Source organism: Triticum dicoccoides, chromosome 1B, assembly GCF_002162155.2.
Source record: "Triticum dicoccoides isolate Atlit2015 ecotype Zavitan chromosome 1B, WEW_v2.0, whole genome shotgun sequence".
Lineage (NCBI taxonomy): Eukaryota > Viridiplantae > Streptophyta > Magnoliopsida > Poales > Poaceae > Triticum > Triticum dicoccoides.
Genome location: NC_041381.1, coordinates 374195124 through 374267212, shown reverse-complemented (window position 1 = coordinate 374267212; position 72089 = coordinate 374195124). Strand labels below are relative to the sequence as shown.

General features: G+C 43.1%; 1 protein-coding gene and 1 long non-coding RNA gene across 10 annotated transcripts; both read left to right on the top strand.

Annotated features, from left to right (window-relative positions):
* Positions 1–43031: 43031 nt before the first annotated feature.
* On the top strand, positions 43032–51361 carry LOC119336221 (mitochondrial inner membrane protein OXA1-like). The gene is made up of 9 exons (XM_037608232.1): positions 43032–43530; positions 43630–43711; positions 44725–44769; positions 44914–44972; positions 47260–47326; positions 47448–47579; positions 49500–49619; positions 50666–50720; positions 50833–51361. The coding sequence occupies exons 1-9, from the start codon at positions 43088–43090 to the stop codon at positions 51033–51035; spliced, it is 1206 nt and encodes a 401-aa protein (XP_037464129.1). The 5' UTR covers positions 43032–43087; the 3' UTR covers positions 51036–51361.
* A 1271-nt stretch (positions 51362–52632) lies between these two features.
* On the top strand, positions 52633–56099 carry LOC119336203. Of its 9 annotated transcripts, XR_005162284.1 has the most exons (5): positions 52633–53503; positions 53653–54385; positions 55044–55106; positions 55398–55483; positions 55564–56099. It is a non-coding gene; the product is annotated as an uncharacterized LOC119336203 (long non-coding RNA). The 9 variants fall into 9 exon arrangements; XR_005162253.1 differs by lacking the exon at positions 55398–55483; XR_005162270.1 differs by having other exon boundaries at positions 55398–56099.
* The last annotated feature ends 15990 nt before the right edge of the window (positions 56100–72089 follow it).

The following is a 72089-nucleotide window of genomic DNA, read 5'->3' as shown; positions in this document are numbered from 1 at the left end:
GTTGCAGAAATTTTTCTTTATTGAAGCATGGTAGATCCAAATAAATTTCATCATTGTGTGAAACCTGTTTCTATCAACACTTAGCAGATTTTCGTCTCTGGCTCCTCCACCTAGGGGCGGTTTAAACTTTTAGCAGTTGGTAATCTGCCATATATCATTAGCCCTCACTTTTAAACCGTCGTCTTGTCTTGACTAACAAATTTCGGTTTAACTTACTTATATGCTTTCACCAAATTCCCCGGTTTAACACTGATTAGTACACACCAACCAACTGTCGTAAACCGGCCTTCATTTTTCCCTTTACAGTTTGTTTCCAAGATGACTAAGCAATTCGCCGCTTGCAACTGGGTTCCATCCCGGATCACCGAAATGTGAATCAACGAATATGTTGTAACGGGCGCTTTAGCTTCAAAAAATGTCCTTCACTAGCGAGTTCCTGGCCCTGAGTGCCCTCCTGAGCCTCAAGATGGCGAAATTATTGTTTTTATGTAGCATCTAGACCGGGGCTTCAGCCCTCCCGGATCAAAAAAATTCCGGGATGTCCTTGCGAGCTTTCAACTCCATCCACAAGATATTGGACCAAATTCCGTATCCAATATATGCAACTTTCAAGTATTTTGCGAAGTTTACCTTCAAGAAGAACCATCTGTTGAGCTCTTCCATGATTTTTTCCACCTAAACCGCCGAACGGAGTTTTCTGATGGTCCTAACATAGAACTTGGCGGGGTATCAATCCAGAAGAGGAAGGAAGTTGATTTCCCACATGCATCACACCACAGTCATCCAAAAGACTAGAACCAAACTTGGTTTTACTGTCAGAACACTGCCCCTGCTGAAGAGAATCCCTTGCCGGGTTACCGTCCTCACCGGCTTAGCAATGGCCACCCGTTACCTCACGATGATTAACTGCCAAAGAGCGGCAAACTTACACTCCTCAACTCGCCAAGCTCCGGGCTCTCTTGGCCAACGGTTTGACTGGTGTTGATCTCGTTCGCTATTGGGTCAAATGGCACATCCTGCCCTTAAGTCGCCGCTCCGGATTAATGCATGAGTATACCGGCAACGCCGAGGATCCTCAACGGTTTAATGAAATAGAGGTGACTGATGACGAAGTCACCGAATCGGTGAAGAAGATGTTAGACGAACCAATCGCCGCGTGCAGCCAAACCGGGCTGTCCCCCTTTTATACCGCCAACAAACCACCAGTGGTAAATATTTTAACTTTGTACCTTCTTGATCCGCCTCCGCTTTAACATTGTCCTAATAAACCTTTGTTTAATTTTTTCAGCCCAATAGCTCCTTTTGGAAAAGGAAGACTTCAGATAAACCGGCCAGAGCTCCTCGTGCCAAGAGCAAAGCTATCAAGAAAGCAGCCAAGAAGAAGACTGGCGAAGCTGCTGATCCGCCCGAAGATGTTGAAGATTCGGATCAAGAGGTAGAACTTGACTCCCTTGGCTCCTTTTTCATACATCTTATTAACAATGATTATCATCAGGATGATGCGGAGGTCAGCTGTGCTGACCATGTTGAGGTAATCTCTCTTTCCTCTGATTCAGATCTTGTGCCGGTTCAAAGATTTCGCCGTGCAGTTCAGAAAGTGAAATGCTCCCACCCTCTTGCTTATTTGGATCCAAAATTTTCTTTAAAGACACAGCAACCTGAAGGGCGTCGCACAACCCGACATAGTGGCCAGCAAGTCACCTCTTCCGGTTTACCGGATACACCAACCCGGAAGCGTCATCCAGAGGTTATTTGTTCTCCCGAAAAACGTTATCCTTTAAAGGGTTTCTTCCGATACCCACTTAATCCATCTGATCCGAATTACCAGGCATCTTCTAACTTGTCTGGCGGTTCATCAACCACTCAGCTGCCTCCCCTCAAGACCGTCGCTGGGTAAGTGCATTGCTTTTCGGTTTGTTTCTTCATGCATCGGTTTATCATACTAATCTTTGTTTTGACATTGCAGCGCCAAGGCCCGATTAAGCAAGAAAGCCAAGACCAGCGGCCCCTCTGACGATGTTGAACCGGAGAAGACCCCAGACAATGCTGGTGAAAATCCTAATATTGTCATGGATGACTCTGCCCCACAAGACCCGGCTACTGATGCCAATCCGCCGGAGGCTGACCCGGAAACACATGTTGACACATCAAGTCCACATGCCACGCCTCCAAGTCCAGTTGCTGATCCGCTAGGTTCGACTGCTAATCCGCCAAGCCCTGCTGCCAAACAGCCAAGCCCAGCCAAAGATAATGTCAATCCACCGAGCCCAGCCAAAGATGATGATGATGTTGTTGTCACTGGTACTGCTTATACCGTCCTAGGCAATCTAGTTGCTTTATCGAAGCATACTGCCAAGGATGAATTTGCTGCTATGGGCAAGGGGAAAGGGAAGACCGATTTGTCAAGCTATGTTGACCTTTCTGCTCAGGATCTTCATTCCGGATTCTTGAACCGGCTTTACACCAGCCGTGATTATGAGGCCGGTTTGGTGAATCTGATGAAGGAACGCTATGAGGTAATCTTCCAAAGCACCTTCATCTTTATTCTGTATATTCCTTGTATTGTAGCCCCCAAGGGCCGATTTATCTCTTAAAGATAAACCGGGTTTAAAAATAAAGAACACTTCGACTGCGTACCCCCAAGGGCCGGTTTATCTTGTGAAGACAAACCGGGACTTTTATATTCCTCATTGTACTTTATTGACTTTCCTTGTGTACTTTCTGGATCAAACACACATTAGCCCCCAAGTGCCAAGATTAAAACTTGTATTGATTCTTGGGACTTTAAACAATCATTAGTAAAGAAGCAATCCGCATTAGCCCCCAAGTGCCAAGTATATAACTGGTTATATGCTTGGGACTTTTGATAAAATACTTACATGCTCCTCCTCTGACTGTGGCAGGCTGATATAAATCGCCAAGGCACTCAAATTGCTGATCTGCAAGAGAATATCAAGTCCCAACAAGCAGAGACTTCCAAGGCCAAGGATGAGCTGAAAACTGCTTTAACAGCCATGGAACAACTTAAAGAAGGGTTCAAGACTGAGTGTGCCAACTGGGAGGCCGAAAAGAATGCATTGCTAAAGCGGGCTGAAGACGCCGAGTCGACTCTTAAACCGGTGGAGGAAGAGCTAACTGGGTTGAAGCGCCAAGTGAATGCCATGACCTCTGCAATATTTGGTAAGTACTCTTGCCAAGATTTCTTGAATAACCATCTTTGTAATCTTGCCAGTTTAACATCACAATCTTAAACCGATGTAGGTGGCTGCATTGCTCATCTGGGCTCTGACATGCGGATGAAACTGAAGGCAGCATATACTCTGATTGAACAGCTGTATACCGATGCCCAACGGGTCATCTGTGCAGCCTCATACAACAATCCGGCTCCAACATTGATCAAGGACACTCTAGCAAGGTTATCCATGACGCCAGCACATATAGAAGAGATGAAGCGATCCGCTGCCAGGGCTGGAGCTTTGTTGGCCCTTACTCGAGCTAAAGCATGGATAGCGGATCTTGATCCGGTTGATATCGCCAAGGGCTTCCCTAGTGAACAAGAAAACGGGGCAAAGTTTGATAACGAAGCCCTAAAAAATGTGACAAGGGAGATGCGTCCTCTGGTGAGTCAATTGGCAGAAGAAGCCAACTTGACGGTTCACCGGTCTTTCTATAACCCTTCCGCCGTCACCGATGGCGGTTGTTCCCCTACCAGCCACCACCGCTAGCTCTTCCGCCGCTGTGCATTAACTCGAGGTCATTTGTTCATCTGCCCGCTGCCTTTTTTTGGCCGCAATCTCTTCCACCACCATGCCACAAATGCGCATGAAACGGCCGCACTCGCCACTCCATTGATGAGCCCTCATTATCTCCGCCTCTGTTACCCTTCCTTTCTGGAGAAAACTGTGCTTAAAGCCCCCTCTGTACCGCCATCGTCATCGACCATGGACGCTTGCTCGCATCCACATCTGGGAACGACCTTCTGCTATGTGTAGGTGCATACTCCCTATTTTCAATCGTAGTCTCTGAATATTCCTATCCTGAAGATTATGTTCTCCAATTTCTCAAGATGCACTAGGAATCAAAAGGTGCTGAATGTATCGGTCTTTGGCTGCTTGGATTACTTCACAGGTCGTTTGCTGCTATGCCAACAACAAACGGATTGACACTGTCATGCCGGAAGTATAAAATCTTATTCCGCCAATCTGTAAGCACACTTACGCCCCTGACGTTGATCCGGCTGAACTTATAAGTGAAGAGGCTGTCTTTCAAGCCTTAACCCGGATTGATTGGACCACCGTTGACTTCCAGCCACTGGTTGAGGAGGAGGAGGCTGAACCGACGCCAGATGATCCATCAACTTCACGTCAACATGGTGATGAGGCTTGATCTGGCAATCCGATTGATGCTTTATAAACTGTTTTGTGGAAAGAACAATTCCATATTTTGGGCCTTAAAGCGCCTTGTAATAGGCTAGTTAAAATACTTTGATCTGCTGCCATCGTGCACTCGGATATACTTTGCTTAATCCGCCATGCTAATTTCAATGTTGGCTTATGTATCTTTATAATATTATGCAATCCCTATGTCTGCATAAAAAGAGCTGTGATATGAAATCACTTAGTAAGGGTGAAAACCCAAATTCTTGGCTGTTATATCCCTTCACCTATAATGATAGGATGAATAAGTCATGTTGGGTTATAATGAACACCAGATGATCATACTGGCGACATATAGTCAAAGCCAGGCCGGTTTAACAAACACCGGTTTGATAAGATGGTCTGACAACTTATAGTTGAAAACCAAGTCGGGTTAACAAACAACGAGTTAACATGATGACTGAAAAGCCACACCGGGTCAAAGGACACCGGTTCAAGATAAATTCATCAAAAGGGTGAAAACTTGGCAAAAAAGTAAACAAGAAACCATGTAGTCAAGGCTTTTCAAGGGCTGCCAGGCCCAAATTCGAGGCTTTTCATGGGCTGCCAGGCCACTGAGTTAAACCATTTTGCAAAGCCTTTTAAGATGGGCCTCCAACTAACCAATCATCATTTTAACTTTGACAAGTTCAGGGTCTGTATAAGATTGACTTGTCAAACGTTCGGCGGGTCGTGCCAGGATTACCTGGATAGGAGTGGCTTACTTGATGAAGGCAGGTTAACCCGGGGTTTTAGGTGAATACACCAGGCTTCCAAGCTGTGGGTCGATACCCAATTACAAGGGTCCTTTCCAAACTCTTTGTGGCTTTTGCACAAAAGAGCCCCCAAGTAACTTTGTGAGTTGTGCTCAATGGGTGCCTATGTGTGAGCTGTGCATAGCATCTAGACTCTCTTTGGCCCCTTGGGTGTGAAGCTCCCAAGCTGTGTTGTGGCATGATAGCCGGTTTAACAGGTAGTACTTCGCTTTGTCAGCTGAAGCCCCCATGTAAATAAAGAGATTTGAAGAAGAAACGGCAGAGGCCCTGCTTATAGCAAGGATGTCGGTTTATTATATTGATCATAATATATACATTGTTGAAATATGTACATAAGAAAAGCCTATGGCTCAAGTGTAGTAAGGCCGAAGGAGAGCTATGTTCCACGGCCGCCGGGTCTCCTCCTCAGAACTGTGTGAGTCTTCTCAAACGTCAATGAGGTAGTATGATCCGTTGTGCAGATTTTTGCTGACCACAAAGAGTCCTTCCCAAGGTGGGGATAACTTGTGCATATCGGTCTGATCCTGGATGAGCCAGAGCACTAAGTCACCTTCTTGAAAGGTTCGTGTCTTAACCCGGCGGCTGTGATAATGCCGCAGGTCTTGTTGATAAACCGCCGATCGAGCTAAAGCCATGTCCCGTTTCTCATCTAACAGGTCCAACGCCTCTTGACGTGCTTGCTCATTGTCCGCTTCAACATAATTGGTAACCCGGGGCGAGTCATGACGAATATCACTTGGGAGGACGGCCTCAGCCCCGTAAACCATGAAGAAAGGTGTATAACCCGTGGATCGGTTTGGGGTGGTGTTTATACTCCATAACACAGATGGTAACTCTTCCACCCAACAACCCGGCGTCCGCTTCAAAGGAATCATAAGCCTGGGCTTAATACCCTTCAAGATCTCTTGATTCGCCCTCTCAGCTTGACCATTGGACTGGGGATGAGCCACGGATGCTACATCAAGCCGGATGTGCTCTCGTTGACAAAATTCCTCCATCTCACCTTTAGAAAGGTTTGTGCCATTATCTGTGATGATGCTGTGTGGAAAACCAAAACGAAAAATGTTCTTTTTGAGAAATTGAACCACCGTGGCTGCATCACACTTGTTGACGGGCTCCGCTTCAACCCATTTAGTGAACTTGTCAACTGCCACTAACAGGTGGGTCTTTTTATCCTGGGAGCGCTTAAAAGGTCCCACCATATCAATACCCCAAGTGGCAAACAGCCAAGTGATAGGAATCATCCGTAACTCCTGAGCCGGAACATGAGCTCGACGTGAAAATTTCTGACAAGCGTCACACCGCTTTACTAGATACTCCGCATCAGCATGAGCTGTCAACCAATAGAACCCATGACGGAAAGCTTTAGCCACCAGGGACTTTGAACCGGCATGGTGACCACAATCCCCTTCATGGATTTCACGTAGAATCTCTTGTCCTTCTTCAGGAGAAATACAATGTTGGAAAACGCTTGAAACACTACAATGGTGTAACTCGCCATTGTGAATAACCATGGACTTGGACCGCCGGATTATCTGTCTGGCGAAAACCTCATCATCTGGTAACTCGCCCCATTTTAAATACGCCAAATATTGAATAGTCCAATACGGAGTGGTATGTAAAGCGGACACCAATTGGGCCTCTGGATCAGGAACAGCTAAATCCTCCTCTGTAGGCAACTTAACAGACGGGTTATGCAAGATATCCAAAAAAGGTATTGGGTGGTACCGGTTTACGCTGAGATCCCAACCGGCTTAAAGCATCTGCTGCTTCATTTTTGCGCCAGTTGCTACGTCTTGAGCTTGCGTTGGGTTTCCTCGAAGAGGAGAGGGTGATGCAGCAAAGTGTAGCGTAAGTATTTCCCTCAGTTTTGAGAACCAAGGTATCAATCCAGTAGGAGGCTCCTCAAAAGTCCCACGCACCTACACAAACAAACTGAGAACTCGCAACCAACGCAATAAAGGGGTTGTCAATCCCTTCACGGCCACTTGTGAAAGTGAGATCTGATAAAGATAGTATGATAAGATAAATATATTTTTGGTATTTTATGATATAGATGCAAAAAGTAAAGATGCAAATAAAGTAGATTGAAAGCAAATATTATAAGAGATAGACCCGGGGGCATAGGTTTCACTAGAGGCTTCTCTCGAGATAGCATAAGTATTACGGTGGGTGAACAAATTACTGTCGAGCAATTGATAGAAAAGCGCATAGTTATGAGATTATCTAGGCATGATCATGTATATAGGCATCACGTCCATAACAAGTAGACCGACTCCTGCCTGCATCTACTACTATTACTCCACACATCGACCGACTCCTACCTGCATCTAGAGTATTAAGTTCATAAGAACAGAGTAACGCATTAAGCAAGATGGCATGATGTAGAGGGATAAACACATGCAATATGATATAAACCCCATCTTGTTATCCTCGACGGCAACAATACAATACGTGTCTTGCAACCCTTTCTGTCACTGGGTAAGAACACCGCAAGATTGAACCCAAAGCTAAGCACTTCTCGCATGGCAAGAAAGATCAATCTAGTAGGCCAAACCAAACTGATAATTCAAAGAGACTTGCAAAGATAACTCAATCATACATAAAAGAATTCAGAGAAGATTCAAATATTATTCATAGAGAAACTTGATCATAAACCCACAATTCATCGGATCTCGACAAACACACCGCAAAAAGAGATTACATCAAATAGATCTCCACAAGAGAGGGGGAGAACAATGTATTGAGATCCAAAAAGAGAGAAGAAGCCATCTAGCTAATAACTATGGACCCGTAGGTCTGTGGTAAACTACTCACAACTCATCGGAGGGGCAAGGATGTTGATGTAGAGGCCCTCCGTGGTTGCTTCCCCCTCCTAGAAGAGTGCCGGCAAGGGCTCCAAGATGGGATCTCACGGATACAGAAGGTTACGGCGGTGGAAATTGTGTTTCGTGGTGCCCCTGGATGTTTTCGGGGTACGTAGACATATATAGGAGGAAGAAGTACATCGGTGGACGCCCGAGGGGCCCACGAGATAGGGGGGCTTTCTTGACTTGCACCCCAGGCTCTCCGGATCAGATTTGTTCCAAAAATAACGCTCCCGAAGGTTTCATTCCGTTTGGACTCCGTTTGATATTCCTTTTCTTCGAAATACTGAAATAGGCAAAAAAACAGCAATATGGGCTGGGCCTCCGGTTAGTAGGTTAGTCCCAAAAATGATACAAATGTGTGAAATAAAGCCCATAAACATCCAAAAGGGGTAATATAATAGCATGGAACAATAAAAAATTATAGATACATTGGAGACGTATCAAGCATCCCCAATCTTAATTCCTGCTCGTCCTCGAGTAGGTAAATGATAAAAAAGAAATTTTTGATGTGGAATGCTACCTAGCATAATTCATAATGTAATTTTATTTATTGTGGCATGAATGTTCAGCCAAAATGAATACAAAATAAAAGTTCATATTGACATAGGAAATAGTAATACTTCAAGCATACTAATCAAAGTAATCAGGTCTTCTCAAAATAACATGGCTAAAGAAAGTTATCCCTACAAAATCATATAGTCTGGCTATGCTCTATCTTCATCACACAAAGTATTTAATCATGCACAACCCCGATGACAAGCCAAGCAATTGTTTCATACTTTAATAATCTCAAACTTTTTCAACTTTCACGCAATACATGAGCGTGATCCATGGACATAGCACTATATGTGGAATAGAAGGGTGGCTGTGGAGAAGACAAAAAGGGAGAACATAGTTTCACATCAACTAGGCGTATCAACGGGCTATGGAGATGCCCATTAATAGATATCAATGTGAGTGAGTAGGGATTGCCATGCAACGGATGCACTAGAGCTATAAATATATGAAAGCTCAACAAAAGAAACTAAGTGGGGTGCATCCAACTTGCTTGCTCACGAAGACCTAGGGCACTTTGAGGAAGCCCATCATTGGAATATACAAGCCAAGTTCTATAATGAAAAATTCCCACTAGTATATGAAAGTGACAACATATGAGACTCTCTATCATGAAGATCATGGTGCTATTTTGAAGCACAAGTGTGGAAAAAGAGATAGTAGCATTGTCCCTTCTCTCTTTTTCTCTCATTTTATTTTTTTATTTTCCCCCTTTTTTTCTTTTCCTTTTTTTCTTTGGCCTTCTTTATTATTTTTTTCTTTTTGGCCTTTCTCCCCTTTGTTTTCTTTTCTCCTTTTTTTTGTAAAGTTCGAAGTCTCATCCTGACTTGTGGGGGAATCATAGTCTTCATCGTTCTTTCCTCACTAGGACAATGCTCTAATAATGAAGATCATCACACTTTTATGGATTTACAACTCAAAGTTAGAACAAGATATGACTCTATATGAATGCCTCCGGCGGTGTACCGAGATATGCAATGAATCAAGAGCGACATGTATGAAAATTATGAGGGTGGCCTTGCCACAAATACAATGTCAACTACATGATCATGCAAAAAGCAATATGACAAGAAGTAATGCGTGTCATATGAACGGAACGGTGGAAAGTTGCATGGCAATATATCTCGGAATGGCTATGGAAATGCCATAATAGGTAGGTATGGTGGCTGTTTTGAGGAAGGTATAAGGTGGGTGTATGGTACCGGCGAAAATTGCGCGGTACAAGAGAGGCTAGCAATGGTGGAAGGGTGAAAGAGTGCATATAATCCATGGACTCAACATTAATGAAAAGAACTCATATACTTGTTGCAAAAAATTAGAAGTCATCAAAAACCAAAGTACTATGCGCATGCTCCTAGGGGGATAGATTGGTAGGAAAAGACCATCGCTCGTCCCCGACCACCACCCATAAGGAAGACAATCAATAAATAAAATTGTGCTCCAACTTCATCACAAAGCGGTTCACCATACATGCATGCTACGGGAATCACAAGATTCAACACAAGCATTCTTTAAATTCATAATCACCCAACTAGCATGACTTTAATATCACTACCTTCATATATCAAAACAATTATCAAGTATCAAATTGATCATAGCATCCAATTCACTTTCTATGATAGTTTTTATTATACCCAAATTGGATGCTCATCATTTTAGGACCAACTTTATGATCATAGCAAATACCATGCTGTTCTAAAAGACTCTAAAAATAATATAAGTGAAGCATGAGAGACTAGTAATTTCTTCAAAATTAAGACACCATCGTGCTCTAAAAGATATAAGTGAAGCACATAGAGCAAAAACTAACAAGCTCAAAAGATATAAGTGAAGCACATAGAGTATTCTAGCAAATTCTAATCAAATGGGCTTCTCCCAAAAGGTGTGTACAGCAAGGATGATTGTGGTAAACTCAAAAGCAAAGACTAATATAATACACGACGCTCCAAGCAAAACACATATCATGTAGCGAATAAAAATATAGCTCCAAGTAAAGTTACCAAAGGGGATGCCTTCCCGGGGCATCCCCAAGCTTAGGCTTTTGGCTATTCTTGAATATATTGGGGTGCCATAAGCATCCCCAAGCTTAGGCTCTTGCCACTCCTTATTCCATAGTCCATAAAAGCTTTACCCAAAACTTGAAAACTTCACAACACAAAACTCAACAGGAAATCTTATAAGCTCCATTAGTGAAAGAAAAGAAAACCACCACATAACATACTGCAAGAACTCATTCTTTATTTATATTGGTGTTAAACCTACTGTATTCCAACTTCTTTATGGTTTATAAACTAATTTACTAGCCATAGATGCATTGAAATAAGCAAACAACACACGAAAAACAGAATCTGTCAAAAACAGAACAGTCTGTAGCAATCTGTAACTAACGCAAACTTCTGAAACTCTAAAAATCCTACCAAAATAGGAAGTCCTGGAAAATTTGTCTAATGAACAGCACCAAAAATAATCAATGCAAAATCACGTTCCTGTGATTAAAAAAAAATTATATTCGTGTGCACAAAGTTTCTGTTTTTCAGCAGAATCAAATCAACTATCATCGTAGGTTATCCTATAGGTTCTACTTGGCACAAACACTAATTAAAAGATAAAAACACATCTAACCAGAAGGTAGATGCAAGATTTATTACTAAATAGGAGCAAAAGCAAAAAATATAAAGAAAAATTGGGTTGCCTCCCAACTAGCGCTATCGTTTAACGCCCCTAGCTAGGCATAAAAACAAAGATAGATCTAACGAGTGCCATAATAATAAGATAGATCTTGAAAGCTCATCTCATATTCTCTACGTTCGGCAGCAAGTTTCCTTTGAGGCAAGCAAAAGTAATCAAAAGGGCTAAATTTAGTGGGACAGAGATCCCCAAGATCAATCATGGGAGGAACGGGTTCCTCCCTTGGCCCTTCATAATGCACAACTATTTCATCACTAAAAGCATTCTTTTTGCAAAATCTTGTAAGCCTATACTCAAGAGAGTACCCTAGCTCATTGTTTCTGAGGGCAAAATCATTATTAAGCTCATTAATGTAGTCAACCAAGACATTGGTAGGAACCTTTTTTCTAAGGTTTTCATTAAAAGCGATATAGTCCGAAGATTGAAAATGTCTAATTTCCTCTTGATCATAGAGGATAGCTTCTATGGGTGGACGACTGGCGTCCACCTTATCGTGCTCAAAGATTTCTTTGGCCTCTCTTATGATAAATCTAAACTCATGATCTAAAAAGATAGTAACAGTGCGCTTAACAGAAGAGTGCTCAATATTAGAGAATTCTAGAAAAATTCTTTGTATGCAAGGATGCATATGCATAAATTGTCTTTCAAGTTCAACTACAAGCATAGCAACAGCATACGCAAGACTACTAGTTCTATGAAGAATAGAACAACCCATAGAAGGTAAAGCACCGACACAAGTAAAGAAATCTTGAATAACACCTTTGCCAATGATGTTACCACTACCGATTCGAAACTTTTTAGTATGCAAGATAGGGGGTTCATTGGCCGGAGCCTCGGAATTTTCTGTGTTATCATTGTTGTCCATATCGACGATAATCTCCCTAATTTCAGACATAGCGGCAAACAAAAGCAAGGCAGAAGAAGGCAAGTGAAAAGGAGAGGAGGAGATTGGGAAAGAGAGGGCGAATAAAATGGCAAGGGTGAAGTGGGGGAGAGGAAAACGAGAGGCAAATAATGTAGATGCAAGGGAGATGGGTACTTGGTATGTCTTGACTTGAGCGAAGACCTCCCCGACAACGGCGCCAGAAATCCTTCTTGCTATGTATTGAGCTTGCGTTGGTTTTCCTCGAAGAGGAGAGGGTGATGCAGCGAAGTGTAGCATAAGTATTTCCCTCAGTTTTGAGAACCAAGGTATCAATCCAGTAGGAGGCTCCTCAAAAGTCCCACGCACCTACACAAACAAACCGAGAACTCGCAACCAACGCAATAAAGGGGTTGTCAATCCCTTTACGGCCACTTGCGAAAGTGAGATCTAATAAAGATAGTATGATAAGATAAATATATTTTTGGTATTTTATAATATATATGCAAAAAGTAAAGATGCAAATAAAAGTAGATTGAAAGCAAATATGATAAGAGATAGACCCGGGGGCCATGGGTTTCACTAGAGGCTTCTCTCAAGATAGCATAAGTATTACGGTGGGTGAACAAATTACTGTCGAGCAATTGATAGAAAAGCGCATAGTTATGAGATCATCTAGGCATGATCATGTATATAGGCATCACGTTCATAACAAGTAGACCGACTCCTGCCTGCATCTACTACTATTACTCCACACATCGATCAACTCCTGCCTGCATCTAGAGTATTAAGTTCATAAGAACAGAGTAACGCATTAGGCAAGATGACATGATGTAGAGGGATAAACACATGCAATATGATATAAACCCCATCTTGTTATCCTCGATGGCAACAATACAATACGTGCCTTGCAACCCTTTCTGTCACTGGGTAAGAACACCGCAAGATTGAACCCAAAGCTAAGCACTTCTCCCATGGCAAGAAAGATCAATCTAGTAGGCCAAACCAAACTAATAATTCGAAGAGACTTGCAAAGATAACTCAATCATACATAAAAGAATTCAGAGAAGATTCAAATATTATTCATAGATAAACTTGATCATAAACCCACAATTCATCGGATCTCGACAAACACACCGCAAAAAGAGATTACATCGAATAGATCTCCACAAGAGAGGGGGAGAACATTGTATTGAGATCCAAAAAGATAGAAGAAGCCATCTAGCTAATAACTATGGACCCGTAGGTCTGTGGTAAACTACTCACAACTCATCGGAGGGGCAAGGATGTTGATGTAGAGGCCCTCCGTGGTTGCTTCCCCCTCCGGCAGAGTGCCGGCAAGGGCTCCAAGATGGGATCTCACGGATACAGAAGGTTACGGTGGTGGAAATTGTGTTTCGTGGTGCCCCTGGATGTTTTCGGGGTACGTAGACATATATAGGAGGAAGAAGTACGTCGGTGGACGCTCGAGGGGCCCACGAGACAGGGGGCGCGCCCTACAGGGGGGCGCGCCCTCCTATCTCGTGGGGCCCTCGGAGCTTTCTTGACTTCCACTCTAGGCTCTCCGGATTAGATTTGTTCCAAAAATAACACTCCCGAAGGTTTCATTCCGTTTGGACTCCATTTGATATTCCTTTTCTTTGAAATACTGAAATAGGCAAAAAAATAGCAATATGGGCTGAGCCTCCGGTTAGTAGGTTAGTCCCAAAAATGATATAAATGTGTAAAATAAAGCCCATAAACATCCAAAAGGGGTAATATAATAGCATGGAACAATCAAAATTATAGATATGTTGGAGACGTATCACCGGTCAATGTGCTCAACCTGATAACCCTTAAAGTGACCTGCCACAATATCCACCTCGCGTCTGTAAGCCGCCATAAGTGGGTCCTTAGAATCCCAAGTACCAGAAACTTGCTGAGCCACCAGATCAGAATCTCCAAAACAGCAAACCCGGCTTAAGTTCATTTCCTTAGCCACACGGAGACCGTGGAGTAAAGCCTCGTACTCAGATGCATTGTTAGTACAAGGAAACATTAAGCGGAGAACATAACAAATTTTATCACCTCGAGGGGAAGTAAGAACAACTCCAGCCCCCGAGCCCTCCAATTGCCTGGATCCATCAAAGTGAATGGTCCAGTATGTATTATCCGGTTTGTCCTCTAGTGCCTGTAACTCGGTCCAATCATTGATGAAGTCAACGAGCGCCTGTGACTTAATTGATGTCCGAGGCATATACTTCAATTCGTGCGGGCCAAGCTCAATCGCCCACTTTGCAACCCGGCCAGTTGCTTCCCTGTTCTGAATTATAACGCCCAAAGGAGCTGAACTGACCAGTGTAATGGGATGACCTTGAAAGTATTGTTTGAGCTTCCGGCTAGCCATAAAAACCTCATAAACCAGCTTCTGCCAATGCGGATACCGTTGCTTTGACTCGATAAGTACTTCGCTGATATTGTAAACCGGCCGTTGAACCGGATATTCCTTACTAGCCTCCTTGCGCTCCACCACAATTGCCACGCTGACAGCACGGGCATTAGCAGCCACGTACAATAACAAGGGCTCTTTGTCAACCGGAGCAGCAAGAACCGGCGGTTCAACCAACTGTCGCTTTAAGTCCTCAAACGCCGCATCAGCTGCGTCACTCCAGACAAAATCATCTTTCTTTTTCAACATCTGATACAAAGGAATCGCCTTCTCTCCCAAACGGCTGATAAACCAGCTAAGGGCGGCAATTCGACCCGCAAAATGCTGAACATCATTGATACACTTCGGTTTAACCAAAGATGTAATCGCTTTGATTTTTTCCGGATTAGCCTCAATGCCTCTGTTGGACACCAAAAAGCCTAAGAGCTTGCCTGCCGGAACACCAAAAACACACTTGTTCGGATTAAGCATCATTTTGTAAACCCGAAGATTGTCAAAAGTTTCCTTGAGATCATCTATCAAGGTTTCCTTCTTCCTGGATTTTACCACAATGTCATCCACATAAGCATGAACATTAAGCCCAATCTGCCTGTGAAGACAATTTTGCACACAACGCTGATAAGTTGCCTGGGCACTCTTGAGCCCAAAGGGCATAGAAACATAGCAGAAGGCTCCAAAGGGAGTGATGAAGTCTGTCTTCTCCTGGTCCTTAACTGCCATTTTAATCTGATGATAACCTGAATAAGCATCCAAGAAACTCAGGCATTCACAACCCGACGACGCATCAATAATCTGATCAATACGCGGGAGAGCAAAAGGATCTGCCGGACAAGCCTTGTTCAAATATGTGTAATCCACACACATACACCAAGTGCCATTTTTCTTAAGAACGAGCACTGGATTAGCCAACCACTCAGGGTGAAATACTTCGATGATAAATCCAGCAGCCAACAGCCGGGCTACCTCTTCACTAATGGCTAAGCCTGGGAATAGTTTGGACTCAAACCTAAGTTTTAGTTTGGTTTTCCTGGTAGATTGTTTTGGGTTGGTTTAAATGGTCCGAGGCCCTGATATAGTCTGGTCTCGTTTGGGCTTTAAAATTTATTGGACTGGATTGGATTGGTCTAGGTGCAGACTAATCGATCCCAAATTGTTTTAATTTGTAATCTCAGAAACAAATCAGCCACCAGTTTAGGAGCGTACGAGACCAGCGCATCGTTAGCCATCTTCCACGCTCTAGCCGCTGTGGTTTCGCCGGGCTGCCTTTGATGTCGCTGAGATCCGACGGCCGTGTTTCCCTCCCTCCGACTTCATATCGATCCTGACGATCATCTCTCTCTCTCTCTCTCTCTCTCTCTCTCTCTGCGTGTGAAGCGCCCGGCCAGCCACTAGCAGCTCTCCATTAAGCGCACAGACGGCCATGCAAATGACAGTAGGTTTTGTTACGTACCAACACCACTTTGTCCATGGTTTCAAACTATGGATCAAATCCAAAAGGATGAAACGGTTTGGATTGGTTTGAAGGAAAACTACACCTAGTTTAGTTCAGTTTGGATTCTAAACCTCAATAATTGGATTGGATTGGATTGATTGCTGGAAAGGAAGTCAAGTGGTTTGGCCTGGTTTCAGTCTGGATTTGAAACTATTCCCAGGGTTACCAATGGCCTTGCGTCTTTCTTCGTTAAAGTAGCGAAGAAATTGCTTGACCGGTTTAAACTTAGGATCAATATTGAGAGTGTGCTCAGCGAGTTTCCTCGGTACACATGTCAGAAGGCTTCCATGGAAAAATGTCCCGGTTCTCACGGATGAACTCGATGAGCGTGCTTTCCTATTTCGGATCCAGATTGGTGCTGATGCTAAACTGTTTGGATGAATCGCCAGGAACAAAGTCAACAAGTTTAGTCTCATCAGCCGGTTTGAACTTTAGGGTTGGGTCATGCTCAATGGTGGGCTTCTTCAAAGGAGTCATGTCTGCCGGATCAACATTGTCCTTATAACTTCAGCTCCTCTATAGCACAAACCGACTCAGCGTAAGCCGCATCACCTTCCTCACAATCCAAAGCGATCTTTCGACTTCCATGTACTGTTATAGTCCCCTTGTGACCCGACATTTTGAGCTGTAAATAGAGATAGCAGGGTCTCGCCATGAATTTTGCGTAAGCCGGCCGTCCAAACAGTGCGTGATACGGGTTCTGGATCTTCACCACTTCAAAGGTCAATTTTTCAGACCTGGAATCATGCTCATCTCCAAACACAACCTCCAAAGCGGTCTTGCCAACAGGATATGCCGATTTACCTGGTACTACACCATGAAAAACAGTGTTGGACGGTTTAAGACCCTTGTCTGTCAACCCCATGCGACGAAAAGTCTCATAGTACAGGATGTTGATGCTGCTCCCTCCATCCATCAGGACTTTGGTAAACTTGTAACCTCCCACCTGAGGCGCCACCACCAAAGCCAGTTGACCCGGGTTTTGTCAACCCGGGGCGAATGATCCTCCCTGCTCCACACAATGGGCTGCTCGGACCATCGTAAATAACGTGGCACTGCCGGTTCAACAGCATTAACTACCCTTTTGTGAAGCTTCTGGTCGCGCTTACACAGGCTAGTAGTGAACACGTGATACTGCCCACCATTCAACTGCTTAGGGTGACTTTGATAACCTGACTGCTGTTGATTTCCTTGATTATTCTGTTGGCCATTACCTCCTTGGTTATTCTGGTTGCCCTGGTTATTCTGAAATCCAGAGCTTGAACCGCCGCCACCATGAAAACCTGGACCTGAATCGCCCGACGGACCCTGATCATACCGGAAGACATCAGAATTCTTGAACTCCTTCATGATATAACAATCTTTGTAAAGATGTGTGGAAGGGGCTTCCTTGGTCCCATGCTTTGGGCAGGGCTGGTTTAACAAACGCTCCAGATTCATCCCTCCACCGCGTTGTGGCGGTTTACCTTTACGACGCTGCATATTGGTGTTAGCCACAAGATCTGAACTATCTGCCTTGCGCTTACCATTTTTCCCATGGCCTCCTTGGTTGATGCTGTCCCTTTGCACCATCGTTCTTCTTTCCCTTCTCCGGTTTCTTCTCATCAGAATCGGGATCCTTGGTATTATCAGAATCAACATATTTGACCAAGGCTGCCATAAGGGTTCCCATGTCATTGCAGTGGCGCTTGAGCCGTCCCAACTTCATCTTTAGTGACTTAAACCGGCAATTACGCTCTAGCGTTATAATCGCTTGACCAGCGTTAATCTGGTCGGACGAATGCAACACTTCTGAAACCCGGCACACCCAATGAGTGGTTGACTCGTTCTCCCCTTGAACACAAGCATCCAGAACCACAATGGACATAGGCTATTTGCACGTGTCTTTGAAATTGGCTATAAACCGAGCCTTCAACTGATCCCATGACTCGATGGAGTTAGCTGGTAAATTTTTCAATCAAGTACGGGTTGTCCCTTCCAACATCATCGTGAAGTACTTTGCACAAGCCGCTTCATCCACATCTAGCATCTCCATTGCCATCTCATAACTCTCGACCCACGCCTCAGGTGGCTGATCCGCAGTGCAATTAGGCACCTTACATGGACCCTTGAAGTCTTTGGGCAGTCGAACATTATGGAGAGCCGGAATGAGACACGGCACTCCCCAGGAACTAAAGGAAAGCCCGGTGCCTCGGTCTACTGATGCCGTTGGCTGAACCGGGGCGAGTTGATGACGACTCGCATATTATGCTGCCAAAGCGGCCTCCCTTCGTGCTCTACCATTATCTACCACATCTTGAGCATTTCCCTCACCGCACGCTGGATTGGATCCATTATGGCGCCGCGCACTGCTAGACACTTCTGGTTCATCTATGTGCCTGCTATAGCTCTTGCTCGGACGGGGGGGCGGGGGTGAATGAATTCTATCTCGGCTATAGGAAAAGCCTGCTGCTGCACCACGGCGGTTTGAAGAAGATCCCTAGCCCGCCACATTTCAATCGCCGCCAGTGAATCGTCCTCCATTGGAATGGCTGCCAGGCTAGATGTTGTGGCAATAATGTTATCCAAAGGGCTCGAGAAGTGACCCGGCGGTGTGGACACGTACTGCGGCGGGTTATCTGTTCGTCGAGGTGGTTCTGTCATCCGTGGTTGATCCGGCGGCGCCCTAGGCGCATCGGTCCGGTTTGGAGCTGCCGGATTGCTCGGCCCAGCGCCTGGTGTATGAAAGAGGTTCAGTCCTTCGTAGACCAGCGACAGACAAGACCGGTACTTCCTTCGCATTACATCATCTGTTGCGGTCCGATCCAACATGAGCCGATAATTCTGCGCCTGTATCTGCTGCGACTGGGCATCCAAAGCGGCCCGTTCTTTAGCCATCCTAGCATCCTCAATTTCCAGGTCCTCCTTAGCCTGCGTTATCTGGTCCTTCAGCTTCGCAATGTCTGCACTGTGCTGATCCTGCGTCTCTGGGGTAACTGTCGTGGTTAACAAGGTCGCCCAGGCATCCATCAAACCGGAGAGGACTTGAGCCGGTCGGTGCGCCGGGGCTCCTGCCGCGGCCGCTGATCTGGTATTCATTGTTGCTGTAGATGAAGACTGCAAAGTGGGCTGTGTTTCGGCCATGTAAACAGCAACCCGACTTGGCAGTTCAAGGAGGTCCGGAATACTGTTGCCATCGGGATACCCTTCGAACACACCATCATGAATCTGGTACAGGGACTCGGTTTCGCCAGTGGATGACTCGCCGTCGGATAAACAGTCGTCTCGTCTTCAGACTCCGGTTCAGATCCGATCCCATGGACACATCCTACGAATGCACACTTCATGGCGGACTTAACCTGGGCTGGACTCGCACACTGAGCCGTCTCGACGAGGTCGGTGCAGATGTCCGGCTCAGGGCTCGGTTCGCCGATCTTGCCGATGAAGACATGAATTCCGCCAAAGGGGACCCGGTATCCATACTCGATTGAGCCGACCTTGGGGCCCCATCCTTCGTCGTCGATGTAGAGCTTGCCGCGGCGACTCTTGGTCATCCGGCCAACCATGTACCCCTTGAGTCCTTCAGAGCTGCCCCTCAAGAACTCGAAACCATCGTGCGATAGCCCCACGGTGGGCGCCAATTGTCGTGGAATTAGCACGTCAGATGTCCTCATGAAAGGACTTAGTCGCAGAGCCATCGCAACGGGTTAGCTTGAAGGGGTTAAACCGGACAAGGGACACGGGAGTTTATACTAGTTCAGCCCCTTCGATGAAGGTAAAAGCCTACATCTAGTTGTGATGGGATTGATTGGGTTTCGATGACCAGGGAGCAAATATGCTTTGCCTGAGTCTCGAGTTGTTGTTTCTTGCCCCCGAACCGCCGCCGGGTCGTCCCTTTATATACATAGGTTGACGCCCGGCCGGTCTACAGAGTCCCGAGGCCGACTCATACAAGTGTCCGGCTCGGTCTCTCCTTTCCTAACTTACAATACAAGTTACATAACCATGGCGGTTTACCACTATGGGCCCTAATCCGCCTTTGGGCTCCAGGCCTCTAAGCTTCATTAGTAAAACACCATCTTCTGGATCTTCATGGGCTTCAATATAGTTAAGGGTGAACCGGGCCCTCCTGGCTGGTTTACACTTAGTAGTTATATCCCCAACAAACGTGATCTAGAGGACTTGGAGTGCAAGCCAAGAAGTTGCCGAGGCTCCCAATAGATAGGAGGGCGCCCCCCTGTAGGGCGTGCCCCCTGTCTCATGGGCCCCTCAGGCAGCCACCGACGTACTTCTTCCTCCTATATATACCTACGTACCCCGAAAACATCCAGGGGCGGACGAAACACAATTTCCACCACCGTAACCTTATGTATCCGCGAGATTTCATCTTGGAGCCTTTGCCAGCACTCTGCCAGAGGGGGAATCGACCATGGAGGGCTTCTACATCAACATCCTTGCCCCTCCGATGAGTTGTGAATAGTTTACCACAGACCTACGGGTCCATAGTTATTAGCTAGATGGCTTCTCTCTTTTTGGATCTCAATACAATGTTCTCCCCCTCTCTTGTGGAGATCTATTTGATGTAAACTCTTTTTGCGGTGTGTTTGTCGAGATCTGATGAATTGTGGGTTTATGATCAAGTTTATCTATGAATAATATTTGAATCTTCTCTGAATTCTTTTATGTATGATTGAGTTATCTTTGCAAGTCTCTTCGAATTATCAGTTTGGTTTGGCCTACTAGATTGATCTTTTTTGCCATGGGAGAAGTGCTTAGCTTTGGGTTCAATCGTGCGGTGTCCTTACCCAGTGACAGAAAGGGTTGCAAGGCACGTATTGTATTGTTGCCATCGAGGATAACAAGATGGGGTTTATATCATATTGCATGTGTTTATCCCTCTACATCATGTCATCTTGCTTAATGCGTTACTCTGTTCTTATGAACTTAATAATCTAGATGCAGGCAGGAGTCGGTCGATGTGTGGAGTAATAGTAGTAGATGCAGGCAGGAGTCGGTCTACTTGTTATGAACGTGATGCCTATATATATGATCATGCCTAGATGATCTCATAACTATGCGCTTTTCTATCAATTGCTCGACAGTAATTTGTTCACCCACCGTAATACTTATGCTATCTTGAGAGAAGCCTCTAGTGAAACCCATGGCCCCCGGGTCTATCTCTTATCATATTTGCTTTCAATCTACTTTTATTTGCATCTTTACTTTTTGCATATATATTATAAAATACCAAAAATATATTTATCTTATCATACTATCTTTATTAGATCTCACTTTCGCAAGTGGCCGTAAAGGGATTGACAACCCCTTTATTGCGTTGGTTGCGAGTTCTCAGTTTGTTTGTGTAGGTGCGTGGGACTTTTGAGGAGCCTCCTGCTGGATTGATACCTTGGTTCTCAAGAACTGAGGGAAATACTTACGCTACTATTGCTGCATCACCCTCTCCTCTTCGAGGAAAACCAACGCAAGCTCAAGACATAGCAAGAAGGATTTCTGGAGCCGTTGCCCGGGAGGTCTTCGCTCAAGTCAAGACATACCAAGTACCCATCACAAACCCATCTCCCTTGCATTTACATTATTTTCCATTTGCCTCTCGTTTTCCTCTCCCCCACTTCACCCTTGTCGTTTTATTCGCCCTCTCTTTCCCAATCTCTCTCTCATTTTCGCTTGCCTTTTTCTACTTGCTTGTGTGTTGGATTACTTATTGCCATGGCGCAAGATAATACCAAATTGTGTGATTTCTCGAATACCAATAATAATGATTTCCTTAGTACTCTGATTGCTCCTCTTAATGATGTTGAGTCTTGTGAAATCAATACTGCTTTGCTGAATCTTGTTATGAAAGATCAATTTGCCGGCCTTCCTAGTGAAGATGTCACTACTCATCTAAACAATTTTGTTGATTTATGTGATATGCAAAAGAAGAAAGATATGGATAACAATATTGTCAAATTGAAGTTATTTCTGTTTTCACTTAGAGATCGTGCTAAAGTTTGGTTTTCGTCTTTGCCTAAAAATAGTATTGATTCTTGGAACAAGTGCAAAGATGCTTTTATCTCTAAGTATTTTCCTCCCGCTAAGATCATCACTCTTAGGAACGATATCATGAATTTTAAACAACTTGATCATGAGCATGTTGCCCAATCTTGGGATAGAATGAAATTGATGCTTCGCAATTGCCCTACTCATGGTTTGAATTTATGGATGATCATACAAAAATTTTACGCCGGTTTGAACTTTGCTTCTAGAAATCTCTTAGATTCGGCCGCGGGAGGCACGTTTATGGAAATCACGTTAGGAGATGCTACAAAACTTCTTGATAATATTATGGCTAATTATTCTCAATGGCACACCAAAAGATCTTCTAGTAAAAAAGTGCATTCTATAGAAGAAATCAATGTTTTGAGTGGAAAGATGGATGAACTTATGAAATTGTTTGCTATTAAAAATACTCCTCTTGATCCCAATGATATGCCTTTGTCTTCTTTGATTGATAATAATAATGAATCTATGGATGTGAATTTTGTTGGTAGGAATAGTTTTGGAAACAATGCTTATAGAGGAAACTTTAATGCTAGACCGTTCCCTAGTAATTCCTCTAATAATTATGGAAATTCCTACAATAATTCTTATGGTAATTTTAATAAGATGCGCTCTGATTTTGAGAATAGTGTGAAAGAATTTATGATTTCTCAAAAGAATTTTAATGCTTTGCTTGAAGAAAAATTGCTCAAAGTTGATGATTTGGCTAGGAACGTTGATAGACTTTCGCTTGATGTTGATTCTCTTAAACTTAGATCTTATCCTCCTAAGCATGATATCAATGAGTCTCTCAAAGTCATGAGAATTTCCATTGACGAGTGCAAGGAAAGAACCGCTAGATTGCATGCAAAAAAGGATAGCTTTATAAAAGCGTGTTCTTCTAGTTTCCATGAAAATAATGATGAGGATCTTAAAGTTATTGATGCGTATCCTATTAGATATATGTTTTGCAATATGAATTTTGACGATTATGGGATTGATGATGAATCAACTTTGCCTAGAAGGCGTCCCAAAAATTCGGAGTCTTTAGATCTTGATGCTAAATTTGGTAAAAGTGAGATTGGAGAATCCTCAACTTCTAATAATATTGAACCTAATATCTCGGATTTCAAGGAATTTGATTATGATAATTGTTCTTTACAAGGTTGTATTTCCTTGTTGCAACCCGTTGTTAATTCTCCTCATGCTTATAGTCAAAATAAAGCTTTTACCAAACATATCGTTGATGCCTTGATGCAATCTTATGATGAAAAACTTAATTTGGAAGTTTCTATACCTAGAAAACTTAATGATGAGTGGGAACCTACTATAAAGATTAGAATTAAATACTATGAGTGTTCTGCTTTGTGTGATTTGGGTGCTAGTGTTTCCACGATTTCGAAAACTTTATGTGATATTCTAGGTTTCCATGATCTTGATGATTGCTCTTTAAATTTGCACCTTGCGGATTCCACCATTAAAAAGCCAATGGGAAGGATCAATGACATTCTTATTGTTGCAAATAGAAATTTGGTGCCCGTAGATTTTATCGTTCTTGATATAGATTGCAATCTTTCTTGCCCTATTATTCTTGGTAGACCTTTCCTTAGAATGATTGGTGCGATTATTGATATGAAGGAAGGGAATATGAGATTCCAATTTCCATTAAAGAAAGACATGGATCACTTTCCAAGAAAGAAAGTCAAATTACCTTATGAATCTATCATGCGGGCTACTTATGAATTTAGTGCCAAAGATGGCACTCGTTAGATCTATCTTTGCTTTTATGCCTAGCTAGGGGCGTTAAACGATAGCGCTAGTTGGGAGGCAACCCAATTTACTTTGTGTTTTTTGTTTTTGCTCCTGTTTAGTAATAAATCTTACATCTAACTTCTGTTTAGATGTATTTTTATCTTTTAATTAGTGTTTGTGCCAAGTAGAACCTATAGGATAACCTACGATGATAGTTGATTTGATTCTGCTGAAAAACAAAAACTTTACGCGCACGAATATAATTTTGTTAAATCACAGGAACGTGATTTTGCGTTGATTCTTTTTGATTCTGTTCAATAAACAAATTTTTACAGTACTTCCTATTTTGGTAGGATTTTTAGAGTTCCAGAAGTTTGCGTTAGTTACAGATTGCTATAGATTGTTCTGTTTTTGACAGATTCTGTTTTTCATGTGTTGTTTGCTTATTTCAATGCATCTATGCCTAATAAAATAGTTTATAAACCATAAGGAAGTTGGAATACAGTAGGTTTAGCACCAAAATAAATAAATAATGAGTTCATTACAGTACCTTATGTGGTGGTTTTGTTTTCTTTCACTAACGGAGCTTATAAGATTTCCTGTTGAGTTTTGTGTTGTGAAGTTTTTAAGTTTTGAGTAAAGCTTTTATGGACTATGGAATAAAGGGTGGCAAGAGACTAAGCTTGGGGATACCCAAGGCACCCCAATATATTCAATAATAGCCAAAAGCCTAAGCTTGGGGATGCCCCGGGAAGGCATCCCCTCTTTCGTCTTTGTTCATTGGTAACTTTACTTGGAACTATATTTTTATTCGCCACATGATATGTGTTTTGCTTGGAGCATCATGTATTATATTAGTCTTTGCTTTTTAGTTTACCACAATCATCCTTGCTGTACACACCTTTTGGGAAAAGCCTGTTTGATTAGAATTTGCTAGAATACTCTATGTGCGTCACTTATATCTTTTGAGCTTGATAGTTTTTGCTCTAGTGCTTCACTTATATCTTTTAGAGCACGGTGGTGTCTTAATTTTGAAGAAATTACTAGTCTCCCATGCTTCACTTATATTATTTTGGGAGTCTTTTAGAACAACATGGTATTTGCTATGGTTATAAAATTGGTCCTAGAATGGTAGGCATCCAAGTTGGGTATAATAAAAACTATCATAGGAAGTGAATTGGATGCTATGATCAATTTGATACTTGATAATTGTTTTGAGATATGGAGGTAGTGATATTAAAGTCATGCTAGTTGGGTGATTATGAATTTAAAGAATGCTTGTGTTGAAGTTAGCAAGTCCCGTAGCATGCACGTATGGTTAAAGTTGTGTAACAAATTTGAAACATGAAGTGTACCTGGCTTGTGCATCCTTATGAGTGGCGGTCGGGGACGAGCGATGGTCTTTTCCTACAAAACTATCCCCATAGGAGCATGCGCGTAGTACTTGATTTTTGATAACTTCTAAATTTTTGCAATAAGTATATGAGTTCTTTTGACTAATGTTGAGTCCATGGATTATACGCACTTTTACCTTTCGGCCTTTGCTAGCCTCTTCGGTACCGTGCATTGCCCTTTCTCACCTTGAGAGTTGGTGCAAACTTCGCTGGTGCATCCAAACCCTGTGATACGATACGCTCTATCACACATAAACCTCCTTATATCTTCCTCAAAACAGCCACCATACCTACCTATTATGGCATTTCCATAGCCATTCCGAGATATATTGCCATGCAACTTTCCACCGTTCCGTTCATCATCATCATGACATACTTTACTTTTGTCATATTGCCATGGCATGATCATGTAGTTGACACCGTATTTGTGGCAAAGCCACCATGCATTATTTTTCATACATGTCACTCTTGATTCATTGCACCATCCCGGTACTCCGCCGGAGGCATTCATATAGAGTTATATCTTGTTCTAGTTTCGAGTTGTAATTCTTATGTTGTAATTAATAGAAGTGTGATGATCATCATTATTAGAACATTGCCCAAAGAAAAGAAAAAGAAAGTCCAAAAAAAAGAAAAAAGAAAAATAAATAAAAAGGGTAATGTTACTATCTCTTTTTCCACACTTGTGCTTCAAAGTAGCACCTTGTTCTTCATGTAGTGAGTCTCATATATTGTGCTTCAAAGTAGCACCGTGTTTTTCATATAGTGAGTCTCATAAGTTGTCTTTTTCATACTAGTGGGAATTTTTTCATTATAGAACTTGGCTTGTATATTCCTACGATGGGCTTCCTCAAATGCCCTAGGTCTTCGTGAGCAAGCAAGTTGGATGCACACCCACTAGTTTTCTTTTGTTGAGCATTCATTTATAGCTTTAGTGCATCCGTTGCATGGCAATCCCTACTCCTCATGTTGACATCAATTGATGGGCATCTCCATAGCCCGTTGATTATCCTCGTCAATGTGAGACTTTCTCTTTTTTTGTCTTCTCCACACAATCCCCCATCATCATATTCTATTCCACCCATAGTGCTATATCCCTGGCTCACGCTCATGTATTGCGTGAAGGTTGAAAAAGTTTGAGATTATTTAAGTATGAAACAATTTCTTGGCTTGTCATCGGGGGTATAGAAGTTGGGAACATCTTTGTGTGACGAAAATGAAGCAGAGCCTAACTATATGATTTTATAGGGATGAACTTTCTTTTGCCATGTTATTTTGAGAAGACATGATTACTTTGATTAGTATGCTTGAAGTGTTACTATTTCCTTTATCAAAATGAACTTTTATTTTGAATCATTTGGATCTGAAACATTCATGCCACAATAAAGAAAATTACATTATGAATTATGCTAGGTAGCATTCCACATCAAAAAATCTCTTTTTATCATTTACCTACTCGAGGACGAGCAGGAATTAAGCTTGGGGATGCTTGATACGTCTCCAACGTATCTATAATTTTTGATTATTCCATGCTATTACATTACCTCTTTTGGATGTTTATGGGCTTTATTTTACACATTTATATCATTTTTGGGACTAACCTACTAACCGGAGGCCCAGCCCATATTGCTGTTTTTTTGCCTATTTCAGTATTTCGAAGAAAAGGAATATCAAACGGAGTCCAAACGGAATGAAACCTTCAGGAGCGTGATTTTTGGAACGAACGTGATCCAGAGGACTTGGAGTGCAAGCCAAGAAGCTGCCGAGGCTCCCACGAGATAGGAGGGCCCCCCTGTAGGGCGCGCCCCTTGTCTCATGGGCCCCTCGGGCGGCCATCGATGTACTTCTTCCTCCTATATATACCTACGTACCCTGAAAACATCCAGGGGGCGGACAAAACACAATTTCCACCACTGTAACCTTCTGTATCCGCGAGATCTCATCTTGGAGCCTTCGCCGGCACTCTGTCGGAGGGGGAATCGACCACGGAGGGCTTCTACATCAACATCCTTGCCCCTCCGATGAGTTGTGAGTAGTTTACCACAGACCTACAGGTCCATAGTTATTAGCTAGCTGGCTTCTTCTCTCTTTTTGGATCTCAATACAATGTTCTCCCCCTCTCTTGTGGAGATCTATTCGATGTAAACTCTTTTTGCGGTGTGTTTGTCGAGATTCGATGAATTGTGGGTTTATGATCAAGTTTATCTATGAATAATATTTGAATCTTCTCTGAATCCTTTTATGTATGATTGAGTTATCTTTGCAACTCTCTTTGAATTATTACTAGATTGATCTTTCTTGCCATGGGAGAAGTGCTTAGCTTTGGGTTCAATCTTGCAGTGTCCTTACCCGGTGACAGAAAGGGTTGAAAGGCACGTATTGTATTGTTGCCATCGAGGATAACAGGCGGTCACCGAACTAGTACAAATGGCGACCCTTGGGGGTGGTCACCGAACCCATACACTTTGGCAACCCTTGGGGCGGTTACCTGTACCCGTCAAATTGCTCGGGGCGATCTCCACAACCTAATTGGAGACCCCGATGCTTGCCCGGAGCTTTACACCACAATGATTGATCTCCGAACAACACCAACCGTCTAGGGGGCCAAGGCACCCAAGAGGAACAAGCTCTAGGGTGTCCAAACACCCAAGAGTAACAAGCTCAAGGGTACCAAGCACCCAAGAGTAATAAGCTTCTCAACTTGTAACTTCCACATATCACGTGGAGAATTCAAACCGATGTACCAAATGCAATGGCAAGGGCACACGGAGTGCCCAAGTCCTTCTCTCTCAAATCCCACCGAAGCAACTAATGCTAGGGAGGAAGATGAGAGGAAGAACAAGAAGGAGAACACCAAGAACTCCAAGATCTAGATCCAAGGGGTTCCCCTCACATAGAGGAGAAAGTGATTGGTGGAAATGTGGATCTAGATCTCCTCTCTCTTTTCCCTCAAAAACTAGTAAGAATCCATGGAGGGATTGAGAGTTAGCAAGCTCGAAGAAGGTCAACAATGGGGGAAGAACATGAGCTCAAGGGATAAGGTTCATTGGGGAAGAAGACCCCCTTTTATAGGTGGGGGAAAATCCAACCGTTATGCTCACACCCCGCACCGAGCGGTACTACCGCTCCAAGGATCGACCGCTCCAAGGATCGGTACTACTGCTAAGGGTAGCGGTACTACTGCTTGCGAGCGGTACTAAAAAATTACATCCGTCCCTACCACCGCTGGACTTGTGACGAGATTTTGGTCCCGAGCGGAAGTAGCCACGGAAGTAGTCGTGGTAGTACCGCTTCAAGCGGTAGTACTGCTCCCAAGAGCGGTACTAAAAAATTACATCCGCAGCAGCCCCTTTTAAGGACACCAAAACTGACACAACTTCTGCAAACGGACTCCGAATTTGATGAAACCAAGTTTGTAGGAAAGCTAGCGACAAGGGCTAACACAATCTTAATAGAAATACCAATAAAAAGCAAATGAGAAAGGGCCCAAAAGAAAAAGGTGAGAACTATTCCTCGGATAAGACCGGTAAACCTCCAACACAGAAAACATCATAGAAGACGCATGCAAACTCCGTTTTTGATGAACTCAAGTTTGTCATCAAGATGACCATAAGCTCTAAGACTCACAAAGAGAACCAAACAAGAACCAAGAAACATGATGCAAGGATGCAATGGTTTGAGCTCTCTGTGAATGATACGATCAAGCTACTCATCAAGAGCCCCCCTTGATAGTACGGCAATCGATCCTATAACCCGGTCTCCCAACTACCACCATGAGACCAGTAAAATAGAAAACCTATCAAGGGCAAACCTTTGCCTTGCACAAAGTCCACTTGAGCTCGATGTAGACGATCTTGACTTCCTCAAGTTGGACCACCTTTCTTGATTGTGTTGGCTCGGTAAAGACTAGTAGATTGCTCCCCCATACTCCACTATGGGTGAGCCACTCTTTGGCACATCTTCACAAGTCCGTTGTCACCACAATGGACGGCAAGCTTCAAGCACTTGATCTCTTCGTGATGCATCACTTGAACGTGCACACCTCAACCTAACCCCACAAAGAACTCTCACAAAGACCATGGGTTAGTACACAAAGCGTAATTGACAATGCTTACCATACCATGGGATCACTTGATCCCTCTCGGTACATCTTCTATGCTTTGTGAGTTGATCAACTTGATTCACTCTTGACTTAGTCTTGATCAACCTTGAACCTTTCCAACTCTCTTCATTTGGATGATGCCTTGAAGGTCAGCATGAATGATCACACAATCTTCTTCTTCAAGACATGCTTGCAATAAGCTCAATTCTCACATGACCAATCTTTGGATAATTCCTTAATAGCACATTGGTCGACACAAGATCTCCTTAAAACCAACACATGTACTCCAAGAAAATCCTATGGACAAGACCTTCAAATATAACTCAAGGCAACCATTAGTCTATAGAGATTGTCATCAATTACCAAAACCAAACATGGGGGCACCGCATGTTATTTCAATCTCCCCCATTTTGGTAATTGATGACAATCACTTTCAAGAGAGTTTATACAAGGAGTTATGAATCACCATGCAATGCAACAACCAATGATGCATGATAATGGGATGCAAATGCTTAGGAACCAAAACCAAAGCAAGGAGAAAACTCTAAAGACTTCTCCACAAAACTCTCTGAAACTCCTCCCCCATTGGCATTGATTGCCAAAATGGGTGAAAAGCTTAGGAGGCCAATATAAAGAGTGTTCCTCCATAAATTGTGTATCTCTCAAAAAGAGAGTGGAATGCAATACACATATCCAATGGTAAATACTTGGAGGAAGACAAACTATATTGAGGCCCAAAGATTGCAAAAGAATGATATGCCACAAAGAGATACAAAGAGACAAACAAGAAATCGAGCAATCAAAAGATACGAATTGAAGCAAGCAATCAAAGGATATCAATTGAACCAACTAGACCAAAGATCCTATGAGTCACATGAATGAAGGATATTATGATATGAGCAAAGGAGTGTTCTAAATAAGCTAGAGAAACTCCCCATGATTTGTGCACACATAATAGTTTTTGTATTTGGATACAAAGTGCACAAAATAGGATCATAGCTCCCCCAAAATCAATAGAAACAAACAACAAGTGGAAGTGAGCATAAAGAAAACTAAGCCTAGCACTTGCAACAAACACATGGTTGAGCAACATGTAAAAGAGGCAACTTAAGAATAGGATCAACCAAAATGATGTGTGTGAGTCATGGCAAAGCACATGAGAAGACTAATATACGGATGAGCATAAGCATCAACATGGTCTCGAATGAATGAGATACACGGTGCAAAGCCTTCATTCTCACACACAACTAAGCAAATGGGTTCACAAGAACACTAAATATGCAAAATGAATAACCAACACTTGTGACAACCCAAGGTGAAGATAGAAAACATAAGCATCATCAAGACAGGGGATACCAATTAAGATGGCAAAAGCCTCGTCAAGACAAGCATGAGGAAAATAATCTTCACCACACAAGAGTGCATCAAGATGCAACGAGATAAGACACACACTCAAGGCAAAAGCTTTCACAGAGCCACCAAAGAAATAACATAAGAAAGACAAGGTGGACGTGAAAGAAAGGAAATCATCTAGAGATGTAATTTCTCTCAAGTGTATAAGAGTATAGGTAGACGAAATCATGACGATATATATCTACAAAGAAGGATGTACACCCGAAATTGTTACAACACGAAGGAACAAGATATCCAAAAGGAAGTCATACATATACAATAAGATATGTGCTTGGAAGCATAGCCCAAGGCTAGATATGGTCTTATTGTATATAAATGAATTCCTACCACACAACCATCAAAGACATCACAACTAGCAACAAGTGATCATTGTTGGGATTCTTTGAGAAAGGAAACAAGTATCACAAGAAAGAAAGAATAACATGCCATGATACAATCTACACAAGATTGATGCAATAATGTGTGCATGTACTAGATGATGATACTTGTTACCGAGATAGCATTGGAAGGATGTAGTAGATACCAATTGAAGGTAGAAAGTAGTTCATTGATCATCCTAGCTTGACTCCAATAAGCACATGGTGACAACACCTTCCTTTTGAATGAGCCGAGTATCCAATGCATCTCCAATTGTTCCTAGAACAACAACACAAACAAAATGGTACCCAGACTCATTGGGACCAAAGAGTTAGAGAACCAACAATACATAGGACAAACTCCACATAGATGTGTGCATATAGATATGAAAATGAATCTCATGCACATCTCATCCAATTTGAGACTTGGTGGAGTTTCCCCTATATATTGGGTCAAAGAAAGAAAACACGCCAAAGGAACTACATGAAGTTAAAATGCATGCTCAAGACTTTCAAGAACCGATACCAAAATATAAGGAAAAACCAAGTGAAAATGATAACAAATGGAGAAATCATCACTTGGAAGATGTCATTAAAAGTTACATCAAGGAATGAGATATCCATTGGAACACACAAAAAAATATGTCAAACTCCCAAAGGAGAGGATGGTTCCAAACAAACCAAGCTCTCTACAAAGTTTCATGTTGGCACAAAGTACCAAAAGAAACGACTTGCCATCCACCAACACACACTTAATATGGATCACAATATGAGTGTTTTATAGAAAATAGGATAGCTCCCCCAAGACTAGTGCATTATAGAGAATTTGCATTTGAATACAAAATGCACAAGGTGGGATCACCACTTTCACTATATCTAGAAAACACTAAACAAGATCAAGAAAATAACAAGATCCACAAGTGGTATGGAAAACAATGGGAGTTGACACAATCCTAGGCATGAGATAAGGCAAATAAAAGCAAAGGCCAATGTAAAGATGATCAATAATTTCTACCACACATAAGTGAGTACCAATTGTCATAAGACAAGAAGTATTTGGAAATAATTCCCGTTGGTAGATAGCAAGGATATCCAACATCATCTTCACACCAAACACAAGCAAATTGCAACTTGTAGAGCTAACATGCCACCTAGGAACAAGATAATCTACAATATCAACACTAGGTGACAAAATCTCAAATGTACACATTTTCTAGGCTAGTAATATACAACATATTACTCCCCCATAATGTGATACCAATGAAGAAAACTTAACGAGAGGCAATAAGAGGATCCAACAAGAGATAATTAATGGACAATTTAGAATTTGAATTTCTCATGAGAAGACATACCACATAGCAACTAGATAATCTTGAAATATCAATACTAGATGGTATTACTCATGTACACACATTTATAGGATTGTGAGGTGCACAAAGAACATCACTCCCCCATAATGGGATATTCCATTAATCTCTCACAAGAGCCAACTAAGAAATAAACAAGATGCAAAAGGCTCAATGCATGACACACACATACATGATGTGCAAACCAACACACACATACTTGATTGCTCAAGATAATCAAGTTGGAAGCACAACATATACAAACACATGCAAGGAACAAAACCAAAACATGCAAGTGGCCAAGTAACTTTCAATGTAAACAATTTAAGTACAAGTTACCGCAAGGAGGCACATTGGATATAAGATATAAGCTTGATGATTCAATTGACTTGGCTTGAGGCAATAAGAGTGATGAAGTCCCCTGAATTCTTCATAATGTAGCCAAGTGTCCAATGCCCTCCAACAACACCTATTGATCAAGTTTGAGCTAGTTGTTCCCCAACCAAGTTGGGTCCTAAGAGGTTAGTCACAATAGGCTTGGCTACCCAAATGGTTCTTTGCTTCAAACCACTTTGAGTACCAACAAACTTGGCAAACACATTGCCAACCTTATCCTTCCCAAGATAATAGACATCATCACTGATAATTGGGTTGGATGAGGTACCATTTGTGCATGAAGAAGCGACGTGACCTTTTTCATGACATAGGTAGCAACGTCTACTTTTTACTTTCTTCTCACTTGATTTCTCAACTTGAGATTGAGAATGAGAGGGAACTTGTGGCCGCTTCCCTTGTTGCTTGTCACTAATGGCCTTCTTCTTCAAAGGGCAAGATCTAACATGATGCCCTTTAATTTTGCACTTGAAGCAAATGATCTTGGCCGAATTCTTGACTTGCTTTTGGCCCTTCTTCTTGTTGCTCTTGGACTTCTTCTTCTTACTGGAGTTGAATCCAAGTCCACCTTTATCATTGGGGGATTTTTGCACGCTCAAGATATTATTGAGTGTGGCCTTCCCTTCATGACACTTTTCCAAGTATTTCTTCAAAGAAGTGACTTGGGACTTGAGCTCTTTGATTTCCTCTACATGGTTAGTCTCAACACAAGTACTAGAGAAAGTATAAGCTTCATCGTTAGAGCAACAAGGCAAGGAAAGCAATTCATCACAAGATGTACCAACATTGTGAGCAGATGAATTACAAGGACTAGCACATGGCAATATATCACTTTGACTAGATGTAGTGCTAGTATCCACATGAGGCTCACTAGATGTTACCTTAGCAAGCATGGCCTCATGAGCTATCTTTAGCACATTATGGGATACTAGAAGATCATCATGAGAGTTTCAGAGCTTTTCATGACTTTCTTCCAATTTCCCATATTTGCTAGATAGCAACTCAAGTTGAGCCCGTAGCTCAACATTCTCCTTCAATATGGATGCTTCACAAGAGAAAGAGTTAGTAGCACAAGCATCATCATTAGCAACAAGAGGAGAAGCCAACTTGGCAAGCTCTTTTGAATATGAAGCTTTAAGTTGAGCATGAGACTCGCTGAGTTTGATGAGCTCACTCTTAATGACCCTTGAGCCATTTTCGAGGTGCTCAAAGTCCTCAAGGAGTTTAGCATGCGCAACTTCAAGCTCCTCATTTTTAGTTTCAAAATCATTGGCCACCTCAAGAGCTCTATCACGAGATTCCCTTACTCTAGATAATTCTAGAGCAAAAGTCTCCTCAAGAGATTCCTTGGTGGTTTGTTCAAGTTCAAGAGCTTGAGAGAGGTCCGCAATCTCATTAGCGTAATCACGCTCATGACCTTCCATTTTCTCAATGGTGACCTCATGCTCCTCGAGATGAGATTCCAACTCCTCAATATATTTCTTGCCCTCAATGGCAATGGACATAATTTCCATGAAGTTGGAACAAGCAATTTTATTTTTATGAAGAGCTTTAAAAACCATTTCCCCTTAATTTTTAAGGAGGCAACATTATCATTCTCTTCATCATAATCAACATCATCATCATTCTTGCCATCATCATCACAAGATATATTGGGATTCAAAGTGGGAGATACCTTTGAGGCCTTGGCCATAAGGCAAAATGCAATAGATGATGATGCAAGATCCCTTGAAGCACCATTCAAGACCACATCTTGTTCCATGGAGTGTTGAGTTTCCTCTACATTGTTAGCACAACAACTCGAGGAAATTGATACATTTTTATCATGGCAACAAGACATAGCAAGCATGTCATCATGAGATTTGAGCAAGCAATTGCTACATGATATGCAAGGACTACCAACACGAGCAAGTGAAACATGTAAGGTGCTCGAAGTGTTAAAGTCCAAAGAAGGACCATTGCAATAAGATAGTGATGAAGAATCACCAAGAACAAGCACACTATCATCATTACAATGACCACCACTACTCACCCTAGCATTACCTTGTGGCAATCCACATGTAGGTGAAGTAGAAGAAGTTGAGAAGGCAACACAACCGGAGGAGGAGGGAGAACAATCACCCCCACAAATCTTGGACACACCATATTTATCTTGAAGCTTTGTCCATAACTCACGAGCATCCCGGAACAACATGAGTTGAAATATAACTACATTGCTCAAAGCATCGAAAAGCACATTAGAAGCTTGAGCATTGAGATAAGAGTTTTTCTCATCCTCTAAAGATAATCTTTGGGGATCCTTTGGAGGAGAAAAACCCATATCTACAATTCGGTCTAAATTTGGGTCCATGACCCTAAAGAGGTTAAGCATGTGAATTATCCAAACATCAAAATTTGTGCCATCGAAACTAAGTGTCAGAGAATCCTAATCCCCTAGTCGACATCTTTACTCTCTAGGCGGTTAAGCCTAACAAAGAGAGACGAGGCTCTGATACCAATTGAAAGATCGAGGATGTCGCCTAGAGGGGAGGGTGAACAGGCGCTTTAAAATAATTACGGTTAAGGCTTGAACAAATGCGGAATAAACCTAGCGGTTAATCTGTCAAGCACAAAACCTAAAACAACTAGGCTCACCTATGTGCACCAACAACTTATGCTAAGCAAGATAAGCAACTATGTGATAGCAAGATATATAACAAAGAAAAATATGGCTATCACAAAGTAAAGTGCATAAGTAAAGGGCTCGGGTAAGAGATAATTGAGGCACGCGGAGACGATGATGTATCCCGAAGTTCACCCTTGCGGATGCTAATCTCCGTTTGGAGCGCTGTGGAGGCACAATGCTCCCCAAGAATCCACTAGGGCCACCGTAATCTCCTCACGCCCTTGCACAATGCAAGATGTCGTGATTCCACTAAGGGACCCTTGAGGGCGGTCACCAAACCCATACAAATGGCGACCCTTGGGGGCGGTCACCGAACCCGTACACTTTGGCAATCCTTGGGGGCGGTCACCGGTACCCGTCAAATTGCTCGGGGCGATCTCCACAACCTAATTGGAGACCCTGATGCTTGCCCGGAGCTTTACACCACAATGATTGAGCTCTAAACAACACCAACTGTCTAGGGCGCCAAGGCACCTAAGAGGAACAAGCTCTAGGGTGTCCAAACACCCAAGAGTAACAAGCTCAAGGGTACCAAGCACTCAAGAGTAATAAGCTTCTCAACTTGTAACTTCCACGTATCACGTGGAGAACTCAAACTGATGCACCAAATGCAATGGCAAGGGCACACGGAGTGCCCAAGTCCTTCTCTCTCAAATCCCACCGAAGTAACTAATGCTAGGGAGGAAGATGAGAGGAAGAACAAGAAGGAGAACACCAAGAACTCCAAGATCTAGATCCAAGGGGTTCCCCTCACATAGAGGAGAAAGTGATTGGTGGAAATGTGGATCTAGATCTCCTCTCTCTTTTCCCTCAAAAACTAGCAAGAATCCATGGAGGGGTTGAGAGTTCGCAAGCTCGAAGAAGGTCAACAATGGGGGAAGAACACGAGCTCAAGGGATAAGGTTCATTGGGGAAGAAGACCCCCTTTTATAGGTGGGGAAAAATCCAACCGTTATGCTCACAGCCCGCACCGAGCGGTACTACTGCTAAGGTTAGCGGTACTACTGCTTGCGAGCGGTACTAAAAAATTACATCCGTCCCTACCACCGCTGGACTTGTGACGAGTTTTTGGTCCCGAGCGGAAGTAGCCACGGAAGTAGTCGCGGTAGTACCGCTCCCAAGAGCGGTACTAAAAAATTACATCCGCAGCAGCCCCTTTTAAGGACACCAAAACTAACACAACTTCTGCAAACGGACTTTGAATTCGACGAAACCAAGTTTGTTGGAAAGGTAGCGACAAGGGCTAACACAATCTTGATAAAAATACCAATAATAAGCAAATTAGAAAGGTCCCAAAAGAAAAAGGTGAGAACTCTTCCTCGGATAAGACTGGTAAAACCTCCAACACCGAAAACATCATAGAAGACGCATGCCAACTCCGTTTTTGATGAACTCAAGCTTGTCATCAAGATGACCATAAGATCTAAGACTCACAAAGAGAATCAAACAAGAACCAAAGAAACATGATGCAAGGATGCAATGGTTTGAGCTCTCTGCGAACAATACGATCAAGCTACTCATCAAGAGCCCTCCTTGATAGTACGGCAATCGATCCTATAACCCGGTCTTCGAACTACCACCATGAGACCGGTAAAATAGAAAACCTATCAAGGGAAAACTTTTGCCTTGCACAAAGTCCACTTGAGCTCGATGTAGACGATCTTGACTTCCTCAAGTTGGACCACCTTTCTTGATTGCGTTGGCTCGGTGAAGACTAGTAGATTGCTCCCCCATACTCCACTATGGGTGAGCCACTCTTCGGCACATCTTCACAAGTCCATTGTCACCACAATGGACGGCAAGCTTCAAGCACTTGATCTCTTCGTGATGCATCACTTGAACATGCACATCGCAACCTAACCCCACAAAGAACTCTCACAAAGACCATGGGTTAGTACACAAAGCGTAATTGACAATGCTTACCATACCATGGGATCACTTGATCCCTCTCGGTACATCTTCTATGCTTTGTGAGTTGATCAACTTGATTCACTCTTGACTTAGTCTTGATCAACCTTGAACCTTTCCAACTCTCTTCATTTGGATCATGCCTTGAAGGTAAGCATGAATGATCACACAATCTTCTTCTTCAAGACATGCTTGCAATAAGCTCAACTCTCACATGACCAATCTTTGGATAATTCCTTAAAAGCACATTGGTCGACACAAGCTCTCCTTCAAACCAACACATGTACTCCAAGAAAATCCTATGGACAAGACCTTCAAATATAACTCAAGGCAACCATTAGTCTATAGAGATTGTCATCAATTACCAAAACCAAACATGGGGGCACCGCATGTTATTTCATCCCTGTACTCAAAGATCTGAACCATGAGTTCAGAAGATTTGCAACACAATGCAAATAACCTGCCAGATTCATTTACTGACTATAAAGGTGTCATAGAATCCTACAATCCTAAAAATATGCCGGAAAGAGTGGAGGTACCAACTAAAACCACTCAACTCCCCATTAAAAGCAACAAGGGGAGAAGTACGACAATAGTACATCAGGATTAAGCTTCTCGTAAGCAAGGATATCAAGGCCTGTGAATCAGTAAATGCAAGTCAACTTCACGATGATTGACACCTGATGGGTAGTATACACCCAGTGGACGGGAAACCTCCACCAACCCAGGTCATAATGCACAAAATGACCGGGACATCGGAATACCCGACTCAATCGCATTGGGAAATCGCGAGCAGTCACTATGGGTAACGATATCTCCATCAACTATATATTGATATAAAGATTCTGGAGAAACATATAACCGAAAGTCTACAACTGTCGACATACATTCCTCAACTAGATTGAAAAAACCTTTCAAGTGATTCAGATCCAAAGACCACGGCCATGGCAAAGTGTGAACAACACTCGGACTGAACTCAAGCAAAGGGTATAATCTAGGTAGAAATGATCTTGCTCAATACTGGGAAGGTATTCATAAGCAATACCTACATCAGTTTTCTTCTTGAAACAGAATTGAGAACAACGAGGTGGTAAAACAAAGAGCAAGTATTGTAGCACAAGGGTTTACGCGGATACCTAACTATTCTCCAGAGGTGGAATCTCTTTCCGATAACTTATATCATTGGCAGTACAAAATCATCTATCTGTCCAGTTGATAGATGTAGTGCTCACATATCCATGTGGATCACTAGATTCAGACACATATGATTGTTTCCCGATGGAATCTCGCTTCTGAATCGAAATGCAATACGCAACATACATTGTGTAAAAGCAATAAGTCACCATAAGACTTATTGTTGTAGGTACATATGGTACAATTGACGTAGTGAGTTCCTTATACACAAGGATTACTCCTACAGTGGTGATTATCCATGTTTGTGTCTCTGCAATGATGACACATGTAATCATCTAAACGACGGAGTTTAAATGAAGGATTTGTGTAAACAAAATATCGCTCGTTACTACAACTTGAGCACCTTCATTCATACATTATGGTATACTATGTTGTCTATATCCATAATATATTGGAGAAATTCATTGTGGACAAATCTTATCCATCTATAACTCTCATGGTAGTTCATTCTCTAGACATAGAGAAAGATCTATTTAGACCAAGAGATGATGGAAATGATATATTGGGACTCAATGTTCGGTAATGCCATTGGATCCACCAAACACAATTGGTTGGTACTCAAGAATATCTTTTGATATCTCCAAGGCATCAAACATCTTGTCTTGGTTTTTCAGTTTCACAAAAATGTGAACACCGATATCATTGGATACATCGATCAGATCCCCACTATGGCAGATCATAGACAAGCTTAGTGTTCCTACTAGGTGTGGTAGCCCCCTCATGAATAGTCTTCGAAATAGACCTTATGGCTACATCCACCAACCATTATCTCAATGATAATGTTTCTTGTGTTGCCCGGATGCAAACAGGTTACATAATAAGCAATATCATTATATTGCATATCTTGCAAGTCAAATCATGCGACTGATTTGTTCACCGGGTCTCTACCAGCTTCAACGTTCCAGAAATGTGTTCATGGAATTGGTATATGACGACTTCGGAATATGCAAGAATCAGGGGGAGTATATTCCTGAATTGTTCCTATTAAAAGCATCATATTATACTTTTTTTCCCTTCATGAGTTTACTTTATAGGTTCTCATAAAGGTTTTTAGTGAGGTAATATCAACAGACCATATGTCATATTTTCTGTTTTCCCCACTGGGGTTTTTAAGAAAGTATACACGACATATTTATTGTCCTTTTAATTCTATGGGTTTTCCGCATATCGAGTTAAAACAGACAATAAGCATTATATGTTGCGGCATTTTCTCCTTATTTTTCCCACTGGGTTTGAAGGAGTTTTAGCAACATATCAAACACTTTTCTCCTCACATTTTTTCCACAGGGTTTTTGGAGGAGACTCTTTCAAGATGATGATACTATCTGGACAAGCATGGATTAGGAGGAGTGTTAAGATTAATTTACATAATAATTAAGGGATTAATCCCCGCTTGCAACGACGGTTGCTTTCTGCAACCCCGTCGGTTCCGTTTGGACTGACGCCACCTTGTAAACGCCTGCTCCAGTGCTATATATAGCACTTCATCTAATGCAAAGAGGATAGTTACCGAAAAAGGGTTTCCCCCCGCTTTATATTATAAAGCAACAGACACCGATCACAGGGTAACTGCCGGGGCGAACGGCACACCAAGCCCAAAAGGGAAAAAGAAGAAGAAATAAAAGCCAACAACGGCAGCGCGACAAGCACATACGATCCGCCACCGCTGCTCCCTCCATCTTCGTCCCACCACACGCCATGGCACTGGACCGTCGTATACCAAGCATCACCTCCAAGAAGGAATGCGACGCTAACGACGCTGCTGCCCGGGCATGTCCTAGGGTTTCCCCCGGCATACGGAGGGGAGCAGGGGATGGGTAGCGCCGACGCCCTCCAGGAAGGAATGAGGGCACCCTCAGGTGTCACAGCGTCGGAGCCAGATGAACCGGCAGAGATTTCTCCCGCATCCCCAAGCACCGCTACCCACTCGAACCGGGGCCATCCAACCATCTTGCCACCCGCAAGCATGCGCCACCACGGTCTTGGACACATCCACGCTGCCCCGCTGCGAACACCACCACAAGGCCAAGGAGACCGGAAAGAAGCGCCAAGCGACGGGAGGAACCACACCGAAGCCAAGCGGGAGGGAACCACCTCCCGCGGCGACGTCGCGGTCGCCGTCCGGACGTGGCAGCAGGGCACACCAGGCCACCCCTGGCCCGGCCAGGCCCGCAACGGGCCCGCAAAGCCCCGCCGGCCATGCTGCAGCAAGCCGGCACCTGCGCCGCCTGCTTCCAGCCGCCAACGCTGCTCTCCCGCCTCCTGGAGGCCACGCCGCCGGCCCGTCTCGCCGCCGGCCCGCCCAAACCCAGATGGGGCCCGAAGGGCCCAGATCTGGGCCGAGCGGGCTGGTGCAAGCTGCGTCGCCGCGCCATCCCGCCGCCAACGGCGACGCCGTCGCCCAGTCGTCCACCCACGCCGCGCCGGGATCTCCGCCGCCACGTCGGACCGCCGCCGCCGAAGAGCACCTCCCCTCGCACACCCCCCCGCGCCGGGGAGCACCGAGAGGGGAAGGGCTGGAGGCCGCCGCCGCCAGCAACCCAGGGGCCAGGCCCGGCCGCGGGTGCCGGCTACGGCGGCGGGGAGGGAGGGAGGGGGGGCTCTAGAGGAGGGGGCGCCGGAGCGCGGCCGGTCGCCCGCGGGGACGACGCGGTCGCGCGAGAGGAAAAAGCCCGTCCCGGCCGCTAGTTTATCAGTCAGACCACTATCTAGTCTCTAGGATAAACAATGAAGGCAAATTCCAAAGAGGATAGTTCAATCATTTTGTTCGATTGTCTCTCGTTGCTCTCGTTTACAATTCAACAGCTTGAACCATACATTTTTTAACTTGACCATATTTGCCTGCTGTAACTTTTTTTAGATTAGATTTGCTTAACTTTAAAATGTGACAACGTAGCGAAAAGGGAAAAAGTTCATTTTAAACCTTGAACTTGTAGAGGTTGGGCGGAATGAACCCTCAAGTCAAAATCCCGGTCGATTGCACCCTGAACCCTGCAATCCCGGTCTAAATCAAACCCTGGCATCATTTGAACTGGGATTCGTCTAGTGGGCCGGCCCGATAAATTATATTTACGTTCATTAACAAAAATTCCTAAAAGCGCACACCTTTTTTTTAGCACGCTGGGGAGCTCCGCGTGCGTCCAATGTCTACCCTTCGCTGAACAAGGGGCGCGCAAAACGGGCCGGCCCATTAGCATGCCTCAAGCGGATGTAAAAAATCACGAAAAAGTAATAGCGAGAAGCATGGGACTCGAACTCCCGACCTCAACACGAATAGAAACGTGAACGGCCAGTCGTCCGAGAAAATACCTGCGACTAAAACGCAGCGCTAACAATAAAGTACTGTGACGGATCCTTTTTTTTCAATTTGCGAAACATTTATTGGAAAAAGGTATTAACATATTTTCTGAAAAATGCGAATATTGTTTAATAATGAAACCAATTCCGAATTCCAAACAATCTTTATGAACAGTGAACTTTTTTGAAATGAATGCAAAATACAAACTGAACATTTTGTTGGTATACAGTGAAAATGTTCAAAATATACACTGAACATTTTTGAAAAAATGCGGTGAACATTTTTTTCAAATGCAATCTGAACAATTTTTCTATACACGATAACATTTTTCAATGTACATTGCACATTTTTTCACTGCGGTGAACTTTTTTTTTGAAATGCAATCTGAACAATTTTTCTATACGTGATGAACATTTTTGTGTACACAGGGAACATTTTTTCAATGTACGTTGCACATTTTTTCACTGCGGTGAACTTTTTTGAAAAGTGTGCAAAATTTGAAAAAGTGAAAAATATTGAATTCATAGAAGATTTTTTTTGAATTTCAAACATTTTTCCAAAATATACAGCGAACATTTTTGAACTTTTCTGTAATATAGCGTGAACATTCCTAAATATACAATGAACATTTTTGTAACACGCAATGAACTTTGTATAATATAAGGAAAAAGAAAAAAGTAATCATAAAAAGGAAAAATAAAATAATATAAATATAAGTAGAAAAAGAAAAATAAAAGAAAAAGAAATAAGAACCAGAAAAGAAAAAGCAAAATAAAAGACAAATAACAAACGAAAAACAGAAGCAACAACGTGCAGCATGCGCTGCCGTGAACTGGGCCGGCCCACCCGCGGGCGCTGCGGGCGTTTGCTCCCCAATCCCGTTCATTCTTTGGCATGTCAGCAATCCCGGTTTGGCAAATGATCCGAAGGTTTGATTTAGACCGGGATTACAGAATTCAGGGTGCAATCTATCGGGATTTTGACTTGAGGGTTCATTCCGTCCAACCTCTACAAGTTTAAGGTTTAAAATAGATTTTTTCCGGCGAAAAGTGTGGGCAGGAGTTTCACCTGAAACTGACCGTGGTCGAACCCACTTCGACCGACCCGCCATTCCTCCACGGTCGCATTCCCTCGTGGCCGGCGCACCGCGCTCCCAGCAGAAATGGCGTTCGCCGCGGCTGCGCGGAGAAGCCTCGCCTCGCCTAGCATCTCCGATTGCCTCTTCCGCCGCTTCCATGCGGCGCTCCCTCAACTGCTCCCATCCAACTCCATCGGCGATCCCCGGAAGCCCTCGCCCCTTCCTCTCCCACCCGCACCCCGTCCGCTGCGTTTCGCGTTCTCCCCTTGCGGGACAGCTCAAACCCTAAACCTCCTCCCATTCGGCATCCACCTCCTCGCAGGGCCACCCCGCCGCAGCTTCTCCTCCTCCTCCCGCGACATTGACTTCGCCGACGCCCTCACCGGCGCCGCCGATGCCTGGCCGCCCGTGGCCGCCCCGGTGAGCTTCCCCAGTGAGGTGGCGTTGGCCGCGGTGGACTCGTCGATTGCCGTCGCGGCGGTGCAGCATCTCATCGACGCGGTCCATTCCTTCACTGGTCTGAACTGGTTAGGGTTTAGGGGTTTGAGGATTTTTTGCCCTTCACCGTGTCGTTGGAATTGTCTCTGGCTTACATCATGTTCCTCGTGTATCTTTTTGCACTGCAGGTGGATTTCCATTGCTCTCTCCACTGTGCTCTTACGGTCTGTGTCGTGCCCATTGTGGATGCTTGCCAGGAAACGAGTATATGTAAGATCTTGCTATGGATTGTTGCTTCGGTTTATTTTTGTTCCCAATCATAACATCTTATCTTGTATTGTAGTAGCTGCATCACCCAATTAGTCATAAGCTACTCCCCCCGTTCACTATTACTAAGATAGTCCAACTTTTTTCTAAATCGAATGTATGTAGACATGTTTTAGTGTGTTTATTCACTCATTTCAGTCCGTATGTAGTCCATATTGAAATATCCAAAACATCTTATAATAGTGAACAGAGGAAGTAGATATTATATCATCATTTGTTCATGATAATGAAACAAACTTTATGCATGAAAACTTGCTATTCATTGGATGGAGTTAAATAATCTTTCATCCAGAAACTACAAAGTGACAGGTTTAGGCTGTAAACTGCACCCTTCTTCAGACCCACAACCACAAGGAAACAATTCAAAATATCCATGTTCGTTACACTTATTTTGGGCGCTGTAAGCAAATAGGTAGTACCTTTTATAGTCAGTAGTTGCATGTACCCAGTTAGTCATGAGTTAGATATTAAACTAACTTTCTGCAGGCAAAGTTGAGATTCTTTGCACGGAGTTACTTCCATACAACAACTACAAATTGGTAGGTTTAGTCTGTGAACAACACCTTTTTGTGGACCCACATGGCCACACAACACTTTGTACCACATATCAGCAAATATGCAATATCCATGAGTAAATGTGTGCTCTGAATGCAATATCCCTGAGTAAGTGTGAATGGAATATCCATAAGTAAATGTCTGTTAGGCAGATCCAAGTAAATGAACTGATTGGATGTTAACTTTTCAATGCCCTGTTTTTTGAGTGTGAGAATTTTTCCAGTATCCTGTAGGATAACAGTTGTTCTGTATGAAGCTCTTGCAGAACTCATTTTTATTGCAAAAATGCCTTAACCTGTTACAGAGCCAACTCAGAAAAGTATAACTGTTGTATATTGTGAAGAATATGTTTTGACCACAGGCTTAAACCCTGCCCCTTTTCATGCTTCAAATTTACATAGGAGATGTGTCAGGACATGCAACAAACCAGCAAGTTGGTAAATAATGTAAGCATTCTAACATTATTCATGATTCCTGCAACAAGCAAAGTGAAACACTCTTAGATTTTTGAGTATTCCTAGTGTACTGTATAACCTGCATATTATGTAGTCAAGAAAAGAAAGTTAATTGTATGCAATCATTTGCCGCAGGCTAAGGACGATGCATCAAGAGAAGAAGCTGAGCGTGCAGCATGGTCTTCACTCAAAAAGTATGCAATATGCTTACTTATGTTTATATCTTGACACTATAAAGCGTGTTCCGACAGTGTTAGCGCTATGCTTACTTATGTTTATATCTTGACACTATAAAGTGTGTTCCGACAGTGTTAGCGCTATGCTTACTTATGTTTATATCTTGACACTATAAAGTGTGTTCCGACAGTGTTAGCGCTAATGTTTTCTTTCTGAAAAAAATGTCCTTTATGTTTTAACTTTTAAGTAGTTCTTGCTGGATGAAATAAGAGATATGGGGGATGTTTAATCTTAACATGGAAGAGAGAAGATAAAATCGTGTGTTTCCCCTATGATTTTTCCTTTCAAGCGTTTAACCATGACAAGATGTGTTTAGAAGTGAAGTCGTTTGGAAAGTGATGTTAGATTGTTTCATCTGAGAATCAAAACGATTTTAGTTAAAGGGCATGACTTGTTTCCAGGGTAGATAGTTTAAGTTTTTTATGCGGTTTCAATAGCCTTTTTTTAATCAGGAATGAACGATCCATGTCAAAAGCACGATCTTATGAACTTGTTATTTTTGCACTAAGCATTTATGCATTACACAAAGGGAAAACATGCATGTACACTCTGTGGCATATGTTGTGCACCAGATTCTTAAATTGGCACTTATTGTAGTTATGTAGGTGGTTATCAGTCATCAGCATAGCAAACGGTGGCCGATCACAGGGCTTGCTACTCTAACCAGCTAACTTTCTGCACATCATGTGCAAGAAGCGGCGACAATGGAGCTAATCTTGCCCAAGTTAACACACATTATACCATGAGTGCATGTTTCAGTCATGGGCAGGGACAGTCCCACACACTTGCATATATATTTTTGGATAAATTAGAAAAGTTTTGTGTCTTGATTAAATGATATATAGAAACAACCTATGTACACCAGGCCTACAAATAGGCCAAAACGGCAACATCGTATGTGCACCCCCAAGAAAACTAAGCTCTGCTGGCAGTAACGCCTGTAGGCCAGTTGCCCCTGCCTTAGCCCAGAATCCTGACTCCGCACGTCCTGACGAGCAGCGTAGCGATATCAGGTCTATAAGTCTTGCTGTTTAAGACGACAGCGTTTCACTGCTTCCAAATCCACCATGCTGTGAGCATTATCAACGAGGATAAACAACATGGTTCCCTACCATCCGATGGATCCTCGAGAGGTGAGCCACCCAATCGAGATAAGATAGTTGATACTACATCAGCACAGGTTTTGTTTAATCATTGTATTGCACATTGTTTCGACTGCACGCTGCTACCACCGTTCAGGAAACAGCATCCAACAGAGGGCGGTTACAATATGCATAGGCATACAAAATGCAGGAATAGTGTCAGAGTGAAAACTGATCATTTTCAGTGTGTGTCGCCAGTGGAGCTAACACCAGCATGCATGACCTTCTCTCCCTTCCCTATCGCAGTAGCTCAGCTGAAGGTTTATATCTGCATGTTATTATTCTTCATGTTGGAGCTAGTGTTTGAGGCTACCACTATAAGCTTTGGTTTTAATACTACAAGTTTCTAAATATCGGTCCATACACTCAGTTTGATACCGATTTGGCACATCCTTTTGTATTTTTGTTTTCAGACATGTTGGCTTATACAGACCGACCTTTTATCTTGTATTTATATAGAAGACAAGGATTCTTGTTAAGAAAATGTTGAGAATAAAATTACACATGTATAACTTCATCAAATTATTGCATCATTTGCATGGAGGCACATACTTTTTTGATGGAAACAAATGCATATATATGTGTGTGTGTGTGTGTGTGTATAATGTATTTATATACCTTTTATGTCATATTAAACTATTGTTTCTTTCTTTCTTTTGTAGTTCTATAGTGTCCATAGTCCATACCACCAGCCAGTTGGGTCACTTTTGCTGGACAGTTTAGTAAATATAGTTGATTATATCTCCTATTTGCTATGAAAATATAGGCATGTACATGCATATCTGAATTCTGAAGTGCAAACTATAATGCCAACTCTCTCACTTCTAACTTTGCATTAATAATCCTATGGTGCTGTGGTGTGTTGCCTAGCCCTAACTAAAATAATTATAATTTATGCTGCTATGTAGCTTTTCTGGCATTTCCCTTTCCAAATTATTGCCGATCTCTTCGCTTTCTTATTGTATTGAGCTAAATTCCCTTTGGCTAACAAATTTAACCTTATATGCTATAAACAACAAAATTTCTTTTGCTCCTACTTATTGTTATAGGGAGCTTTGCATGGATTTCTCCAAGATCTAAATGCTTGCCTTTGTTCACACAGGTTAGGTCTTGCGTTATATCTTCCACTAATTGTGACACCGTATACCTTGATAACTCTTCACATCGCTGTAAGTTGACACCACGTGCTTCCTTCTGTTTGGCTAACTTTTGGTACCTCCCGTTACCACTACAATCATCTTCACCGTTTCCATTTTCACAGACTATTTCATTCTTCTATCATGCTTCTAGATATCAAACATGGTTGGCAATGTCCCATCTTTAAAAGGGGGTGGAGCATTCTGGTTTACTGATCTGACAACCCCTGATGCTCTTTGCATCTTTCCCATGATAACATCACTGTTCATCATGCTTACCTCAGAGGTATGCTCACAGTTCCTTCAGATCTAAATATATTTTTGTTCTTGTGCTATAAATTTCGAGATCGCATTGATTGCTTGCTTTGAATATTTGCTCATTTGATTTTATTTAGGTTGTCAATGCTCCCACAGTAAACTGTTCGCATAAGATATTTTGTTGTTTTAAGTTTAAACCATAAAAAAAATTCTACCTCCGTTTCAAAATAATTGAAGTTCTGGGTTTGCCTTAATTCAGACTCGTTGAAGTTTGACCAAGGCTATAGAAAAATATATTAACATTTTTTGAACACCAAATTAGTCTCATTATATTCTTTATGAAATATTTATTGTTCTATGTGTATCATTTTTCTATAGAGTTGGTGAAGGGGAGCCTTGGCGCAGCGTTAAAACTGTTGCCTTGTGCCCATGAGGTCACGGGTTCGAGTTCTGGAAACAGCCTCTTGCAGAAATGTAGGGAAAGGCTGCGTACTATAGACCAAAAGTGGTTGGACCCTTCCCCGGACCCTGCGCAAGCGGGAACTACATGCACCGGGCTGCCCTTTTCTGTAGAATTGGTCTAACTTAAGCAAGTTTGACTAATGGAAAATGTAGAATTTCAATTATTTTGGAACGGAGGTAGTACTTATGAGTAATGCCAGTGGTGTTTGCTGAGCGAACAAAGCTGAAGTGTAGATGGAGAACATCATTAATAGTTTCTTCCTCTTTGTTCTGTGTGTCTGCTTACTTAAGTTCTGTTTATGAATAAATATACACCCTCTGTTCAATAATTTTGTCGTGGTTTTAATTCAAATTTGAACTAAAATTTAGTTTTTTTACTTTAGCTTTTTGGCAATACTATGCTGTTTCTGCATGTATTAACATTAGATCTTGGAAATTTTATTTTAATGCACACGGGCGATCTTTCTTTACCATTTGAAGAATTGAAAGCTCCCCAGGGGCACATTTATGAGTGAAGATCCACTAGTGTAGCGTGGTGTTTCTTACAAATAGCACTCAATTCATATTAGTTAGCAATCTGTTGTCTTCAGTTGTCTGTGCATTGGTTGTTGATCATTTGGAGCGACTGTAATTGAATCAAGACACATGTTGTTTGTCATGGGCACATGAATTATGACCTATCTGCACTTCAGCAGTGAACAATCTAGTTCTTAAGAATCCTTGAAACCTTTACAAAGTTTCATGTTTTATGCACAAGTCCTGCATTTTGGTATGTGCAATTGATTTAATCTGCAATCTAGAGTATTTTGGCGATTTAATGCATGTATCTAGTTGTTTGGGCTGAAATCTCTTTTTCTTTAAAACTTGTTTGACGTGAACCTTGAAGGTTTTTACCTACAGTCCTCATCTACTGTGCCATCAATCCATCCATTACTTCCCTTACTTTTAAGTTTGTGTATGCTGTATTGTTTAATTTCTCTGTGCACTTTGCTCTGTGTAATTTAGGATGTGTAAATAACACTCAGATGTCAGTTTGCACTGCCGAACTCTGCTAATTTGACGCCTTTTTTTGTTTATAGCTCTGTCTCTTCATCTTGTTCCTTTTACTTCTTTAAGGCCCCTTTCTTATAATAGTTGATTCATTAATTTTGGGTTGTTGTACGGAAGCCCCCTAAGGCATCCGTGTTTGATAAAATTTCTTTGTCAGATTCAGTGTTAACTGTACTCCCTCCATTTGGAAATGTAAGGCCTCCAGCTTTTTAGGATTTATCTTTGGCCAACATTTAGTTAAACAACGTGTAAAATTACATGATACAGATCGACACTGTTGGATTCATATATAAAATAACTACCCAACAAAATCAATTTTGTATCACATAACATACATATTGTTTTAACTAATTGTTGGTCAAAGATAATTATTGAAACTGAGGATGCCTTACAATTCCAAACAGAGGGATAGCTAATAAGAGTTTTTGGCTTGTAGCTCAAGTACAATGCTTCAAAGAAATGCAAAAAATGCTCTCGCACGATGCACAAAGAAGCAAGGGAAGCTCTGAGAGTAATGTCTCTTCTATCTATGTTGTTGACAGCAACCCTTCCTCAGGTATTGTGGAGTATTTGCCCATCCTTTGAATCTTTTGTTATCAAAACATTGAATATATGATTGAGTTTAAGCTGAACCCTCTAATGCTGAGCTTGGATACGGGTTCTGTGCTCTTAGGATCATATGCAAGGTAAAATCCATAAAGAAACCATAGTGCTTGAGCATGTTAGAATATATATGCATGGAAAAATATTGCTATATGTGCACATTACAAAAAGAGAACATGTCTTTATGTAAAATGCACTCATGATATTATTTTTTCCACTGTGTTTGGGCTTGTACGTATGCTAACATGTTCTAGTAATATAATATGCTTGGGAAATTTTTGAAGTGCACATGTGCACTGTGTCGACAATAGGTGCGTTTCAAATAGGATCATATATGTTTTGGTTGGCCTGTGCTTCTCATTTTGTGATGTAATAGGATCATATATCTGGGTTTTATGTTTTTACCGGGTAAAAGTAAAAAGTTAAAAAATACTTCCCCATGTAGTTGTTTTTTTCTTAATACCTTAGAGTTCAGTAACAGAATGAAAGTATACTTGTTCTTCTGATTGTACTTTTGTATTGGATATATGTTCATAAACGATTGACATGTTAATAATATAAATACAGTATGCATCATTGAGCATATTAGCACAAGAGGGGATCACTATGATTCACTGTTTCTGTGACCATAAGACTATTTTATGGGGGCGGTAGCTTATAGAAAAACATTCAATTTTTCAAGCTCTTGGATGAATTGGCTGGTACATGTATGATGGAATTCATTAGCTCTGCAGTAAAATCTCCAGTTCCATGTAGCTTCTAGGTTTATTACCATGTCAGCAGCTAGCCGGTGAGCTCTTTCTCCAATAAATAGTGCATTACAGAGCATCACTATACTACTAAAAACTACTCCCTCCGTCCCATAATGTAAGACGTTTTTTGACACTGGGACGGAGGGAGTAATTAATATTCCAGACATTCTAAAGTAAAGCACATAAACGTTCTGGGTTTCCCCTTCTTTCTTATGTTAATGCATCTCCAAATCTATGTCCTGTCCAGGCGATTTCTTGTTCCTTGGTCACCTGGAGTTTTCTAAGTCTTGCAGAAAGGATAGGTGAGCCTTGCATTTTGATTGGTCCATTTTCTTTACAAAAATAAAAAATAAATTTGTTTGGTCGTTTCTCCGTTATACTTGACATATAGAAACACGCTTTGATTGCTTGCAGCTCTCGAGCAGCCAGCTCTGCAGAAAGTACTATATGGCACGCCCTTGAAACAAAGAAGATGTTCTTGTGATGGACAGAAGGGCCCAACTGCTGAAGATGCCCCTTCTGTCAAAGAGCAGGAAGAGCCAGTTTCCCCAGAGACAAAGAAATCTTCTGATGCTCACAGAGACGATTCCGATAAGAAATCGACCAAAGGCGGTTAAATGTAGACAGTTAATACTTGCCACTTTTTTTTTTTGAGATGAACTACACCACTTACAGGGTAGCAATCTCCTAGTTTTATGCTGGTTCCAGGAGTAGAGTAGCTGGCTACTAGTGGAGACGAATAGATAGCATACTGACGTGTTCATCATGTGCTAGCTTAGGTATGGCGAGATCTCTTGGCCTTCATTGACACCATGTTTTGTAAGAAAGATTTCATCGACACTGATCACATTGTACGTCTTCTCAGTTTCATTGAGAAGGAATTGGGAGGGACAACAATTGATTTTTCAAAACAATGACGACTTGACTGTTTTTTGAAGAAAATAACTGGATATCAAGCCTAGATCTGTCAATTTTATGTTTTTATGAGACCTCTTCCAATGCAAAGGTGCTTGGAAGAGGTGCCAAGTGCATTAAATAAGAGTTAAATATACCATGAGTGCCTTAACTTGTCCTGTGCGGTCCTAAAGTTGTAAAATACATAAAAGTGGTGCTTGAACTTGTCCGGGCATGCAAATACGTACCGTATTCAGTGTATGCCTTGCCCATGTGGCATGCCAGCGTGTCGACGGTCTACATGTCAATGAGTGAGAGCATTTTATTTATGACCAACTCCTTTAATTTTATTTAATTACACATAAATGTATGTCGTTGACCTGTCGTTTGGGGACAGGCCTAGAGGGATTCGATGCCAAGACATCGCATGCACAACATTCACATGTTAACCACTGCACTACACCAAGCATGGCTGCATGTAATTGTTTTTCCTAATACTGGATGTCGTGTGTGTGGTATGCATCCGTGCACATGTCAATGACAATTTATCTGTTTGGTGTTACCATGCAAAAAATATATTTGCTTGGTGCACCTAATTTTTTCACTTGTTGTCGTATTGAGGGAGACTTAGGAAATATGCTAATGCATTTGACATAAAATTGTAAATGTATTTTTGAATGATGTTTGTCATGCATTCAAAAAATTGATAACATGTACTTCAAAAAATATTCAACGTGTATTTAATAATTTATTGCACAAATTTGTTCTTACATTTCTGCAAACACCTTTAACATGTTTTAATACATTTCTAGAATTACTATTATTACACGATAATTTTTTAAACACATTGAACAATTATGTTGTCATTTTTTTTGTAATTGTGTATTTTACAAATACAATGAAGATACACAATAATTGTCCGTGTTTGTGGTCCTGCATGAATATACATAAATTTACATAATAATTTTTAATATAAATTGAACTATCTAAATCTACATAAATTTTAGAGTAAGTTCATGTTTACGTCTTCAAAGTACACAATAATAAAAATAGAATAAAGAATTAAACTATGCAATAATTGCCTACTGATAATTCTTGTATTTTTTGTATGATTTTTTTATATATTCTAAATATACTAAACCTAGATAGGTTTGATTTACCCTATTTTTTTGACTTTTTCTTATCAGTGAAAACTTGAGCAATGAGAGATTGACACGTCAATTAATGGGGAAAATTGTGGGGGTAAGCCTTGTGTGCACTTAGCGATCTGTGTCGATGGCGATTGCGGATTGGTTTTCTCTTCTCCTCTTAGTTCCCTCCCCGTGTTGATGCGTCTCTCGAAGACTCGCGTGGGTTCTCTGCCTCCGCCGCCCACCGCTCAACCGCCGATGCACCACCGCTCAACCGCCGTAGCTCCTTATAAATGGCTCCCGCCTCGCAAGCTCGCTCCAATGCCCATGCCCATCACGCAGCGCCCACACGCGCTAGTAGGTCCGGACGAGGTGATGCTGGTGGTTTGCGAGGCACCCTCGGCGCGGCTTGGTTCACAGCGGACCGCGAAGCAGAGCTGTGCGGCGATGGCGACGACCAGCACAGGGCACGCGTGACACCGCGACAACAACCACGTGGCCATGGAGGGGCTCACGCAGCGCGCGGCGGTGCGCGGCTAGGCGGACCTCGCGCTGCGGCGGCGGCAGGTGCGTGCTAGCCATGGCCATGAGAGGGGATTTGCGGCGTGACTGCGGCATGAGGCAGCGGGGATCTCCCAACCTCTCCTACCCCCCCTCCTGATGTGGGAAACCATGGATTACCGGTTTTTTGCTGAATCTTTAGTCGTGTAGAAACGGCGTCACGGCTGGGACGCGACGGTGCGGCCACCGGCGCCCTGCATCCTCCACAGGTGTCGCATGCTTATGCCCCTGCCCCCTTCCTTCGGCCGTCCAGACCGCCTCCGTCTCAGCCGGTGGATGTCCATATGCCGAATAACGAGTGCGGCGGCGATCACGGTCTGCCCCACTCCGCCAGTCCTCCGTCACTTCTTCCGCTGGCTTACTACTACTCATGCAGGTGGAGTTCAACATGGAAGAGCTTGCCATGGCCCAAGCATCATTCTGGGCGTAGCTGCCCACCTCCATGTGACGATTGCTCCAACGCAGACCAAGTGTTCGTCGTAATGTCAGAGCGGCCACAGGTAAAAACAAATCAGTTCAGTCCATACATCATGTTGCTATACTTATGAAAACAGTTCCCGAATCCAGGCACCATAGATTATTGCCCTTATTGATGCATTTAGCTACTACTTCTGAACTCTGGATTTGATGGAGGTTTGCATGTTTGTAGTGATGAGGATACATCAGTTCGTGATGAGCTTCGAGGTCTGTGTAGTGCCGGAAGATGGCGACCAGTAGCGGGCGCTCGCGCACTGCTTCTGGGATGACACAACCAAGACTAATAAGGATGAAGATCATGTTCATATTTCCAATGGGTTCGTTCCAGTGGTATGGACGCGGCGAGGCAATTTATTAAGTTTGCAGGAGCAGCCGCTGCGTACTATCCCACACTCTCTGTCGACAGACCACCTTCTTCCACGCCGACGCCGGTCGCCGGGGTACGGTCCCATCCATCGCCATGCAAGAGCGCTCTAATCCCCTAGACAGTACTGCTCACAGCAGTTGCAGGCGCGGACGCATTGCCCTCAGCCGTGGATGCCGCTGTCCCGTACCAAGGATGTGCAGGCATGTTTTAGATTATGATTGTGCAAAGGAATATGTTAGAAAATGACGGTCTGCAATGGTGTACCCAAATACTGAACATCTTCTGATTTTACTGGAAGATTGATGTGGACATTGATGTTATTGCACTGGCAGCTGATTTTTTTCCCTTCACATTTTTGAAGACTGGATTTTCAGCAGCACTGCACTATTAATTAGCTTTCTGCATGTGACTTGTGATTGCAGCTGATGAAGCCATCAACCATTGGAGGCACGGGATTGTCGAGCCCAAGGTTCGTCACCCTTGTTTTCTAAAGGGAAGCTAAAGTTGGGGTTGCCAATCTCCGAGGATTTTCTCAACGGTGAGCACTTCCCTTTTGTTTCTCTTCTTCTGATCTTTACCACAAGTCGGCAATAGTCCCTATTGCACTGCTTGGACTGATCTCTCATTTTAGTCACTATTGTTATTTAATATAATAATAAGCCTCTATTTTTTATTCCGCATGCAGTATTGTTTGCTAAACGAACAAGATTTCTAAGTTGTTATATATTAATGTGGTGATAGGTTGAAAAGTTTGATCACTGAGGAATGGGGATTACAGTCACAGATTATTCGGTTATTTCTCTTGCTGGTGCCTCCGCTGAAAGTGATGCATCTATATACAACCATATATATAAGTTTGCCTGTTCAATCAGAAGATTGTATTAGCTATTAAGTCATAGTTCAACCTTCGAATATACAGTTTTGGCTCAGTAGTTTGAGCCTCCGTTGCGCAACTGGATCATGGTAGACATCCAGACCTGCAGCTGTGTTTTATTTTGTTATCCTTTTTAGAAACTGACACGCTGCCTTTGTTGCCTAAATCCGTGCTTTAATTAAATGATAAATTTACTATAAAGATTTTTTCTTTGACTCTTATATGAAAAAATTGTACGAACATGTGATCGCTATCCAGATTAGTCAGGTCATCCTGCAAATAACTGTGGGATACATTACTGACACTTACTCAATCATTGTAGTGAAATAATACAAGATGGTGAACACCTCGGATGCAGCTCAAAGATCAAATATCATGATATAGAGTAGGCATTAAACCTACCTTATCTACTTAATTTTTTGTTGCAGACTAATCATCTATCTTATCTGTACATGGCTGATTAGGAAGTAGTACAGTACCCGCAAGTTTAATAGTTATCAGATTGTTTCTGTACATAGTTCATTTGTGTACTAAGACGGGAGGCCAAGTTGTTCAATTTGTGGATTTGATTTATTCAGACTGGTGGCATTCCTTAATTTCTGATTCCTGTTTATGTTTGGTTTTGAGCTGGAAATTATTTATTCTGGCACATCTAACTGCTGCTTCTTTTGCCTAGCCTCCTTTCAATGAAATATTTCCAGTCAGTAGACTATACTTGCTATTCCAAGCACATATAGGCCTAGGGTTGTCCACTAAGAGAAGGTGCAACAAATTCACTTGGTTTGTGAATATCTTTGGGGTTTGTATTAATATGAGCTAGCAACTTTTCATATATATGCCAGGTTGTCTTCAAGCCATAGAAGCACCATTGAGCCCTGGAGCTGTGGCGACAGCGCCGTACCAGCCACCGTCGTCCTCTTCCATGCCCTGGCCATCCAGGAGGAGTGCCACGGCTATCGCAGTTCTCCCCATGGCATCCCGGATGGCATCCTCCGGGATGTTGATCGTGTCCTTGCACCGGCGGCAGCCGGAGCCTGGTACGTCCAGAGAGGCATGGCCTTGGATTGGAGCATTGCAGGCATCGATCCACTTCGTGGTAGCCATGGGGTAGGGTGGCGTAGAGCTCAGCCGCGTGAGCTGCAGTTCACCAGTTCATTCCTCACCTGTAAGCCTAGCAAGAAGGAAAATGGTTTGTGCTATATATACGACTGAACTGGACAATTGCATAGAATGTAGATATTTGCACATCTGATTTCTTTTGTGTAGTCTGGGTACTCTTCCCCATGGTGTTAAAAATATATATGTTTGTGAGGTTGTATGACTAACGTGATTTTGTAACACACTAAGTTAACCCAAACTGGCTTGAATTTGTTGGTTATTTGGCCTTGCCTGAACATGGTTGGTGAAAGCAGCAATGCTTGCTTTGATTTTTGTTGTTCAGTTAAATCATTCACATGAGTACCTCAATTTAATTAACAGTGTAAGCTGATTGTGAGGCTGTGTATTTTTTGTTGAAGAAGAAAGTACCACCACATGTAACTCATTTGCACTTAGTGAATTTCAGTTGGCATTTTAATATCGGCCCTACTTTACAATAGAAAGCATCGCTCTGTTTGTAGGTTGCAGCAAGATATCTAAAATACTTGTGCTTCTTACTAATGATGATCCTAATATTAATTAAATGGGGAAATGAATATCGAGTGCGGACATAGTGCTGTTCTTTTAGGGCAAGAAAGAGAAAAATGTTGATTTCGGTTCCTTCCCTTTTATGCATATGGATGCAATGTGTGCTTTCTGTCTATCTGTAATTTGTCTTATAGGCATACTCATGAAGTATACGACCAATTACTCCCTACAGTACATAGTTCGGATTTCTCATTTGTATAGTTCAGTGCTTTCGGGTTGGATAGTTCACTCTTCCTATTTGGTACCAATTTCAAATTGAAGGACTGATTCTTGATCTTCTTCTATATTGGGTATTGTTTAGTTTTGTGGGTAATTTTAGTTCATTTATTTTGCATATTCCCAATTTTTGTACAACTTCTCTGTAAGAAATAGATACGCTAGATTCATACACCTACCTCTGAAAAATATCATTTTTTTGGCCATAGGTGCTGAGTCCAATGCGTACAATCTTCTAGAACCATCTATGACTTTAGCACCAAGGGAAAGGAGGGACAGAGGAAGAGGCACCAGAATGTAAGTTAGGTGGTTAATTGCATGGTCCGCTGGGGTGAGATTTGGCTGCCTATGAACTGATTTGTGGTGGGTGCGTAGATAATGATCAATGTTTGTTCATCACCATTCTGTGGTGTTGATCCTCTATTACTCATTGTTGGAACAGTAACTGTTCAAGTTTGTAGTTGTAGCGTTGTTGCATGAACATCCTTAGGCATTTGTTTACCACAGAATATGCTTTCTGATTTTCATAAAGATTTGACAAACAAATAGAATTGCAATATGCATGGATAAATTGGTCATAAACTCTTGACCTCCTCTGCTCGACATAGTGACTAATTTAGTGGTGAGCGCGTAGTTACCCAGTGTTTGTCTTATTGTTTGTAGGTGGTCCTTCCTGTAGGTCTGTTGGGCAGGGCGATTTGCGTGTCCCCTGTTCCTTCATTCTGGTTGCGTCTTTTGGTATTTTTTTGCATCTATTTTTTTACTTGATTTCTTGCTTGCCGTAGGGTGTCGTTAACTTTTACTTCTTTTTTTGGTAGGCCCAACTATTGATGTGGGAGGAGACCTTTATGAAAACTCTAGGTCTGATGTGTAGTCTTGGTAGAAAGAAACCACAATACATATAGTTTTCATGTTGCAAGATGTAGCACTCATGATCATAATAATGTATCCTTTTGAAATTGTTTCTGTGCAATTGTTTCTGTGCATATATAGCTTGCTTCCTTGTGACTACGGAGTTACAACAACAAGCTTATGAAGCCCTTATTTTCCATCTCATGAGTCAAAAGTAGCATATACACGCGTACCGTATCGTGGCCTTATTTTCTATGGTCCCATGAGTCAAAAGTAGCATATACACATACGTACCGTATCGATGGGGTGCGGCGTGCCGCCGCACGGGTATAGCTAGTTATAAAAACTAAACAGAAACTTGAAAAAAATGTAGAAAATGTGTGAAGGAATTGCACGTCTATAGACGATATCGTTCTACACACATTTCTGGTTACTAGTAGAACGTACAACTTATTTTGGTCAGGTGGCTAGCACGTGCCTGCATTGAGCAGGAGGTCCCACACTGCAGTTTTATTTTAGTGATTTCTCTCTCTACTGACACGTGGGACTTCTAATTTGAGGGTCCTTTCTATGTAATTAAGTAAAAATGATGTGGTTTCTGCAAAAAAAAGCATCACTCGTTCACTTCCAGACACTGACATGCGGGTCATTGCCACTCTGGCGTGCCACGCGAGCAGGGCATACGTGCGGATACGATAGAAGCAATGTATTTACACAGACGGACAAGTTCAAGCACCACTTGTCGGTGTTCTAGGAACCGAGGTATCCAAATTTGCCCGCCTGCAGCCCACGGCATGGCGCCATCGACGGCTTGGTACGGCCCACCTTCAGCGGCAACAACACAAAACCCTCGCGGGGGGCCAAGCCTCGCGAGGCGGACACACCAAGATCTCCAGAAGGAGCGGCCTCTTCAGGCTGGCTCCGGAGGAGCGGAGATTTCCATGCGAGCCCTCACCTCATGAGGTTAGGATGATGCAAGTCATGACGACCAAGGCAAGGCGGGCGCCAGCGGGCCTAGTACAACAGGTTTCCTCTTTGGTGCTAAAGAGGCAGGCGCAGGCGCGGAGTCCTAAGGAATCAGCCAAAGGTTTCCATTTCCATGCAACAAGATCAAGACTGCCAGGACGCCAGGACGGAGGTCATCGCCGATCCCACCACATCGTCACGACCAGAAGCTTTGCAGGCGCAGACCACCTTTCGCCAGGATAAGATGTACTAGTTGTCTCCCTTCAAATTTGGCCGTTGTGAGATCCCTTTCCGCCTTCGTTTTGGGGGAAGAGGACCAAGACCACTATAAGTATAGCCTAGCCACCACCGTAGAAAGGGGGAGATTCAGACCGTCCTCACCAGCTCACGCAAACACAAGAACACACCTCCTGAGGTTGTTCTTCCACTGTACCGGTTCATCTCAGCCCACCTCGAGGCAAATCCACCACAAAGCAAGAGTAGGGTATTACACCGCACTACAAAAAAATACACTTCTATGATGATACGTGTTTGTCACAGTAGGTCGCGTTTTTTGTCATGCATGTACATCCATGAAAAATTTATGACAGAATCAAGATAGTCATACCTGTGCTGTCGTAGAAGTGTTCCATGACATTATCAAAATTATCATCACGGAAGTGTCCACTTCCATGACGATAAATCGCGCGTCACATAAGTGCTTTCGTCAAGGGTGACCGACACGTGGCATCCACCGTAACGGAACACCGTTAAGCTATCGGGTCGGGTTTTGGATCCGATAACACGTTAACAGCCTCGACCAATGGGGATTTTCCACGTGTAAAATCATCATTGGCTGGAGGAAACACGTGTCGGCTCACCGTTGGGACAGATGTCATCCACTCATTGGACGGAAGACGCGTATGGTATGTCGACACGTGGCACGACCCAAAAGAGGCCCATTCCTGCAAAAAGGCCGGCCCAGTAAAAATTAGCAGGCCAGCCCATATAAGGCCTACTTGTGTCAGGTCCATTTAAGCCCACGGCCCATACGAGATGAGCCAATTTGGCCCGTCAACGACCCATTAAAGATTTGACACCATTGCAGCCCATCGTCAGTTCGAGCCCGTTGCTATATATCTGGGCTCAATATCGGCCCGATGAGATTTTGGCCTGTTAAGGGCCCGTTTAATGGATGGGCCAATTTTCAGGATGTACATCTTTCGGCCTTTTAGCGACCCGTTTAAATCTTAGGCTAGTTTCTGGCCCGGTGTGTCTTTCAGCTTGTTGACGGCCCATAAATCTGATGGGTCATTTGTTGTCGGACCTGAGTTTCGGCCTTTTAGCGGCCCATTTAAGTGTTGGGCCAATTTTCTGGCCCGGTGTCACTTTCAGCCTGTTGACGACCCATAAATCAGTTGGGCCATTTTTAGTCGGACCTGAGTTTTGGCCTTTTAGCAACCCATTTAAGTGTTGGGCCAATTCCCGGCCCTGTGTGACTTTCGGCCTGTTAATGGACCATAAATGAGTTGGGCCATTTGTAGTCGGACCTTAGTTTTGGCCCTTTAATGGCCCATGCCCTTCATGGTCCAATACCAGCCCGGTTTCTCTTTCGGCCTGCTAAAGGCCCACAACACAGTTGGGCCATTTACAATACGACCTGACTTTCGGCCTCTTAGCGGCCCATGGTCTTCATGGTCCAGTACACGCCCGCTGTCTCTTTCGGCCTGCTAAAGGCCTACAATATAGTTGGGCCATGATAACCCACAAGTATAGGGGATCGCAACAGTTTTCGAGGGTAGAGTATTCAACCCAAATTTATTGATTCGACACAAGGGGAGCCAAAGAATATTCTCAAGTATTAGCAGCTGAGTTGTCAATTCAACCACACCTGGAAACTTAGTGTCTGCAGCAAAGTGTTTAGTAGCAAAGTAATATGATAGTGGTGGTAATGGTAACAAAAGTAAAGACAGCAAAAGTAATGTTTTTGGTATTTTGTAGTGATTGTAACAGTAGCAACGGAAAAGTAAATAAGCGTAAACCAGTATATGGAAAACTCGTAGGCACCGGATTAGCGATGGATAATTATGCCAGATGTGGTTCATCATGTAGTAGTCGTAACATAGGGTGACACAGAACTAGCTCCAGTTCATCAATGTAATGTAGGCATGTATTCCGTATATAGTCATACATGCTTATGGAAAAGAACTTGCATGGCATCTTTTGTCCTACCCTCCCGTGGCAGCGGGGTCCTATTGGAAACTAAGGGATATTAAGGCCTCCTTTTAATAGAGAACCGGAACAAAGCATTAGCACATAGTGAATACATGAACTCCTCAAACTATGGTCTTCACCGGGAGTGGTCCCAATTATTGTCACTTCGGGGTTGCCGGATCACAACACATAGTAGGTGACTATAGACTTGCAAGATAGGATCTAGAACACACATATATTCATGAAAACATAATAGGTTCAGATCTGAAATCATGGAACTCGGGCCCTAGTGACAAGCATTAAGCATAGCAAAGTCATAGCAACATCGATCTCAGAACATAATGGATACTAGGGATCAAACCCTAACAAAACTAACTTGATTACATGATAAATCTCATCCAACCCATCACCGTCCAGCAAGCCTACGATGCAATTACTCACGCACGTCGGTGAGCATCATGAAATTGGTGATGGAGGATGGTTGATGATGACGACGGTGATGAACCCCCCCCTCTCCGGAGCCCCGAACGGACTCCAGATCAGCCCTCCCGAGAGAGATTAGGGCTTGGCGGCGGCTCCGTATCATAAAATGCGATGATTTCTTCTCCCTGATTTTCTTCTCCCCGAAAGCCAATATATGGAGTTGGAGTTGGCGTCGGAGGGCCACCAGGGGGCCCACGAGGTAGGGGGCGCGCCCAGGGGGGAGGGGGGGGGGGCGTCCCCCACCCTCGTGAGCAGGGTGTGGGCCCCCTGGTCTTCATCTTTTGCGAGGATTTTTCTTTATTTTTTCTAAGGTGTTCCGTGGAGTTTCAGGACATTCCGAGAATTTTTATTTTCTGCACAAAAAACAACACCATGACAGTTCTGCTGAAAGCAGCGTCAGTCCGGGTTAGTTCCATTCAAATCATACAAGTTGGAGTCCAAAACAAGGGCAAAAGTGTTTGGAAAAGTAGATACGACGGAGACATATCAACTCCCCCAAGCTTAAACCCTTGCTTGTGCTCAAGCAATTCAGTTGACAAACTGAAAGAGAAAAAGAAAAACTTTTACAAACTCTGTTTGCTCTTGTTGTTGTAAACATGAAAAGCCAACATTCAAGTCTCAGCAATTATTATGAACTAACCATACTCACAATGACACATAGGTCTCACAATTACTCATATCAATAACATAATCAGCTAGCGAGCCATAATAGCAAAACTCGGATGACAACACTTTCTCAAAATAATCATAACATGATATAACAAAATGGTATCTCGCTAGCCCTTTCTGAGACTGCAAAACATAAATGCAGAGCACCTTTAAAGATCAAGGACTGACTAAACATTGTAATTCATGGTAAAAGAGATCCAGTCAAGTCATACCCAATATAAACCAATAATAATGAATGCAAACGACAGTGTGCTCTCCAGCGGGTGCTTTTTAATAAGAAGGGTGATGACTCAACATAAAAGTAAATGGATAGGCCCTTCGCAGAGGGAAGCATGGATTTGTAGAGGTGCCAGAGCTCGGTTTTGAAATAGAGATAAATTATATTTTGAGCGGCATACTTTCATTGTCAACATAACAACTAAAAGACGACGATATCTTCCATGCTAAACAGATTATAGGCGGTTCCCAAACAGAATGGTAAAGTTTATGCTCCCCTTCCTCCACAAGCATCAATCCATGGCTTGCTCGAAACAACGAGTGCCTCCAACATTCAACGGGTCCCAAGGGGAGTTTTGTTTACAGTTATTTTGATTTAGTTTGCATAAGGCATGGGACTGGGCATCCCGGATACCAGCCATTTTCTCGTGAATGAGGAGCGGAGTCCATTCCTCTTGAGAATAACCCGCCTAACACAGAAGATAAGGGCAGCTCTAGTTGACATATGAGCTATTCGAGCATGCAAAACAGAATGTTTATTTGAAGGTTTAGAGTTTGGCACATACAAATTTACTTGGAACGCCAGGTAAATACCTCATATAGGTAGGTATAGTGGACTCATATGGAATAACTTTGGGGTTTAAGGAGTTTGGATGCACAAGCAGTATTCCCGCTTAGTACAGGTGAAGGCTAGCAAAAGACTGGGAAGCGACCAACTGAGAGAGCGACAACAGTCGTAAACATGTATTAAAATTAATTCACACCGAGTACAAGCATGAGTAGGATATAATCCACCATGAACATAAATATCATGAAGGCTATGTTGATTGGATTCAACTACATGTGTGAACATGTGCCAAGTCGAGTCACTCAATGCATTTAAAGGAGGATACCACCCCATCATACCACATCATAATCATTCTAATAGCATGTTGGCACGCAAGGTAAACCATTATAACTCATAGCTAATCAAGCATGACACAAGCAACTATAATCTCTAAATGTCATTGCAAATATGTTTACTTCATAATAGCTGAATCAAGAACGATGAATCATCATATTTACAAAAACAAGAGAGGTCAAGTTCATACCAGCTTTTCTCTTCCTAATAAGTCCATCATATATCATCATCATTGCCTTTCACTTGCACGACCGAACGGTGTGTATAATAATAAGAGTGCACGTGCGTTGGACTAAGCTAGAATCTGCAAGCATTCAACTCAAGAGAGAAGACAAGTAATATGGGCTCTAAGTTTAAATAATCAATCATGCATATAAGAGCCACTAAGCATTTTCAATATGGTCTTCTCGACCCCCAAAGAAAGGAAAAGAAATAAAAACTATTTACACGGGAAAGCTCCCAACAAGTAAAAGAAGAACGGGAAATATTTTTGGGTTTTCTTTTTAATTCTACTACAAACATGAGAAGTGAACTAACTAATTTTTTTTGTTTTTTCTTAAAGTTTATCAAACACACAAGAAGAAAACAGAAAAAGGAATTTAAACTAGCATGGATAATACAATGAAAGAGTATGAGCACCGACGTCTAGCAATGAGTGTGTGTGAACATAAATGTTATGTCGGTGGGAAATACATACTCCCCCAAGCTTAGGCTTTTGGCCTAAGTTGGTCTATTGCCAGGGATGGCCTGGCGGATATCCGTAGGTGAAGCTGGGGTCGTAGTGTGACGAAGAAGACTCTGGCTGCCACTGGCTGGCAGCCTCCTCTGGATCCCAAGAATAAACAGATAGTCATGGAGGCTCATATTACGGCACCAGCTCCGGGGCTGGTGCAGGGTTCCGATAGGCTTGAACGGCCGACCACGAAACGATGTGAGGTCCTGCAGACAAGTTAAACAAAGAAGGAGTAGGCAAAGTAATAGTCTCAGGCTGATGTTTATCAAAGTACAATTTATATTTGAGCTCCCCATCGCGACTCTTAACAAGGAAATCATGCGCTATCATACTCTTATAATCTAAATAAACACGGGGCAGCGCTGTTTCTTCTTCCTCCTCATGCCTAATAGGTATTTCAAAATGTTCAGCTAGGCGTGAAGCATAAATGCCTTCAAAGATGGGGCCCTTAGTACGGTTCAGGCTTAACCGTCTAGCAACAATTCCACCCATACTAACAGAGTTATCGTGGTATAAACCATGGAGCAAAATAATAATATCAGGAATACTAAGGTTCCCACAGTTCCCGCGTCCAATCAAGCAATGACTAGCAAATAAGGCAAAGTAGCATAAAACAGGATAATGTATGCTAGTGATCCTTACATCAGAAACCTTCCTGGTTTCTCCTACCGTGATGGTGTTAACAAAAACTTCTAATTCGTTATGGTGGGGTTCATCTAAGGTGCCCTCAAAGGGTATTCTGCAAACCTCGCAGAATTATGCTAAAGTCATCTCTTTAGCAATGTCATATAAATGAAACTCTACTGTTGGAGGTGATTTCTTAGAAAAAAAAGTAGAAGTTTTGCACAAAAGTATTTGTGAGTAAGAGATACTGATGACGTTGGTCGTGGAGGAAGTTGGTGAGGCCAGCATTCTCAATCAATAAATGGAAATCTTCATGAATCCCAGCTCTCCTCAAGAAGTCATCGGAAGGCCATTCACAAGGCCGGACCTCCGCGGTGTGAGGTAAATTAAATTTGGGCTTCTCCTCTTCTTCCTTTTGTTTTTCCTTAGAGCTTCGGCTCGACGAGCCCCTCAAAAGTCTCTTCATTATTTCTGAAACAATCTGAAATTTTTAGTAACTTCAAATAAAAGTGAACCAACTTCAATAAAATTGATAGTAACAACTCCCACAAGTGCCTAGGGCCTATATAAAGCATTGGAACTACTTGGAACCATATAAATTTAACATGTAAGCTCAAGAACATGGTCACCTATGCAGCACAAATTTGCGATGAATAAAGCACTAGAACAAAAACTATTTGGACCAATGGAGGAGTCACATACCAAGGAACAATCTCCCCAAGCAGTTTTGCGAGAGGTGCTTTGAGCAAGGAGATCGAAAATCACAACAACGTGGGCTGGAACTCGTGCTTGAGTTGGTTGTTCATGTTTGTGTGAGGCAGAGGAAGAAGATGGGTGCAGGAATAAGTGGGGGAGGGCCACCGTGGGCCCATGAGGCAGGGGGCGCGCCGAGGGGGGTAGGGCGCGCCCTCCACCCTCGTGGCCAGGTGGCAGCTCCCCCCCATGGTAATTTTTGCACAGTAAATTCTCAAATATTCCCGAAAAAATCATATTAAATTGGCATGGCATTCTGAGGACATTTATTTTTGGGATATTTTTATATTGCACGGATAAGTCAGGAAATAGATAGAAAAATATTATTTTACTTTATTTCTACTAGATAACAGAAAATATAGAGAGGGTACAGAAAGTTGTGCTTCTAGTTTCATCCATCTCGTGATCATCAAAATGAACCCACTAACAAGGTTGATCAGGTCTTGTTAACAAACTCATTCCGAATAATCCCGGAACCGGAGAAATTTCGAATGACACTAAGTTACCTCAACGGGGATATGAAAATCCCCAACAATAAGGATATCATACTTTTTCTTGATAGTAGGGAGAGGAAATTCGAAACCTCCAAATATAATCGATGGAACTTTTCCAATAGAGTTGATACTATAAACTTGAGGTTGTTTCCTCGGAAAATGTACCGTGTGCTCATTGCCATTAACATGAAAAGTGACATTGCCTTTGGTGCAATCAATAACAGCCCCTGCAGTATTAAGGAAAGGTCTTCCAAGAATAATAGACATACTATCATCCTCGGAATATCAAGAATAACAAAGTCCGTTAAAATAGTAACATTTGCAACTACAACAGGCACATCCTCACAAATACCGACAGGTATAGCAGTTGATTTATCAACCATATAATCACCCAAGCGTTTAATCATAAAGGTATTCTGTTTTAATTGTCTACCAAAATAAGCATTAAAGTCATCTTGCTTAAACATAAAGTCATCAAACTCATCCAAGCACTGACTAGCAATTTTAGTAGGAGGGACTTCAGCTTTATCATATCTATAGAGAGAGTTTACCTTTACTACCTGTGTCGGGATATCGGGAGGTTCTTCATTAAATAAGTAATTGAGATCATATACTTCCTCAACAGGCGGTAAATTAAGACCATGTATTTCTTCAATAGGAGGTAAATTCTTAACATCTTCAGCTTTAATACCTTTTTCTTTCATTGATTTCTTTGCCTCTTGCATATCTTCGGGACTGAGAAATAGAACACCTCTCTTCTTCGGAGTTGGTTTAGGAATAGGCTCAGTAATTGGTTCAGGAACTGGCTTAGGAGGTAGCTTGGGAGGTGCCCAATTATTTTCATTAGCCAACATATTATTCAATAGAATTTCAGAGTCATCCGGTGTTCTTTCCCTGAAAAGAGAACCAACACAACTATCCAGGTAATCTCTGGAAGCATCAGTTAGTCAATTATAAAAGATATCAAATATTTCAGGTTTCTTAAGAGGATGATCAGGCAAAGCATTAAGTAACTTGAGAAGCCTCCCCCAAGCTTGTGGGAGACTCTCTTCTTCAATTTGCACAAAATTATATATTTCCCTCAAAGCAGCTTGTTTCTTATGAGCAGGGAAATATTTAGCAGAGAAGTAATAAATCATATCCTGGGGACTTTGCACACAACCAGGATCAAGAGAATTATACCATATCTTAGCATCACCCTTTAATGAGAACGGAAATATCTTAAGTAAATAAAGGTAGTGCGATCTCTCATTATTAGTAAACAGGGCAGCTATATCATTTAACTTAGTAAGATGTGCCACAATAGTTTCAGATTCATAGCCATAAAAAGGATCAGATTCAACCAAAGTAATTATATCTGGATCAACAGAAAAATCATAATAGTCCTGATCAGGAACATAGATAGGTGAAGTAGCAAAAGCAGGGTCGGGTCTCATCCTACCTCTAAAAGATTCTTTACTCTGTTTAATTAGTAACCTCTTAAGTTCCTGTCTATCCTGGCAAGCAAGAATAGTTTCAGAAGATTCAACATCAAAAAGATAACCCTCAGGAATAGCAGACATAGGATCATCATCACTAACATCATCGTGTTCAGGTTCAATAATTTCTCTTTCTCTAGACCTAGCAATTTGCTCATCAAGATATTCACCAAGTGGCACAGTAGTATCAAGCATAGAAGTAGTTTCATCATAAGTATCGTGCATAGCAGAAGTGGCATCATCAATAACATGCGACATATCAGAATCAATTGCAGTAGTAGGTTTAGGTGTCGCAAACTTACTCATAACAGAAGGAGAATCTAGTGCAAGGCTAGATGGCAGTCCCTTACCTCCCCTCATAGTTGAGGGCAAAATAGTAGTTCGATCATCTTTCAAGTTCTTCATAGTGTCCAGCAGATATAAATCCCAAGTGACTCAAAGAATAGAGCTATGCTCCCCGGCAACAGCGCTCGAAAATAGTCTTGATAACCCACAAGTATAGGGGATCGCAACAGTTTTCGAGGGTAGAGTATTCAACCCAAATTTATTGATTCGACACAAGGGGAGCCAAAGAATATTCTCAAGTATTAGCAGCTGAGTTGTCAATTCAACCACACCTGGAAACTTAGTATCTACAGGAAAGAGTTTAGTAGCAAAGTAATATGATAGTGGTGGTAACGGTAACAAAAGTAAAGACAACAAAAGTAATGTGTTTGGTATTTTGTAGTGATTGTAATAGTAGAAACGGAAAATTAAATAAGCGTAAACCAGTATATGGAAAACTCGTAGGCACCGGATTAGCGATGGATAATTATGCCGGATGTGGTTCATCATGTAGCAGTCATAACATAGGGTGACACAGAACTAGCTCCAGTTCATCAATGTAATGTAGGCATGTATTCCGTATATAGTCATACGTGCTTATGGAAAAGAACTTGCATGGCATCTTTTGTCCTACCCTCCCGTGGTAGCGGGGTCCTATTGGAAACTAAGGGATATTAAGGCCTCCTTTTAATAGAGAGCCGGAACAAAGCATTAGCACATAGTGAATACATGAACTCCTCAAACTATGGTCATCGCCGGGAGTGGTCCCGATTATTGTCACTTCGGGGTTGCCGGACCACAACACATAGTAGGTGACTATAGACTTGCAAGATAGGATCTAGAACACACATATATTCATGAAAACATAATAGGTTCAGATCTGAAATCATGGCACTCGGGCCCTAGTGACAAGCATTAAGCATAGCAAAGTCATAGCAACATCAATCTCAGAACATAATTGATACTAGGGATCAAACCCTAACAAAACTAACTCGATTACATGATAAATCTCATCCAACCCATCACCGTCCAGCAAGCCTACGATGCAATTACTCACGCATGACGGTGAGCATCATGAAATTGGTGATGGAGGATGGTTGATGATGACGACGGCGATGAATCCCCCTCTCCGGAGCTCCGAATGGACTCCAGATCAGCCCTCCCGAGAGAGATTAGGGCTTGGCGGTGGCTCCGTATCGTAAAACACGATGATTTCTTCTCCCTGTTTTTTTCTCCCCGAAAGCCAATATATGGAGTTGGAGTTGGCGTCGGAGGGCCACCAGGGGGCCCACGAGGTAGGGGGGTGTCGTGGTTCTAAGTCTGACAGTAGAATGGGGGGTAGGTATGGAGAGGCAAGATCCTAGCTATGGAGTAGTTGTATACGCAAGGGATTTACGAGTTCAGGCCCTTCTCAGAGGAAGTAACAGCCCTACGTCTCGGAGCCCGGAGGCGGTCGACTGGATTATGTGCGTATGAGTTACAAGGGTGCGAACCCTTTACACTAAGGAGGGGGGTGGCTTATATAGTGTCTGCCAAACCCCTCCGGCCCTCAGTTATGCGGGGTTTAAAGTAAATAAAGGATTGGCGTTACTGGTAACGCCCTACATAAAGTGTCATCATGGTAATAAAGACTACTTAATTACAGACCATTTGGGTACAGAGTGACTCTTAATCTCCTGGTGGTTGAGTGAGTCTTCGTGGTCGAATGCCTTCGAGTCCGTCGAGTGGAATCCCTCTTGGTCGATTGGAATGTTGTTTCTTCTGAAGATGTCCTTGGGGAGGGTCCTCTGGACAGGCCCATGACCCTACCCTAGGTACATGACTTCATCATTAGCCCCCGAATGGATCGAGGTTTGAATGAGGAAGGAGTTGATAGTATGTCTCGTCCTGGATCAATGACCCTTTTTTTATGATGACATCAACTTTTCTTTCAGTCGCCTTGATCCATTCTTTTCTTCTGTCGAGTGAACTTTTGAACTTGGTGAACTTCCGAGCGACAGATCGTAGGAAATCTACCATGTGACAGGTTGATCTGCTGTTAGCGGATTTTGTGGGATCCGAATTTTGGGAAGCGTGTGAAGCGGGGTGGACCGCGGTACTCGGATGGGATAAGGCGTAGATGCCTTGATTTCCGCGCTGCCTTTTTCACCACGTATCGCGCGTGCACGACTGTTTTGGGATTTGATAGGACCGCCCGGGCCTACTTGTCAGCCACTCGGAAGCGTCCCTATATAAGGTGCCGGGAGAGGGTTTTTGAACAGTGCCTCTCCATTCCCCTTTCTGCCTTCTTCACCCCCGCCTGCTACGCCCGCTTTTGCCTCCGCCCATCCACTCCTCGCGCGCTTCGCCGGCGACAATGGTGAAGGAGGAGACGACGGCCTTGGAGCGAGTGAAGAAGGCGACGACGATGGCGAAAGCAAAGGGAAGAGCAACCAGTCGGGGTGGATCTTCGTCGAGGTCTCGCCTGCCGCAAGGTTGGGTCGAAGGGGATTGGATCCGCTCGACCATCACCCAGGCGGATCTCAACGACCTGGCCAATGAGGGACTGATCTCTCACGGGTCAGCAAGGCTTCCGGGGACCGAGTGGCAACCGCAGCCACTGGAGGGTGAGTGCGTTCTCCTAGCCACTCATGTAGATCGTGGATTCTCCCTGCCACCGAGTCTTTTCTTTCGAGGGTTTCTGAACTTCTTTGGGGCGCAACTCCACCATTTCACTCCCAATTCCATTGCCTACCTCACCGCCTTTGTGTCTCTGTGCGAAAACTTCCTGGGTTGTCGACCGCATTGGGGTCTCTTTAAGCACATATTCACTTGTCGCTCTCAGACGGTGAAAAAGGCGAGTCCGGATGACGATAGGACTAAAGTAATCTAGATGTGCGGGGGTCTTGGAATCCAAGTGAGGAGTAAGAGCGCTTTTCCAGCCATGACCCTTCCCGAGCCGGTTAGAGGGTGGCAGTCGACCTGGTTCTACTGCCAAGACGAGTCAACGCCGGGGCAGTCGACTGGTCTCCCTCCGTTCTCCATGGACCGAGTGAACAAACCGTCTTCTCTGAAGGTGCTCCCGGAGGAGAAGGCTCAGGTAAAAATGTTGATGGAGCGTGTAGTCCAGCTCATTCGGGACGGAGTGACTGGCATGGACCTTCTAGAGGTTTTCCTTCGACGGTGTATTCAACTACTCCATACCGAGGCCACCCGATGTGGCTGTACTGCGGCACCGAAGACACCACTCGGGTCCATCCAGAGGCGGTCAATGACACCACACTGGAGAGGTGGATGGCTGCCATCACAGGGAATAAATATAACCCTCGAGGGGCTAGGAGGATCCCACCACTCGACCATACCTACACACCGGACACGGTATGACCACTTATCCCCGGTTGTGATCTTGCTTTATTCATTCTGCTTCACTGCAAATTGGTCGATTGACCTTTGTCTTGTTTTGTTGTCTGTCAGACCACCACTAAGTTGTACTCGATGCCCAATGGAGCGCAAGCGCCGACCGAGGAGGAGGAAGGAAGTGGGGGCGAAAGCCCAGAGGAGTGGGATTCGGATGCTGATGACGACGATGAAGACGATGACTCTGATGAGGAGGAAGAGGAGGAGGAGGAGGAAGTTGCACCTCCTCGTTCGGAAAGACGCTCGAAGCTTGTCCATGATCCTGCAGCCGAGCGTGGTAAGGGGGTTGCGCCCGTCGCGCAGTCGACCAAGCGTCCTCGGACGACTTCTCCGGTGTCGACTGAAAAAGCTCCGAAGCAATCTCGAGTGGCGCCATCGAAGCCGACGAAGGTCTTGCCGAAGATGAAGATGGTGATCCCCACTATCTCAGGGTAATAGTGTAACTTGAGTTTCCTTGTTTCACATGAATTTATTCTTGGCCGATTCATGAGCTGATCGACTGACTTCTGGGGCTGCAGTGCTGCTACTTCTGATACCTCGGCCAGGGCTGAAGATCATGAGATGGAAGATGCTGTCACTTCAAAACCTGGTATGACTTTTGTAGTTTCGTCTTCAGTCGGTTGGCTCTTTGTCTTTAATCTTGACTCTTTTCTGCAGCTCCATCTAACATCGTTATTGACCTTCCCGACAATGATGACGAGGAACCACCGAGGCAGAGGAGGAACAAGAAAGCGTCTGCTGGCAAGGAGACTCAGGACGTGCCAGCACCCGAGACGTTGGTCGTAGAGGGGGACAACGTCACTCGGCCTACCGTATCTTTTGCGGTGCCGCTGACGAGTGCTCGCCCTTCGTCGTCGAGTGCTGCTCAGCCTTCACTTTTCTCGACCCACCACGTCCCAGAAGACCAAGCCAGTGCTGCTAAAGAAGCAATACGCCAGGCAGGGATCATGATGGATCAAGTGAAGGCAATCCGAGACGCCAGTCAGGCGGCTTATGATGCCAGTTCAGCTCTTCAGAGCAATGTTCAGGTCAGTCGATCACTGCCTGTTCTGTTAGGATATGATATCTTAAAATCCTTCTTTCTGAAAATTTCAGTATCTGTCGTACACCCACTGGGTGCGTTGATTGAAATTCCGGATTAGTGGGGGCACGCTGAGTGCACCCACTGGGTGTAGTCCCCAAGGCTATGGTCGACTGCTGGCAGTCGACCATAGTCTTTATGTCTTAAGCTTTTTCTTTATTCGACCAGGCACGCTGAGTGCACCCACTGGGTGTAGTTCTCGAGACTGTGACCGACTGCTAGCAGTCGACGACAGTTTGAAGATAACCTCTCTTTTTTTGCTACTTGTTGGTCGACTGATCGACTCTAACTGATAGAACTAGT

Coding starts and splice junctions, on each gene's coding strand:
- LOC119336221 (XM_037608232.1), top strand. CDS start 43,088: ATGGCGTTCGCCGCGGCTGCGCGGAGAAGCCTCGCCTCGCCTAGCATC. Junction 47,580..49,499: donor TCATCATGCTTACCTCAGAG/GTATGCTCACAG, acceptor TTTGGCTTGTAG/CTCAAGTACAATGCTTCAAA. Junction 50,721..50,832: donor AAGTCTTGCAGAAAGGATAG/GTGAGCCTTGCA, acceptor GATTGCTTGCAG/CTCTCGAGCAGCCAGCTCTG.